We start from the raw sequence: 67,820 nt of genomic DNA on the forward strand, positions 1-67,820 counted from the left end.
AAGCAAATAAACATTTATCTGCATGCAATACCACTCAAATGTGTATGCTTAACTATATATACAAATACGACATAAAAACAGTAACTGCTCTGACTGATTCATTAAGTGTTCACTAAAAAGAACCTTATTAGAGTTATTATTTGTTATTAACCTTATTATTTGTTTGGGAATCTGACAACACTGGTCATGCTGCATGCTTTTGATTCACCAAAAAGGATTGATTTATGAGATTCATTCATTCGGGAAACAGACCACACTGGTCACACTGAATGCTTCTGATTCTGAATATTTCTGATTTACGGAAAAAAAAAAGAGTTAATTAAACATGTTCACTTGGGAACCGGACAAATCTGGTCATACTGTATGCTTTTGATTCAACAAATGAATCAGTTTATGAAACTCATTCACGCAGGAATCAGACAACACTGGCCATGCTGTATGCTTTTGATTCACCAAAAAGAATTGGTTTATAATAGTCATTCATTTAGGAATCAGACTACACTGGTCACGCTGCATGCTTTTGATTCACCAAAAAGAATCGGTTTATAGGAGTCATGCACTCAGGAATCGGACAACACAGGTTGTGCTGTATACTTCTGATTCACCAAAAAGAATCGGTTTATAATAGTTATTCATTTAGGAATCGGACTACACTGGTCACGCTGCATGCTTTTAATTCACCAGAAAGAATCGGTTTATGAAACTCATTCACGCAGGAATCAGACAACACTGGTCATTTTGTATGCTTCTGATTTACCAAAAAGAATCGGTTTATAAGAGTCATGCACTCAGGAATCGGACAACACAGGTTGTGCTGTATACTTCTGATTCACCAAAAAGAATCGGTTTATAATAGTTATTCATTTAGGAATCGGACTACACTGGTCACGCTGCATGCTTTTAATTCACCAGAAAGAATCGGTTTATGAAACTCATTCACGCAGGAATCAGACAACACTGGTCATTTTGTATGCTTCTGATTTACCAAAAAGAATCGGTTTATAAGAGTCATGCACTCAGGAATCGGACAACACAGGTCGTGCTGTATATTTCTGATTCACCAAAAAGAATCGGTTTATAGGAGTCATGCACTCAGGAATCGGACTACACTGGTCGTCCTGTATGCTTTTGATTCACCAAAAAGAATTGGTTTATAGGAGTCATGCACTCAGGAATCGGACTACACTGGTCGTCCTGTATGCTTTTGATTCACCAAAAAGAATTGGTTTATAATAGTCATTCATTTAGGAATCGGACTACACTGGTCACGCTGCATGCTTTTAATTCACCAGAAAGAATCGGTTTATGAAACTCATTCACGCAGGAATCAGACAACACTGGTCATTTTGTATGCTTCTGATTTACCAAAAAGAATCGGTTTATAAGAGTCATGCACTCAGGAATCGGACAACACAGGTCGTGCTGTATATTTCTGATTCACCAAAAAGAATCGGTTTATAGGAGTCATGCACTCAGGAATCGGACTACACTGGTCGTCCTGTATGCTTTTGATTCACCAAAAAGAATCGGTTTATACGAGTTATTCATTTAGGAATCGGACTACACTGGTCACGCTGCATGCTTTTGATTCACCAGAAAGAATCGGTTTATAGGAGTCATGCACTCAGGAATCGGACTACACTGATCGTCCTGTATGCTTTTGATTCACCAAAAAGAATCAGTTTATGAAACTCATTCACGCAGGAATCAGACAACACTGGTCATGTTGTATGCTTCTGATTTACCAAAAAGAATCAGTTTATAAGAGTCATGCACTCAGGAATCAGACAACACAGGTCGTGCTGTATATTTCTGATTCACCAAAAAGAATCGGTTTATAGGAGTCATGCACTCAGGAATCGGACTACACTGGTCGTCCTGTATGCTTTTGATTCACCAGAAATAATCGGTTTATAGGAGTCATGCACTCAGGAATCGGACAACACTGGTCACGCTGCATGCTTTTAATTCACCAAAAAGAATTGGTTTATAGGAGTCATTCACTCAGGAATCGAACAACACTGGTCACGCTGCATGCTTTTAATTCACCAAAAAGAATTGGTTTATAGGAGTCATGCACTCAGGAATCGGACTACACTGGTCACGCTAAATGCTTCTGATTCACTAAAAATAATCAGTTTATGAGAGTAATTCACTCAGGAATTAGACAATACAGGTCATGCTTTTGATTCATGAAAAAGATCAGTTTATAAGAGTAATTCACTCAGGAATCGGACTACAGTGGTCACAGCAAATGCTTCTGATTCATCAAAAAGAATCGGTTTATGAGAGTCATTCACTCTGGAATCGCACAACACTGGTCATGCTGAATGCATCTGATTCACCAAAAAGAATCGGTTTATAGGAGTCATGCACTCAGGAATCGGACTACACTGGACATGCTGAATGCATCTAATTCGCATCTAATTCACCAATAAGAACTGGTTTATGGGAATCATTCACTTAGGAATCAGACTACACTGGACACGCTAAATGCTTCTGATTCATGAAAAAGAATCGGTTTATGAAACTTATTCACGCAGGAATCAGAAAACACAGGTCATGCTTTTGATTCACCAAAAAAGACTTGGTTTAAAAGTGTCATTCACTCAGGAATCGAACAACACTGGTCACGCTGTATGCTTCTGATTCGTGAAAAACAATCGGTTTATGAAACTCATTCACACAGAAATTGGACTACACTGGTCATGCTGTATGCTTTTGCTTCACCAAAAAGAATCAGTTTGTGAGAGTCATTCACTTGGGAAACAGACTACACTGGATACACTGAATGCTTCTGATTCACCAAAAAGAACCGGTTTATGAAGCTCATTTACTCAGGATTGCGGACAACACTAGTCAGGCTGTATGCTTTTGATTCACAAAAAAGAATCGGTTTATGAAACTCATTCACTTGGGAATCAGACTACACTGGATACACTGCATGCTTCTGATTCACCAAAAAGAATCGGTTTATAAGAGTCATTCACTCAGGAATCGGACAACACTGGTCATGCTGTATGCTTCTGATTCACGAAAAATAATCGGTTTATGAAGCTCACTTACTCAGGATTGCGGACAACACTAGTCAGGCTGTATGCTTTTGATTCACGAAAAAAAATTGTTTTATGAAACTCATTTACATGGAAATCGGACTACACTGGTCATGCTGTATGCTTTTGATTCACAAAAAAGAATCAGTTTATGGGAGTCATTCACTTAGGAATCGGACAACACTAGTCATGCTGAATGCTTCTTATTCACGAAAAAGTATCGGTTTATTAAATTCATTCACTAAGGGACGCGACAACACTGGTCACGTTGTATGCTTCTGATTCACGAAAAAGAATCGGTTCATGAAAATCATGATTCGGACAACACTGGCCATGCTGTATGCTTTTGATTCACCAAAAAGAATTGGTTTATGAGGGTCATTCACTCAGGAATCGGATTACACTGGTCACACTGTATGCTTTTAATTCCCTATAAAAAAACTGCTTCATAAGAGTCATTCGCTCAGGAATTGGACTGTATGCTTTTAATTCACTAAAAAGAACCGGCTCATAAGAATCATTTGCATGGGAATCAGACTACTTTCGTCATGCTGTATGCTTTATTATTTACTAAAAAATAATTGTTTCATAAAAGTCACTTGTTGGAGAATCTGACTACAATTGCTATGCTGTATGGATTTGATTCACTAAAACTCACTCAGGAATCAAACTACATTGATCATGCTGTATGCGTTTAAATAACTACAAATAATAATTCGCTCAAGAGTCAGACTACACTGATCACGCTGTATCCTTTTCAAGTAACTAAAAAGAACCGATTTGTAAGAGTCATTCGCTCGGGAATTCAGTATTGGTGCTGTGGTTAATAGCAATGTATGTAACTATGTCTAAATATTTAATACGCTGGCCTTTTCGTATCGGCAGTAAAATGCACGTTCAAAAACGGTTACCCCAACAACAGCGTCATGACAATTAGTTGGTTCCGGTGTTTTATTAAATAAGACTTCCTAAAAAAAACAAATTTCTCTTCACAACCCTACAGAGAGACCTGTGAACCCTCAGGTGACCTGCTGGATCTGGGCTGTTTTAAACTGGTACAGTGGTTAATGCAAAGAACGTTAATTAGTCGACTTGTTGTGGTGGTTTTCCACTCTATCCACAGCCACTGCCCCACCTGCTCACTGCAGTAGCATGAACATATTGTTTGATATCGTACGCTTGTTGTTCCAGCCTATTTGCCCACCTCTTGATTGGTCCATCGATTTATCACGTCTTACAAAAATAGCCGATCACTATCAGACGCCTACTGTTGCGTCCCGTCTGTGTTGTCGTGCTGCTCTTTAATCGTTCCGGTCTTGGTAAACGCCAAAAGCAAAGCACGTCTCTAACACGATCAGTTTCTTATTCACTCACTTTATCTCTTTCAGCGAGTGCGTGAGGAGCTGAACAGCTACAGTGACTGATTTAGGAAATACCTAGTCACGAGCGCCAGACGCTGAGTTCCCGCGGTCTGATAGCGCCACCTAGCGTTCAATGGAAAGCACGGTAGGACATACCTGTTGAAGTGATAAAAAAAAAAAAACTCGACGGATTTAACCCTAAAATCCGTCTGTCTTGTTGTGTTTGGTATACATCTCACACAAGGCGGTTATTTCATCTAACATAGCAAAAACGCCTTAAACAGTCATGTGTTAATCATGTATATGCGTATTTTTATTGTCTAAGGACCGAAATTATCAATTTATATGTATGTAAGTTAGGCTAATAGTATTTAACCTTTATTCTACCCTTAAAACTTACTCCAACACAAACGTTTACGTTTCTTAATATCCTAAATTGTCAGCTTTTGAATGTAAATCTGTTTTCTTGGTTGCAGTCTTTGGACGTGGATGGCCATCTAGTGGTGTAATTATTCCATACAAGCTACAGGTACAGATATTTTTTGATGAAATCCTACCTAGAGCTTTCTGAGCCTGCATAAACGGCAATGCAACTGACACACTCAAGGCCCAGAAAGGTAGTAAGGACGTTGTTAAAATAGTCCACATCAGTGGTTCAATCGTAATTTTATGAAGCAACGAGTTATTATTTTTGTCTTTGTGCACAAAAAGTATTCTTGTAGCTTCATAAAATTAAGATTGAACCACTGATGTCACATGGACTACTTCCTTACTACTTTTCTGGGCCTTGACCGCGGCACCATTGCTGACTGCAGAGGGTCAGAAAGCTCTCGGATTTCATCAAAAATATCTTAATTTGTGTTCAGAAAATGAATGAAGGTCTTATGGGTTTGGAATGAGTGGGTGAGTAATTACTGACAGAATTTTCATTTTTGTGTGAACTATTCCTTTAACTCTTAATAAGCACATGAATGTTGATAGTGAATATGTTAAACAGAAGATTCATGGCATCTTTGGTTTTGACTAAATATTTACCCCAATATTTATATTTAAATGAACCAATGAGAATCTGTTGAAAAAGGCAAAAAGTTTTAATGTGGGTGAAAAATCTTGTTTGAAATGAAAACCAACAGCTGTAATACATAAACGTCTGATTTTCTTCAATCAAAAACATTTAAATATCTTCTACAAACTAAGCATGCACAAAGTTTGAAATCGAAAGTGAACTCAAATCTATGCAAGCAATATTTGAAAAACGATTGGTTCCTTAAATTATTTTCGTAATAGTTTGAAAAGACAAGGCAATCCTACTCTAAAAGGACAATTTCTCTGGAATATTTCACTTATCTTGGAAAAAAAAAACTATATTTTAACTTAATACAAAGTTAACAAACAAACATCAGGGCATTAGGGGCATCCTACAAACTTAAATATTTATGTAATGAAATAAGAAACACAGCATAAGATTTGACCCACACAAGTTTGATAAAATTCAGAAGGATATTTTTTTTTACTTCTTACAAATCAGTGATTCTTGATCCAACAAAAGCTCTGAAAAATTAAAAAGTTAAAAAAGAAAAGATACAAAGGATGCATGTGACCATACAAAAACTCTTAAAAAAAGAAAATACACCTTGGCAGTTTTTTTGTTCCACAAAGATGATCCAGAAAGAAAAGCACAACCCACACACATTTGTAACCAATGGGATAACCGGCTGTGAACGGATTCTCAAAAACACACCCAAGAATAAAAAGAAAAACGTGGAGAGAAAAAGGATGGATGGAGGGCTGTGAGATGCAGGAAGGACCAGACGGGAAAAACTTTGTCAGATATTGTTGTGTTGTGGTAACGCAGTTGCATGGGTATAGAAGCATATGCAGTCCTCTTAATAAATTCGGCCTCGGCTTCTGTTTCCTCTTCCTCCGAAACCCCGTCCTCGGCCACCCCTGAAGCCTCCTCGTTGTTCTGAGGGCACAGATGACAGTGGTGATATGGGCCATTCTAGTAGTTTTTTAGTAATGACAGTAAAGTTTTGGTAGTGACCACATCACATTACAGAATTTTAACCCACACATTAAAACACTAAAATACAAAACTACTGACAATGACTACATATTTTGGTCGTGACTGTTTTGGTAGTGACAATTTCATTGGATAACATCCATAAAAACAAAGATGTCACTACTGAAACTCCAATAATTTGTTTCGGTAGTGACAATTTCACATGGTTAGCTAACAGTGGTACACATATAAAAACAAAATGTTATGTAATAACTTCCCAAAAAAATGTGCTTAATTACAGAAAAAAGGTGGTCTGTAGTGATGTTTTTATAAGCCACTAACCATATGAGAAGTTCCCAATGCTGGCGCTGTATTTCCCGCTGGGTGGATTGTATATTTGTCGAGCGTCCCTCCTGGGCAGATTTGTGGGAAGCTTCTTTGTTGTCGCCGTTGCCCCGATGTCTTCTCCTGACTGCCTCTTCTGACTGTAGGATATACAGATAGAAAGATAATGGGAAAAACATTAATAAGCAGACTAAACGTAGTGATCTGAATGTCTAGGTTGATCTGCACACATACCCGATTGCTGCTGCTGCCGCCTCTGTCTTCTGCACCGGTTTCCAGGACAGAGTGACTGTGCTTTTATAGGATGGAGGGTTATGAAACAGATCCTGGAGAAGATAGAGGAAAACAAATGAGATCAAAATTTGACATAAAACTGCCAAAGAAACTGCAAAAAACTGTCAGAATTCATGAATGTTACCTTGATTAAAACATTTATGTTGTTGGTGATCTTCAAAGCCACGACTTTGATTTTATTCTGTGAAGAAACAAAAACGGAATACATGAGATCATCATACTTTTCCAGTGTTTTTAAAACACGTTAGGTAACTTATGACAAAAAAAAAAGTGGTTCTATAAATGCAACTTTCAACTTCACAACTAGCCAAATGCTATGAAGCAAAGATCACTGTAAAAGAATTGTCATACCTCATCTGTTTTCAATGCATCTCCAGTCTTGCCTTGCAAAGCAACACGCAGTTGTCGAATATATACTTGGAGTCCCCGTGCAAAATACTGTAACCTGTGAAATAAACAACAAAATTAATAAATCTGAATGCATATCACCTTCCCTTCTTAAAGTAACAAGATTAGATTCTTTAAAAGTCTCTTGTGGTCACCAAGGCTGCATTTATTTGACCAAAATACAGTAAAAACAGAATATTGAAGCTTTTTCTATTTTAATATCTTTTAAATGTAATTTATTCCTGTGATGGCAAAGCTGAATTTTCATTAGGCATTACTGCAGTCTTCAGTGTCACATGATCCTTCAGAAATTATTCCTATATGCTGATTTGCTGCTCAAAAATATTTATCAATTATCTTATTATTAGAATTTTTATTATTATAACAGTTAAACTGCTTAATATGCTTCTTTAATGAATAGAAAGCTCAAAAGAATACAATTTATTTGAAATAGAAATCTTTTGTAACATTATGTCTTTACTGTCACTTCTGATCAATTTAAAGCATCCTTGCTAAATAAAAGATATCATTTTTTTCAATCAATCGAGTAGTCGAGTAATCAGATTATATGTTTATCAATCGACAGATTATTCTGATGATTCAACTGTTTTTAATAGCACAACATTCAATACCACTATTGTTCTTTTGATGATTAATATGACATCTGACCTGATCTTAAAATCCTTCAGCTTCTCTGCACTGATTTTGTCGATGAGAAAGTCAGGTAGTTTTTTGCCCAGCTGATGGAAGCTGAAGAGCAGACACTCCACGTAGCTGAACTGCAGCTTGGGCTCTTCATTAGCTGCGTTCTCTCCGTTCTCCTCCTCTGGAGGCAGAGGCATGAACTCCTAGTGACGTTTGGGGACAGAGAGATACAGAACCACAACATGAGAGGATGTTTGATGACAAACAGGCTGAAGTGGAAAGCTTTCTAAATTCCTGCGTTAGGTCAGAAGTTTAACATATGCCTTTACCAGGAGCTTCTCAAACAGCATGTTGAGATTGACCTCCAGTTTGTCCATGTCGCCACAATACGGACTCATTTCCGCTAATAACTTTAGTACCTGTAAAGCAGAAAACACTTGAGTTTATTTTCGAGCATTCTACGAATATCTGGGCAAAAAAAACAAGTATTACACGAAAACGTGCTTTTTAAATCTCATATACAAGCTTAGTATGCAGAAGCTTTCTGCAGGTTTCTGGCAATTTGTGACCACTTGAATTCCAGCAAGTGATACACACCTCAAGCTGGATGTCCAATTCTGCTACAGGACTGGTGAGCAGACTGAGGTTGGGCAGAACAAATTCACAGAAGTATGTCACAAAGCGAGTAGAATGTACATTTTTCTGGGGAGAGAAAAAAAAAAAAAAGTTTAGATTTGCATTAGAACTAGTGTAATATTTATGAAAGACAGGATGAAAAAAAATAAAAATCACTAAAAACAAAAACAAAGTATTAAGTAAAAACACTAAAAACAAAAACGAAGTATTAAGTGAATAATGTTCTGTGAAATGATGTTTATATAAATAAAATTAAGACTGCATCAGTTTTTCTCTTAGCACTTATTAATTTTGTGAACAGTTCATTAAGATTATCAAAGCTTTTGTTAGAAAGTGATCAGCTTTTATCTGGAAAGTGGAAAAAATTTAATGGCTGAATATCAATGGAGAAATATTATAATATTACTGCTGACCGTTGCTGTGGTTTCACTCACAGAAAAGAGTGGTAAGGCCTGGCGTGTGCACTGCAGGAGCCGGTCGACGCTGTCTGCATCTGCGGGGTTTAACGCCTGCTCCAGGAAAGCCTGCTCCACCACCAGCTCAACCAGCTGCTGCCGCCCGCTTACAGTCAGCATGGTCTTCAGGCCAGACAGGATACGCATCAGAAGCACAAACTCCTCTCCCGTCACATCCTCTAGGACCTGAGACAACCAGAGAGAGTGACAGGTCAAGTGTGAGAACAATTCAAGGCCAAAAAGAAGTTTAAAATCTATAATATATATATATAAAACGACAAGGTCTCTTCAGGTTGTAAAATGTCATGTGGTGTAATCCTCAAAAACTGATTTATAACAATTAACAATTCATGACAGAACACTTAAATACATTTTTTTTCTTTTTTAAATAAAGTGTATGGTGTTATTACTTTCTATTTAATAGTTATGCCGCATGGCATTTTTAAAGTAATTAAATTTAAACCTTTTAAATTTTCCAAAACTACATTTGAATGTTTTTTAAAAGAAGTTTGCTCACCAAGCCTGCGTTTATTTGATCCAAAATGCAGCAAAACCAGTAAAATGTTGAAACATTTTTACTATTTAAAATAATTGTTTTCTATTTTAATATATTATTTATTCCTGTGATTTCAAAGCTGAATTTTTAGCATCATTACTTCAGTCACATGATCTTTCAGAAATCATTCCAATATTAGGATTTGTTGCTCAAAAAAAAAAAAAAAATTATGTTGAAAACAGCTGACTAGAATTGTTTTAGGTTTCTTTGATGAACAGAAAGTTTGGAAGAACAGCATTTATCTTAAATATAAATCTTTCATAACATTATAAATGTCTTGAACATCATTAAGGCATCCTTGCTTAATAAAACCTGACTTCAAGCTTTTGAACGGTATAGCATATAATGTTACAACAGCTTTTTATATTAGATAAAAGCTGATCTTTGAACTGATCTTTAAAAAAAAAATACTCAACTGTTTTAAATATTGATAATAATAATAATAATAAAAAAAAATGTTTCTTGAGCAGCATATCAGCATATTAGAATGATTTCTGAAGGATCATGTGACACTGAAGACTGGAGTAATGATGCTCACAGGAATTTGAGTAGATTTGATCACAGAAATAAATTACATTTTAAATTATATTCAAATAGAAAGCAGTCATTTTAAATAGTAAAATTATATTTAATATTATTTCTAATTTTGCTGTATTTTGGATCAAATAAATGCAGGCTTTGTGACCAGAAGAGACTTCTTAAAAAAAAAAAAAACATTACTGTTCAAAAACTTTTGACTGGTAGTGTATATGAAACTAATATGTAAATATAACAAGCACATGAAGAACTTATATAACATGTTTCTTGAGCAGCAAATCAGCATACTATTTCTGATTTCTGAAGGATCATGTGACAATGAAAACTGGAGTAATGATGCTGAAAATTCAGCTTTACATCACACAAATAAGTAACAGTTGTTTTGAATAGTAATAATATTTCACAATATTACTATTTTTACTGATCATACAAGTGCAGGCTTGCATATAACCAACCCTAAACTTCTGAACAGTAGTGTATGTGTGGAAAATAAAAATATGAATAATACCTTTTTTGTCTCTATGAAGATGTAATCCTCCACCTCTTTTGTCATTGTGTCATCTGGCATTGTTTTCAACTTAGTAGAGAGAAACTTAATCGCTCTCTCTCGAACAATATCTTCTCCCTGCAGGATCTGACTGAACAAGCCACCCAAAGTACCTGTAAAGAAAGACGGCAGAGCCAAAGAGGATAATAACTTCAGCTGACAGTCAGTATTTCATAAGTAGAATTAACAGAAAACACATTCTATCCATAAAGCATTGAATGTACAATGAACAGATACCTTTTGCATCGATTTTGAATATGGAAATCAAAGCAGTGTTGACTTGATTGAATTCAGCAGAATCATCTAGAAAAATATGAGAAGAAACAACTATGCTCAAATGGCTGGAAAAACATGTTATGCTGTTTAGATGCACTCATTTTTTGCAGAAATGCAAGAACTGCCTAAAAACCAGGATCTTAGTAGATGTGAGACCTGTCTGCAGCAGCTGTGTGAGGATGTCTGCGACTCTGGGTAAATTCTCTCCTGATGCAAAACGGGGCAGTTCTTTGATAGCCTGCCTTCTGATCTATAGTCAGGAAACCAGTAAAAAAAAAAAGAAAAAGAAGAAAAAAAGAACAACAATGTACAGATTTGTTTTCTGGTATCAACACCCACAACATGCAAATCTCTGAAATTATGATAATATACTCACAGATACATCCTCATCCTCACAAAGATCAAGCTGTGCGTTGATAGCTGCATCTGCCAGCTCTGGAAAACTGCTGAAAAATTTTGGAATGAACTGTGCGGCCAGTCGCTTCTCCTTTTGACCTCCTTTAACACCATCCAGGATTACCTGATAAGCATCTTTGTGCTGAAAAACAATTTAAAAAATAGATAAAAATAAGTGTAATAATACATTTATCTCTTTATGATAATTTTAACATTACTTCTATTGATGCTACCATTGATTCTAATAAATATGTTGTTTATACGTGACCCTGTTCCACAAAAACAGTCTTAAGTGGCACAGGTATATTTGTAGCAATAGCCAAAAATACATTGCATGAGTCAAAATCATAGATTTTTCTTTTATGACAAAAAATCATTAGGATATTAAGTAAAGCTCATGTCATCCAACCGTAAATATCAAAACTTAATTTTTGATTAGTAATAACCATAGCTAAAAACTTGATTTGGACAACTTTAAAGGCAATTTTCTTAATATTTTGATTTTTTTTTACACCCTTGGATTCCAGGTTTTCAAATAGTTGTATCTCAAATTTTTATTCTATCCTAACAAATCATACATCAATGGATAAATCTCAATTTCTAAAAAATTACCCCATGACTGGTTTTGTGGTCCAGGGTCATATATTTTAATAAGTTTAATATATTTAATAGAAGAAACATTGAGTTACAACAGTAATAACACCTGTCATTTTTTTTTTTTTTATTAAAATTAAATATTTTTGAAAAGTCTCTTATGTTCACCAAGGCTACATTTACTTTAACAAAATATAGTTAAAATTACTTATTAGAAGTAGTTTTTAAAACAGTTGAGTATTTTTTTAGGATTATTTGATGAATAGAAAGATCCCAAGATCAGCATTTATCTGAAATAAAAGCTTTAGAAACATTATACCTTAAACCATTCAAAAGCTTGGAGTCAGAATTATTATTATTTATTTTTTTATTCATAGAAATGAATACTTTTATTTAGCAAGGAGGACATTTTAAATTGATCAAAAGTGATAAGACATTTATAATATTACAAACGTTTTCCTTTTCAGACAAATGCTGTTCTTCTGAGCTTTCTATTCATCAAAAAAAAAATTTTTTACTCAGCTGCTTCTAACATAATATTAAAAATGTTTTTTAAACAGCAAATCAGCATATCAGAATGATTTCTGAAAGATCGTGTGACTGGAGTGACGATGCTAAAAATTCAGCTTTGAAATCACAGGAATAAATTACATTTTAAAATATACTTAAAAAGAAAACAGCTATTTTAAGTAGTAAAATATTTCAAAATTGTACAGTTTGTGCTGCACTTTGGATCAAACAAATGCAGGCTTGATTCACAGAAGAGACCCCTTTAAAAACTTGTAGTGGATATAGTAAAATCAAATTAAACGATAAATAATATAACATAAATACGATGTGTTAAATATGATGCGTTACATTTGATATTACACAACATCTAAATATTTACTTAGATCAATGCTTCCAAAATAAGGAAAAAGCTATCAGATTTGCATTATGTAAATTCACTCATCCTTTCTGATGCAGGTTTATCTCAGGCTGTTAATCATTCATCAGTATTTCTGTGCACAGGTTTGCGGAAACCCACATTCACAAACGCGTTACGTACAAAGCGTAACATTAGCCTTCGCTAAACGTGATAACTTTTTCTTCACCAAACCTTGAATTTAACCAACGTACTTCTTTAGATACAAACGGAATAAACCCTTTCTGCATACACGGTTGCCCTTATAGCTCGCACATGGCCCTGTTAGCGTATTTACCCCAAAACACCAAAATCTCTTGTCGGCTATTAGCGCTAATGTGCTAGTACGTTAAAGGAGGCCGCGTAGAAACCCGAGACTTTCAATTAATAAACTCCCACCCAAACTGAATATCTGATATAATAACGAGTACTTTTTTTTTCTAGACGGACAACACTGAGATGTGAGGCTTTGTTTACTTTGCTGAGGTCTTCTTTCGCGTCGGCAAGGATGCCGTAGTTACGGTAGAGCTCCTCCACTGTCGCCGCCATCAGCGTGTCCGACTTCACCGGGGGGTTTCAATGAATAACGGCAGTTTTACTGCTCCTCCTGTGACACTTCCGCTGTATCCGCTCGAAATGTCTTCAAACGCGTCACAGTATTAAAGCACAGATGTGATGTTGGCTGAAGTAGGATGTTATTTCGGAAGTGAACGTTGCTCTCGCGTGCAGAACGCCAGTTTGGGTTTGTTGCTCTGTGCGGCGGCGGGACGAACGCTTCTTCGACGCTTTGGGGAGACGATTGACTGCGTCTTTGGTTAAGAGCGCCATCTGCTGGACTGGGTGTCTAACGGCACTAATCACTATTAAAGTGATAATTCACTCAAAAATGAAAATTCTGTCATGAATCACGTCGTTCCAAACCCATAAGACGTTCGTTCATGTAAAAGAAATCCACACGCGTCATGGTTTTCTCGTGAATACGCGTCAAAGACTGACATTAAAGAGAAAAAAAAGTTTGAATGAAGTCCTTATTTTTTGTTTCTTTTGCACACAAAAAGTATTCTTGTAGCTTATAACATTACGGTTGAACCACTGAGGTCACATGGACTATTTTAACAATGTATTTACTACCTTTCTGGGCCTTGAAGAGAGCATTGCTGTCTATGCAGGGTCAGAAAGCTCTCGGATTTCATCAGAAATATCTTAATTTGTGTTCTTAAAGGAGTAGTTCACTTTCAGAACAAAAAAAATACAGATAATGTACTCACCCCTTTCAAGATGTTCATGTCTTTCTTTCATTAGTCGAAAAGAAATGATGTTTTTTGAGGAAAACATTTTAGGATTTCTCTCCATATAGTGGACTTCTATGGTGCCCCCGAGTTTGAACTTCCAAAATGCAGCTTCAAATGGCTCTAAACATTCACAGCTTAGGAAAGAAGGGTCTTATCTAGCAAAATGATTGGTTATTTTCTGAAAGAAAAAAAAAACAATTCATATACTTATACTCTAGACAAGTGCTCATCTTGTCTAGATCTGTGTGTACTCTATGTAGAGATTAAAAAGTATATAAATTGTAAATGTTTTTAGAAAATAACCGATCGTTTCGTTGGATAAGACCCTTCTTCCTCAGCTGGGATCATTTAGAGCCCTTTGAAACTGCATTTTGGAAGTTCAAACTCGGGGGCACCATAGAAGTCCATTATATGGAGAGAAATCCTGAAATGTTTTCCTCAAAAAACATCATTTCTTTACGACTGATGACAAGGGGGTGAGAACATTATCTGTAAATTTTTGTTCTGAAAGTGAACTACTCCTTTAAGATGAACAAAGGTCTTAGAGGTTTGGAGCGACATGGCACGAGGATGAGTATATGACAGAAATTGTGATGGATTCGCCTCCTTCCTCCAAAAAGAGAGATATTATTATCATATTTCGGCTTTTAGCCCCATTGTACTTATTGATGAACATCACACTGTTACTGATCTGAACTGAACCAACACTGACTTGAACTAAATAATGGCACTACTGTCTAAAATGAAATGCTAAAAAAAGGTGACTTGACTTATTGAGAGAACCATGGAACTAAATCTTTAAAAAAAATCTAAAAGCTTTCTAAAGTCTTTTCTGCTTGTCAAGGCTGTTTATTTGCTTAAAAATACAGAAAAAAAAACAGTAATGTTGTGAAATATTATTTTAAAATATAATTTATTCCTGCGATGCAAAGCTGAATTTTCAGCATCATTACTGCAGTCTTCAGTGTGACATCCTTCAGAAATCATAATATGCTGATTTATTATCAATGTTGGAAACAGCTGTGCTGCTTTACTATTTTTTGGAACATGTAATACTTTTTTTCAGGATTCTTCAAATCAATAAAATGTTAGTAGCATTTATTTAAAATAGAAAAGTTTTCTAACAATATAAGTCTTCACTTTCTTTGGTGAATAAAAGTATTAATTTTAAAACGAAAGAATAAAAATTTACTGAGCACAGACTTAAATGGTCATCTTTGTAACAAAAAAGGTTATATTGTTACAAATACTTCTATTTTAAATAAATGTTGTTCTTTTTAACATTTTATGTATTAAAGTATCCTAAAAAAGTTGTGCTGCTTAATATCGAACAAAGTATTAAGCAGCACAACTATTTTAAACATTAATAATAAATCAGCATATTAGAATGATTTCTGAAGGATAATGTGACACTGGAGACATATTACAGTTTTTTTCTGTATTTTTGATCAAATAAATACGCCTTGAAGGGCATAAGAAACTTCTTTAGAAAGAACATTACAAATCTTATTGATCCCAGACTTTTGAACGGCTGTATACAGTCAAGCCCGAAATTATTCATACCCCTGGCAAATTCTGACTTAAAGTTACTTTTATTCAACCAGCAAGTTTTTTTTTTTTTGACCAGAAATGACACAGACGTCTCCCAAAAGATAATAAGATGATGTACAAAAGGCATCATTGTGGAAAAAATATTTCTCAGCTTTTATTTACATTTGAACAAAAAGTGGCATGTCCAAAATTATTCATACCCTTTGCAAACTGTCACAGTCTATGGGTAAATCCAAAGTTCTATACCATTCCAAATAGTCCAAGCTGTTCTAAAGCATCCTAATTACCCTGATTCATTGGGAACAGCTGTTTTAATCAACTCAACAGGTGAAAAACAGAAGCTCTCTGCTGTTGGTTTGTGGACAGTCATGGCTAAGACAAAGGAGCTCACTGAGGACCTGCGGCTGCGCATTGTGGCTGCTCACAAGTCAGGAAAGGGCTATAAGACCATCTCTAAATGTTTTGAAGTTCCAGTGGCTACAGTGCAATTATTAAAAAATACAAGTTCCGCACTGTGAAAAATCTCAGAGGATGTGGTTGGAAGCCAAAAGTGACACCTGTGCTGGCCAGGAGGATAGTGAGAGAGGTAAGAAAGAACCCAAGGATCACCACCAAGGCCATCCTGATGAATCTGGGCTCTGCTGGTGGCAACATCTCAAGGCAGACAGTCCAACGGACACTGCACACCGCTGGGTTCCACTGACACAGACCAAGGAGGACACCACTTCTCCAGATAAGACACACAAAAGCCCGCTTGGCCTTTGCAAATGCTCATCTGGACAAAGAAGAAGACTTCTGGTCTTCTGTTTTATGGTCAGATGAAAAAAAATTAATTGTTTGGCCACAATGATGTAGCCTTCATTTGCTGTAAAAAAGGAGAAGCCTTCAACCCTAAGAACACCATCCCCACTGTCAAACATGGTGGTGGGAACCTAATCACAGTAAACGGCACCATGAAAAAGGAGCAATACATCAAAATTCTCAACAACAACATCAGGCAGTCTGCAGAGAAACTTGGCCTTGGGCATCAGTGGACATTTCAGCACGACAATGATCAAAAGCACACAGCAAAAGTGGTGAAGAAATGCTAGCAGACAAAAACATTAACGTTTTGCAGTGGCCCAGCAAGAGTCCTGGCTTAAATCCAATTGAGAATCTGTGGAGGGAGCTAAAGATCAGGGTGATGGCAAGGAGACCCTCCAACCTGAAAGAGTTGGAGCTCATCGCTAAAGATGAATGGGCAAAAATATCAGTGGAGACATGCAAAAAGCTGGTCAGCAGTTATAGGAAGTGTCTGATTGCTGTAATAGCCAAGGCTTTTCTATTAATTATTGAGAAGGGTATAAATAATTTTGGACATGCCACTTTTTGTTCAAATGTAAATAAAAGATGAGTAATATTTTTTCACAATGATGCCTCTTGTACATCGTCTTATCTTTTTGGAGAAGCCTGTGCCATCTCCGATCAAAAAAAAAAAACTTGATAACTTGATTAAAACTGGTTGATTAAAAGTTAGAATTTGCCAGGGGTATGAATAATTTAGGGCTTGAATATATACACACACACACACACACACACACACACACACACACACATATATATATATATATATATATATAAACCTAAAAAAACAGAAACTCATTTTTATTTATTGGATGTGAGCTGCAATCAAGCAAACCTTCCAGAAGATGGCATCAAAGACCAATACATTTTTTTCTTGTTACTTCCCATGTATTTGTGCCCTTTGGCTGCAGAATTTCCCTGTCTTCTTAATAGGAAAGCCTTACTGAACTAATCATCTCAAATAAGATTACAGTGAACTTCCTTCCAGTGCCAGTCAGAGGAGGAACTTCCTCAATGAGCGTAGCTCCTTCTGCCAGACCTACTAAAAAAACAACAACAGCTTATATTTGCATAAATATAACTTTGTTTTACATCCTATTCTGTATTTTTTTTTATTATTGTGACATTTTCACAAAAATTAAGCACATTTTCACTCCAAATTCTTATAACTTAATTTCATATGTATGTATGTTTAAAAAAAACCTCACATTTTAATACAACCAAAATAAAATGTGACCCTGGACCACAAAACCAGTCATAAGGGTAAATTTTTTTGAAATTGAGATTTATATTTAATCTGAAAGCTGAATAAATAAGCTTTCCATTGATGTATGGGTTTGTTAGAATAGGACAATATCTAAAAACGGAGAAAATCGCTGTTAAAGTTGTCTAAATGAAATTTATCATCTTTACTTAATATACTAATCATTTTTGGCATAAAAGAAAAATAGATAATTTAGACCCATGCCATGTATTTTTGGCTGGTTTTGTGGCCCAGGGTCACAAAACAAAAAAAACAAAAAAATCCAAAAAAGCAAACAAAACGCTATCTTTGATAAATACATAACCATCTGCTCTTATGTTTTCACCAAGGTCAAACGTCCTGGATTAGTACATTCGCAATAAAACTCTTTGGCAGCTCACATGCTGAAACACCGCAAAGGTTTATTCAGGGTGATGTTGATGTTGAAAACAGCATCTAAAGCTCCTTAACAGCTAATCTGCTGAAGGAACTCTAAACTGTATGCCAGAGCTGCAAAGAAATTCTCACATGAAGCTCTAAAGACATCTACGGCAAAACGGTGTTATACGGCAAAAATGAACAATCAAATGCCGAAATGATTTCAAAACCATTCAATTTATTACTACAAAAATATACATTATTTTACACCCGTTGAATTAAGTTTTAATTTATTTAAAATTCCATAAAAGCCTACAAATCTTATGTTTCTTCATGTCAGCATGTTTAGTTTCCACTAAAAAGAAATGAAACAGTAAGACTGCTTAAAAAAGACATTAATTGTAAAGAAATACAGTTAGTTTGTGATCACGTGTCTCAGTATCTGCTGTACCTTTGTAAACCGCTAGCTCACCAGCATATTTTCACATCGGTTTACCACCTCTGCGATAGAAAAAAGTGTGACTTTTGGCGTGCTTTACAAGAAAAGGGCTAAAGCGAAAGCTTTTTCAACTATCCTCCACCCTCCAAACTTTTAAAAGCAGGCTGAACTGACAGGCCAAACAGTATTTAGCACACAAAACAGCTCACATTTCCACAGCAGTAGAGTCCATATTGTTGTATTAAGCGAACACGTTCTGGCTTGTCTCAGTGATCGTAACTTTACAAGATTTTAGTGGGCGTTTTGAGAGCGTGAGAGAAAAGCTTCTTAACTAGTTCCACCACACTTCATCTCTGCAGTGCTTTGGCCTCGAAGGATTTCCACGCCACCTGGCCGAGAATCAAAAAAGGCCGGTTCACTGCAGGAATTCTTAGGTGTCCGTTTGCTCTCTGACTTGGTCATCCTGGCCGCCCCGCTGACCTGCACGTTTTCTGAACACATCCTGTTTTTCATAGACAGGAGCTGGATGTCCGAATGCACATTGGCGACTGTGTGGCGTCGGACACCGCCGGTCCTTTCCAAATAGGCTTCGCCCTCGTGTTCGATTAGAGGTGCCAGGAAAGACTCGTGGGCGAAATGTGTCACCATAATCTCAGGTTGACTGAGGTGTGGAGTGCTAACCAATCTCAGACCTTCAAGACGGTCCTCTGAGGGGGAAGTGATTATGACACTGGTTAGATTCAATGCCGACCACATCTATAAGTTCGAATTATTTTCCATGACCTAACATTTTTAACTGAACAGCAAATCAGCATATTAGAATGATTACTTAAAGGTTCATGTGACACTGAAGACTGGAGTTATGATGCTGAAAATTTAGCTTTGAAATCACAGGAAAAATTATATTTTAAAATATGCTTAAATAGAAAACAGCTATTTTAAGTAGTAAAAATATTTTAAAATTTTACTGTTTTTGCTGTAATTTGGATCAAATAAATGCAGGCTTGGTAAGCACAAGAAAATACTTTAAAAACATTAAAAATATTTTAAATGACTTTATACAATTTTCTTTATACATGTTGGTTGACTAATTAGTTTTTTTAAATTATTAATAATTAAAAATATCAAAATATTTTTAACGTTGCAAATACACAAATATTATTAATTTACAAGTTATCTGATATTTTAATAAACTTACTGATCTTAATGCTTTTTCTGTATTTTGGTTACACCATACGACTTTCATTATTTTTTTTTACTATATGACTTTTCTTTATGAAACATTTTTCCCATTTTATTACATTTTGGTTATTCCATATGACTAGTTTGGTGTACAAAAGATTTTTCTAATTATTATTAAGTAATAATATTAATATATATTTTACTATGAATCATTAATAAATAAATATTACATTGATAAAGATCAAATGATCTGATATTTTAAGAGAATTATTACTCTTAACACTTTTTTCTGCATGTTGGTTACACTATATGACTATAATTTGGTGGACAAATGTCTTTATTTTTAATAATGTTTAATAATTAATAATTAAAGGTTTTAATCATTTAAAATATTAAAATATTTTTCAAGTTGCGAATATATAATTTTAAATATTATGAATTATTCATGAATAAATATTATTTCATTTTTGCACCACATGACATCTAGCAACATGAACTTACTTTGTCCTGTTGTAAAAAGGTCAAATGATCTGATATTTTAAGAGAATTATTGCTTTGAACACTTTATTCCTCATGCTGGTTACACCGTAAGACTTTAATTTGGTAGACAAAAGTGTGTAAATATATATATTTTAAATATTATGAATTATGTATTAATAAACATCATTTAAGTTTTTGGGGGAGTTGCACCACATGACATTTTGCTAACTTTGAACTTTGTCTTGTTATAAATAAGGTAAACTTTTGATTAACTTATTGATCTAAACGCTTTTTTTTTCGAAGTACAAAGACATTTGTACAAATATTATGAATTATGAAGTTTATAGGGAGTTGCATAACATAACTAACTTTACCATAAAATGATCAAATTATCTGTGACTTCTTGATCTTAAGACTTCTAACATTTTTTGTGCATGTTGGTTACACCCTATGACTAATTTGTTGAACAAATTAGTTTGTTTTAATTATTAATAATAAATAATATTAAAATATTTTTTCAAACACAAAATTATTATGAATTTAACAATTTAACATTTAGCAACATGAACTAACGTTGTCTTCTTAAAAAAGGTCAAATTATCTGATATTTTATTAGAATTATTGCTCTTAACACTTTTTTCTTCATGTTTCATGTTGGTTACACAATAAGACTTTAATTTGTTGGACAAAAGTTTTTTAACATTAATAATTAATAATATTAATATATTTTTCAAGTTGCAAAGTTTTTCAAATATCATGAATTATTAATATAATAGTTTTGGGGGAGTTGCACTACATGATATTTAGCAACATGAACTAACTTTGTCTTGTCAAAAAAAGGTCAAATTCTCAGATATGTTAATGACTTACTGATCTTATTTATTTTTCCACATTTTGGTTACACCATATGACTTTAATTATATTTAATAAATATATATTTTTTTCAAGGTAAAAAGACATTTTTACAAATATTACGAATTAAAAAAAATGTATGGGGAATTGCACCACATGACATTTTATTGGTTGCCATAAAATGGTCAAATTATCTGATATTTTAAGTGACTTGTTGCATGTTGGTTACACCATTGGACTAATTTGGTGGACAGAAGTTTTTTTTAATTATTAATAGTTTACAGGAGGCAAATCCACACATAGTATGAATTATTAATGAATAAATATCAATGAATTGTTCATGGGGAGTAACATGAACTAAATTTTAAAAGGTCAAATTATCTGAAATTTTAAGAGAATTATTGCAGAGAATTATAATAAAAAAAAAACATTTTTTTTCCCTTCATGTCAGTTACACCATAAGACTAATTTGGTGGTCAAAGGATTCTTTATTATTAAAAATGAATAATATTAATATTTATAATAAGTTGCATATACATTTTTTTTTTTAAATATTATGAATTTTTAATTAATAAGTATCATTGATTTTTTTTGAGTTGCACCACATGACATTTTGCAACATGAACTAACTTTGTGTTTTTGATCTTAATGCTTTTCCTGCATTTAGGTTACACCATATTTTTTTACCATATGACTTATGTTTTTTAATTATTAATAATATTATATTTTTCAAGGTACAACAACATTTTTACAAATATTATGAATGATAAAGTTTATAGGGAGTTGCACCACATGACAAAATTAACTGCATTTTTCTGCATGTTGGTTACACCATATTAATTTGGTGTTTTAATTTTTAATTTAATTTAATTTCTTAGTTTTCTTAAGAGTTTTTTAACAACATGAAATAACTTTGTAGTAATAACTACTGAATAAAAAAAGGTCAAATTATCTGATAATTTCATAATCGTTTAATTAATGCATTTAACACTTTTTTCTTTATGTAGGTATAACTTCTTTTAAATCGATCTTTTAATGTTTTTTTTTTCTTCATGATATTTGGACAGTTATACCATCCTGACAGTTTTGACTTTATTCCCCTCTTTAAAAATATCTACATTTTAATTCAAGAATTTAAAACTTGTTCATCACAGTCTTTGTATGCACCAACTTAATTGTTAATGCATTTTTAAATATACTGACTGACAAAGACAAAGAAAGAGCTTCATATCATTGACCCACAAACCAACCAAAACGGAAGAGCATAAAATGACTGAGTACCTGAAGATGAATCGCTAGGGTTCATGTAGAGGTAGTTACTCAGGTAGGGAGATATAACCATGTCCACTAGCCTCTCGAGCTGGAAATACTCTTGCGTAGGTCCATTAGGCTCATGAATGCCCTGCCCCAAAAAAATAAAGAACATCATAAAATTAAGGATCCAAAACAAAGAGCCGGCATTCACTGCTGGTGGATGAATAGTTAAATATCTGGGTTCAATCCCAAGACAGCTGACAAGTGGGAGTAAATGAGGAAGGGATGACGCATCAACATGCTTCATCACCATTATGCCCTTAAGCATGACACTGTATCCCTGTGGTACTCTGTTCTGGAACAAAGCTGACAAATTTCTTTTGTATGGAGGAGCCATATTTGAAAAAGCAATGCTGGGTCAAGGTGCTCGGTTTCATGGAGGCTCTTGAAATCTCATCTGGGATTACAGCAGCACAAAGCAGATTTGTATATGTTCCCACACCAGCACTGAGGCAATGCTTTTCTAATGTTCATTTATCATCATATCTCTGCTTCATATTCTCGCCTGTGTGTTATCTAGCATATGTATGCACAACATTTATGTCTTTGTTCCATAAAGCAGTGTATTTTAGTATTATTTATATACTATTATAGTATTTTATCTTTATATACTCATTTAATTAAATATTTATTATAGGATTTTAGTCATTTTGTTATGTGCTTCTCATTTTAATTTTTTTTTTAAATATTTCTATTTAGCTTTTTTAAAATTTCAGTTATAGTTTCAGTACCTCAACTTAATTTTTATATTTTTTTATATAATTTTTCCTTTTTAGTTTTTATGTATATTTTTTAATTTATGTTTGTGGGGTATGTATATCTGCACAATAAAAACATACATTTATTTATTTTAATTTTTTTAAAAGTTATTAAAAAAGTTTAATTTTTTATTTTTTATCTATTTATATTTTATTTCAGCTTTATTTCAGTTAAGTTACTTACTTTTATTTTTAGTTAACAATAATTACATTTAATTTTTTTTCTAAATGATTTTCGAGTATTTTTATTTTTAATTTTCATCTATTTCTATTTTATTTCAGCTTTATTTATAGCAAAAACTAAATAAAAATACAAATTTTAAATTAATCTTTTCTTTTTTTTAGTTTTTATACTATTTTAATGAGTTTTATGAGTTTTTTATTCTTATAAGTTGTTTATTCTTCAAAATGAGTTTTGAGTTATTTATTTTGAATTTCATCTATTTTATTTCAGCTTTTTTTCTGTTATTGCAGCTTTATTTACCGCAAAACTAATTTAAAATAAAAATATACATTTTAAATTAATTTTTCCTTTTTAGTTCGTTTTTTATTTTTTAAATGCGTTTTATTAGTTATTTTTTTATTAATATCTATTTCTATTATATTACAGCTTTATTTCTTCTTTATTCCACTGTATTTACAGCAAAATCTAAATATTAAAATTTACAGCAAAATCTAAATATTAAATAAAAAAGTTTTAATATTAATTTATTTCTTTTTTTTAAGTTTTTATAAGTTTTTAATTTTTTAAAATGAGTTTTATGAGATTTTTAATTTTAATCTATTTCTATTTTATTTCAGTTTTATTTCTATTTTAGCTTTATATATAGCAAAAACTAGATTTAAAATAAAAAAATATAAATTTTAAATTAATCTTTTAAAGTTTTTATTTTTTTATTGAGTTTTGAGCTTTTTATTTTTAATTTTCACCTTCTATTTTCACATTTCTATTATATTTCAGCTTTATTTACATCAAAAAAATTGATTTTATATATAAAATTTGATTGTAAATAATTTTTTTAAATGAGTTTTTAATTTTATTTTCATCTATTTCTATTTTACTTCAGCTTTATTTATAATTGTATTTTATTTCAGCTGTATTTACAGCAAAATGAAATATTAAATATAAAAAATGTTTAAACATTTTTTTACTTTTTTAAAGTTTTTCTAAGTGTTTTATTTTTTAAATGAGTTTTTTTATTTTCATCTGTTTATATATTTTTTTCCGCTTTACTTCAGTTATTTAGTTTTACTTTTAGTTACGTGTTTAGTTTTAGTAAACTTTTAGGGTAACACTTTACAATAAGGTTCATTAGTTAACATTAGTTAACCACATTAGTTAACATGAACTAATAATGAACTGCACTTATACAGCATTTATTAATCTTTGTTAATGTTAATTTCAACATTTACTAATACATTATTAAAATCTTGTTAACATTAGTTAATGCAGCGTGAACTAACATGAACAAACAATGAACAACTGTATTTCCGTTAACTAACGTTAATGAAGATTAGTAAATACAGTAACTAATGTATTGCTCATGGTTAGTTCATGTTAGTTAATACATTAACTAATGTTTAACTAATGAACCTTATTGTAAAATGTTACCACTTTTGGTTTAGTTTTTTTTAAACTGGATTCAAAAAATAATAATAATTTGATTTTTTATGTATTTTTTAAAATGAGTTTTATGAGTTTTTAATTTTCATCGGTTTATATTTATTTCAGTTTTATTTCAGTTAAGTTATTTAGTAACACTTTTAGTTAAAAATAACATAATAACAAAAAAATATGATGGATACATTAGAGGCCTATATATCTATTTATACATAACATTTCTTATTTATAAATCTACTCATTAATTCTGACACAGATTTAAAAGTATTAAAAATAAGCAATAAATGTATTATTACAGCTTTAGAATTATGATCTCAACAGAGCTATAATAAACATAAACAATTTAAATTTTCATTGTGCAAACATTAGTTGTACTACATTTTATATATATACACAACAACCAATATTTTTTCCCTAAACCTTTTTGTCAAATGTTACTATACTTAGTTACCAAGGAGACAATGTACCAATGTGAGTGAAGGGTGTGGGATGAAATATGAGAGACTTATTGTGCTTACTGACTTATTGTGCATCCTTTCTGTTCAAACTGAAAATTTTAAGACACATAAATGAACCAAAGTATTTTCCAAAAATGTTTCAAATGTCATTTCCATCACAAAATAACAGATGATTCATAATGTGTCATAAAATCGGATGTTATTAGTACACAAATGACCAACTAAGAGCTCACCTGCAGGATCAGCAGCATCTGTGTGATTGGAGGAGGATACGAAGAGTCCTGAAACATGCTCTCCACGGGAAGCTTCAACAGAACCATGTTCCTAAAGCCTATTAGAGACATTTGCCTCACAGTCAACTCCTGACCCTAAACCCAGCCAAAAAACATCAGTCACCAAAATGTCAGTAACTCGACGCCAACCCACTACTTTGAATGCTAGGTGAGATCATTTTAATACCTGCACGGGGTAGAAAATAGCTTGAAGAGTTGGCAGGATGTCTGTGAAAAACCTCACCCACATCTCAGACAGCGCCTGGAGACGATTTTCATCTGGGCATGAGAATTGAGACAAGAATGCAAGGAGCGATTGAATTGCACACATCTGTATAAAACCTTATTAGAGCTCACGCAGGCCATCAAATGCACCAATAAGACTTATAAAACGGGTTAGGCACTTACCGTTATGAAGCTGAATCTTCTCCAAAATGTACGTCAGACCCTTATTCAGAAGCTGATCCTGGATAAAATGAGTCATGCAAGTACTTTAAGGAATATTGCAGATTCATTACAAGGTTAGCTCATTTGACAGCATTTGTGGTGTAATGTTGATTAGCACAAGAGTGAATTTCCTCTCGTCCCTCTTTTCTCACACAGTGAGGTACTTACAATGGAAGTGAACTGGGTCATTAGAGTAAACATGATTTTACGTTTTTGCCACAACAACATAATGCCTTAACCAAAAAACCCTAAAACTGTAAAAATCATTTATAGGGATAGTTCACCCAAAAATGAAAATTCTGTCATTAATTAATCACCCTCATGTCATTCCAAACCTGTAAGACCCTTACTCATCTTGGAACAAAAATTAAGACATTTTTGATGAAATCCGAAAGCTTTCTGACCCTGCGTAGACTGCAACACAACTGACACTTTCAAGACCCAGAAAGGTAGTAAGGACATTGTTCAAATAGTCCATGTGACATCAGTGGTTCAACCATAATTTCATAAAGCTACGAAAATACATTTTGTGCGAAAGAAAACAAAAATAATGACTTTATTATTTATTTCAATTTCTTCTGAACTGTGCTAGTATTCTCGTAGCTTTATAACATTATGGTTGAACCACTGACGTCACATGCTATTTTAACGATGTCCTTACTACCTTTCTGGGCCTTAAACGTTAAACGTTGTGTTGCTGTCTATGCAGGCTCAGAAATAGGGCTGTCCAATTAATCGAAATTCAGTTTTTAAAGTGAACGTTTAGCTTAAGATGCATACCTAAACGACCAAATACATGCAAATATATGTCAAAATGCGATGTTTGGTGATTATTCGTGTAAACTTTCGTCAGTTATGTCTGAAATTAACGTAAACAGTTGAGAATGAAAATACGTGTGTAACAGTGTATCGGATCCGTGCAGCTCTTAAAGCGGCCACAAGTTATATTCCTTCTGCCGTCTCTGTGCTTAATGTTAATCAAACTATAGTCTCAGCCTCAGACGTTACGCCCACGGAACGTTGGCTAAACGTCTGATGCATATGGTACACTTAACTGGAAACACTTCAGGAATGTTGAAGTCGTCATCTGATTTCCGGGATATGCGAGTGCCGCGTTTGCTTTCGGTCCTCTGGGAAACAAAGCCCAGACTGATTTACTCAGCGTTTTGCTAAAAGATGCTTATGCAGATGCGATTGTTGTTATACACTTTTGCGACGTTCGCGAACAAATTACTGACGTACTGCTTGTTCTCCCTCTTCTTATTTAACTGGTTATTTCAATGACTGACTTGTTGCACGCCAGTCTGTTGTTGAGGCATTTCCACGCACCGAAACGTGATGCTGAACGAAACGAACTGTGATTGGCTGTTTGGCATGTCGGTCAAACGGCCTTATGGGCGGGCCTTGGCCAATTAAAGCTGCCATGAATTCCAGACCTTCAGCCGTCAGTCTGAAGGTCTGGCTACGCGAGACTAATCAAACTACAAAAGACAAAGACAAAATCACTTACTGCTCTTGACAGAGGGACTTTTGTAGTTTTTGTAAGAAACAAAGCATGTTTAATACTTACAGTGAATACTACACTGTTTTATTTTACATTCAATTAATTACATTAAATTTCCCCCCAAAAACAATAAAATAAAATAAAAACTGTTTTATTTGTATCTTTTTTTTCTTCTAATGTATAGCTATCTTTAAATTAATCAATCATATAAAGTTCCAGACCCACTCATAATCGTGTTAAATAATTGTGATTACAATATTGACCAAAATAATCGGGATTATAATTTTTTTGCCATAATCGAGCAGCCCTACTCAGAAAGCGCTTGGATTTTATCAAAAATATCTTAATTTGTGTTCTGAAGATGAATGAAGGTCTTACGGGTTTGGAACGACATGACAAAGTTTTCATTTTTGGGTGAACTGTCCCTTTAAACACCTTTACAGCTCAAATAATACATATTACAATAGAAGTATTAATATTAGTGCTTTTATGCAATTTTAAGCTTCACGTTTTTGCTTTTTAACACTCCAAAAAAGGGCCCCATTCACTTTCAGTGTAAGTGCCTCACCATAACCTTGATTTTATTTGGGATTTTTCTGGAAAGAAATAAAAGAGTGCAATCAAACATTAACATAATTCAATAAATGTTGTCAATTAAGCTTCCTAACTTAACAGTTAATGTTCTGGTAAGGTTTGCTCAAAGTTATGAACAAACAGTCTTTCAGTAACATTAATAGAATGTCATTTAAATTTTTCTAGCTTTTAATAACATTCTCAAAACATTAGCACAAAAACATAATTTACCTCATTAATGTAATGTTTTTTTTTTCCTAAAATGTTGTAGTTAGATGTTCATTTAACATTTTTAAATGTTTCAGAACTTTCAGAGAACATTCAACACTAGGAACGAAATGCTATCAAAATCTCACAATACGGTAATATCATATCACCATATGAAATCCACAATACGATATTATTGCAATATTTAAAACAAAAAATGTAAAGTTAAATTATTCTAATGCACTTTGAGGGTTCCTCTTTTTTTATTTGTGGTATACTGTCTCAGTCTAAATTACATTTACACTGGTGTTTAGGGAAGCCAAACAAATTAGAATATAATAATTATAACAACAATTTTATTTTATTGTTATTCCTATGACAGTAATAGCCATATATTGTAAAACAACTGCACTGTAAAAATAGGTATATTACTTTTGCTTTACACTACAGTAGAGAAATTACAATACTTCTTTCCTAATTTCTACACTTGAAAGAGATATTTTGAATTTGGACTGCAGTAATGGTACTCATTTAAACCACTAGTTGTCAGCAATTCATACTGCACTTTTAAGCTTTTATCTTGATGGAAATGGCAGTACATCTTTTTTTTGATGGAAAACTTCAGCTTCAGTTAAAACAAGCTTACAAATGTGTCTCACTACGAATCAAGTGAAATGCATGTACAGTGCCTTGCAAAAGTATTCATACCCCTTCATTTTTTTCCACATTTTGTTACGTTGCAGCATTATGTTAAACTGCTTTAAATTTCATTTTTTCCCACATCAATCTACATCTCATACACCATAATGACAAAGCGCAAAACAGATTTGTAACAACTTTGCAAATTTATTAGAAATAAAGAACTGAAAAGATCCTGTTGCATAAGTATTCATACCCTTTTCTGGGACACTCGAAATTTAGCTCAGGAGCATTCATATTGCTTCTAGATGTTACTACACTTCGAGTGGAGTTAAACTGTGGCAAATTCATTTGAACGAGTATGATTTTGAAAGACACACACCTCTCAGAAAAGGTCTAACAGCTGAAAATGCATATCAGAGCAAAAACCAAGTCCTGAGGTCAAGATAACTGCCTGTAGATCTCAGTGACAGACTTGCGTTAAGGCAATGATCTAGGGAAGAGTTCAGAAAAAGATCTGCTGCATTGAAGGTTCACAGAAGCATGTAGCCTCCATTATCCATAATGGAAGACGATTAGAACAACTAGGACTCTAGAAAATGTCTGCCAGCCCCCATCCAAGCTGACAGAGCTTGAGAGGTGAAAAGGTGAGGCAAACAATGGCAGATAATTGCCAAATGCAGATGTACCCAAAAAGACTTGAGGCTGTAAAGGGGCTTCAACTATGTACTGAGTTAAGGGTATGAATACTTATGCAATGTACTTATTTCAGTGTTTTTTGATTTTTAATACATTTGTAAAATTTGCAAATCTGGTTTTTGCTTTGTCATTATTATGGTGTATGGCGTGTCAATTGATGTGGGGAAAAACTAATTTAAAGCAGTTTAACATAATGCTGCAACAAAACAAAATGTGAATAAAATGAAGGGGTATTAATACTTTTGCAAGGCACTGTAATCATCGCAAAAATAAAGCATAACTGTTGGCTGTTGCATTCCCAAACGTCCACTCACAGCACATGCAATAAACACATGCATTCACTGTGAACTGAGCCGTTCTGAGGGGCAGAAAACAATCGCCTAAATGAAGTGCGCGCCTCTTTTTGAAACATGTAGCGAAAACAGACTTGATGAAGGCATTAAGCCGTATCTTGTATTAGTCTGTGTATTGTTCATTTGACAGATACTGTGCCAAAGCATAATGGCCAAAAACACAACTTTAAAGATCTTTTATGTTAGAATAAGAAATGTAAATATATTTTAAAAACTACACATTTTGCCTGCAAGACCTATCGTTTCATATCATAATATATATAATAATATCGAGACTATCACGATACCACGATATTGATAATACCATTATTCAACACTTGTGTTTCCATAATGTTTGCAAAATGACAAAATGGAATGTTTCCTGAATGTTCAAATAACCAAGACATTTTTTATTAGAATGTATTTTTGTTAGCTGGTTTAAACCTGGAATATTTAAGATTTTTAATCTCTCATTAGGATAATTTCACTTTAAATTCAACTATTTTTGAAATTCACTTCGTTATGTCTTTAAGACTAAAAAATACATTACCTGAAAGTATTCAGTGATAAATGATCCCAGCTCGGTCCTCAAAAGCCACCTGATAAAACAGGTAAAATGCTCAGTTAGTCACACCCACCCTCACAAACAAAAACTTTTTACTTTTGATTAAAGGGGTCATGAACTGATGAACCAAAATCAATCCTCTTGACTTTTGACATATAAGATGTACTTAAAAACATCCTCAAGTAAAATCTTGATAACATTATAAGTGGACCTCAAAGAACAGTACAAAATAATAAAAAAGGCAGTTCATGACCCCTTTAATTAAAATAAATAAAAAAACACCACCACAAAGCTAGGGTATTGTGGGTGGTTGTCATTAGCTTGCTAATGTGGTTGTTAGTGTATTCTGGGTCATTGCCTAATAGTCAAAAACCTTTAATCTTGACTAAAGATCAGTGTATAGGAAGTGAATCGAGTTTTTGGCTGCAAATTTTCTGTATTACTTTCTTACCTTATGCTTTCATTCAGAGTGTAGAGCTCATTGGCCTGTAGCCCCCCACCTTGGAAGACTTTAATTACAGCCGTTTGAACACTGCAAAACAGAACAGACTCAGTTTAGGAAGAAATCAGGAAACTAGACCTTTTTCAAGAGGCCTGACTGCTGATTTGCAAGCTAAAAACATTCTATGCAAAACATCCCTTTATATGCATAAAGGCTTTGCAAAAACATGAATTCTGCAGTGTCACCTGTGTCAGGGAAATTCTGTTCTAATGTCTATAGTCAGCGTTTTTGTCCACTTGCCAGCAAACTTTCGCTGCCCACCGACCGATTCTGACTAACATCCTGCTCGACACTTCCTGAGAGAGGGGCAGCAGATGTCCCATTTCCATAAGGAAGTGGTAAAGGCAAAAGCTGCTGTCTGCTTCCTTCTCCAACGCTTTAAAGACGTGCGTCTCTAAGGGGTTTTCCCCTAAAGACTAAAAATGTCATGCAAAGTGTGAAATCATATATATAAAGGGAGGATTCACTTTTGAGTCAGAGGTACAGTGACCGTAATCGTCGCCCTTTTTGACTCAAATGTCAAGTTTAGGACTTTCTGAAATCAAAATATTCATTTTATCAATGTAAAAGGATATCAAAATTTTATTCGATTATTAATTCATTCAAAAACAAACAAGCAAATACATTTCATGCTTTCTACAACGACTTCTACGGTCGCCTCTTTATGTGAATTTCTGAATTAAAACTTTTTTTGATTTTTTATTTTTTATTTGCAAAGCATACAGTAAAAACTATCCGCTACAGTTCTGATATCAGAATAGAAAAAGAAAAGACAAACAATTCTCAACAAAAGTTCTCATTAAAAAATGAATTGAAAAAGAATAAGCTTTTATAAGAATAAGATTTCATTTAATTTAATAAGAATTGGCATAAAAATCTTAGAAGTAAATATTTAAACAAATGGCTACACTATTTATTACTATTTTAGAAACTTTTGCCCATCAAATCAGAGTAAAAAAAAACTAAAACATTTGACCTTTTTATAAATTAAGGTTGCTGTAAAATGTCATATGGTGTGGCTCCCCAAAAGTGTAATAATATTATGAATTACTAATACATAATATTTGTTTTAAAATACATTTAACTTGAAACAATTAGATGTGTATATTAATTACATGTATTTAATTTATAAAACCCATATGAAACCAACATTAGTACAGTGCATATTTCTAATAAATTGCCTTATACTACAGGGCCGTTGAATGCTTGAATCTGATTGGCTGACGAACGTTCTAGAGGTGTGCATTATTTTTAGGGAAACGCACGGCAAACGTAGTTCCAGGCAGCTTTTGACTGCAGTAGATGTCTATATCACTTCGCCACACGATTTCAGTTATTTCAAAGGTCCTTACAGCCCACTAACAGCGTTGTGACTGCATCACCACCTCGGGTGTGCATTATTTTCTAAGAATTCTACGGCCCCTCGTCAATTATTCCTTACATATGTGTAATTATGACAAAATAAGTTTAATTCAAGTTGTAAAATGCCCAAAAATAGTAATATATTAATAAAATAATTATTCATGCTATTTGTTAAAAAGAATTTACCTTGACAAATTATATTTGAAAACTTTTTGGAAAACAATAATGTGTATTCACATGTATTTAAGGTGTAAGGAAAATGCGTTTTTACATTTACTGATTGATTACACCACATGACATTTTTTTAAGTTAAATAATTTTTTCCCCCCTTGAAAATAGTTTACAGTGGTGTGAAAAACTGTTGGCCCCCTTCCTGATTTTTTTTTTTTTTTTTTTTGCATGTTTGTCACACTTTAATGTTTCAGATCATCAAACAAAAGGGAAAACAAAATCCAAACCCACATGTCGCTGTGTGAAAAAGTGTTTGCCCAGACCTGCCTGACAAATTGAAATAGACCAAAAGATTCTCAAAAGCTACACATCATGCTGAGATCCAAAGAATTTCAGGAAGAAATTGGAAAGAAAGTAATTGAGATCTATCGAGCTTTGGGACTCCAGCGAACCACAGTGAGATCCATTATTCACAAATGGCGAAAACATGGAACAGTGATGAACCTTCCCAGGAGTGACCGACTGACCAAAATTACCCCAAGAGCGCAGCGACGACTCATCCAAGAGGTCACAAAAGACCCCACAACAACAGCTAAAGAACTGCAGGCCTCTCTTGCCTCAGTTAAGGTCAGTGTTCATAACTCCACCATAAGAAAGAGACTGGGCAAAAACGGCCTGCATGACAGAGTTCCAAGACGAAAACCGCTGCTGAGCAAAAAGAACATAAAGGCTCGTCTCAGTTTTGCCAGAACACATCTTGATGATCCCCAAGACTTTTGGGAAAATACTCTGTGGACTGGCGAGACAAAAGTTGAACTTTTTGAAAGGTGTGTGTCCCATTACATCTGGCGTAAAAGTAACACAGCATTTCAGAAAAAGAACGTCATACCAACAGTAAAATATGGTGGTGGTAGTGTGATGGTCTGAGGCTGTTTTGCTGCTTCTGGACCTGGAAGACTTGCTGTGATCAATGGAACCATGAATTCTGCTGTCTACCAAAAAAACCTGAAGGACAATGTCATGACCTTAAAAAGGCAGTTCATGCTCGAAACCCTCCAATGTGGCTGAATTACAACAATTCTGCCAAGATGAGTGGGCCAAAATTCCTGCACAGCGCTGTAACAGACTCATTGCAAGTTATGGCAAATGCTTGATTGCAGTTGTTGCTGCTAAGGGTGGCCCAACCAGTTATTAAGTTTAGGGGGCAAACACTTTTTCACACAGGGCCATGTGGGTTTGGATTTTGTTTTCTCTTCATAATAAAAAACTTCATACAAAAACTGCATGTTGTGTTTACTTTTTGTTATCTTTGATTAATATTTAAATTTGTTTGATGATCTGAAACATTAAAGTGTGACAAACATGCAAAAAATAAAAAATCAGGAAGTGGGCCAACACTTTTTAACACCACTGTAAATGTTTTTCAAACTCACACAGACTTGCCATGCGTTTTCTTACCTTATCAAGATAAGGTTAGTTCCGATTGTAAAATGTCATGTGGTGCTACTGCCCAAAAATATCAGTACTTATAAAATAATTATTATTTCTGTTTATTAAAAATATTTTCCTTTTACTTCATGGTTACACCACATGACACTTTTAAACATAAATTTACATTTTTCATGAAAATAGTATCAAAGTGTTTCAAACTCACATGAACTTTTTATGACAAGAGGAGATTAGTTGTAAGTTGTAAAATGTCATGTGGTGTGATTGCTTAAAAATAGTAATATTTATAAAATAATTATTCATACTGTTTGTCAAAAATAATTTACATTTGCAATATTTAAAAACTTTTTGGAAAATAATGATGTGTACACTTACATGTATTCAAGGTAAGCAAAATATGTTATTACTTTTTACATGATTTTTACACCACACAATATTATTAAAGCTGCAGTTTGTAACTTTTTTGTGTTCATAATTTACAATTTATATAACAAAGTCAGTACATCATGAATCCATTATCCAAACCATGTTTTTGCCTTATCCTAAATCACTAAGGTACACCTATGGTAAGTTTTTATGTTTTAGTATAGTTTTATGTAAGTTTGCAAAGCAAAACTTTGGCACTATTTTATAAATGTATATTAAAAAGTATTGCGAAAATGAAGGCGTTTCCATTAACCGATGTCATGCGACTAAAACTTAATTGTTTTGGCAACTGATTTTTGTGGGATTTTGGCCATATTTAATCGAATGTGACCTGTAAATGCAAAAAACTCCTCAAAAAGTCAATAAAATTTATGAATGAATAATTCATGATACTCATAAAAATAAAACTGACTATGGAAAATATATTTTAAAAAGTTTTATGATTAAACAATAACAGATTTGTAATCTTTGAATGAACTTTCCCTTAAAAAAAATCTGTTTTGTGTCTATAAAAACCCCTCAACTCTCATGGCATTTAGCAAAACAATGCCTTTTCTCTCTCATCCTTGGGAAAGGGAACCACCCACCTGTTCCAAACACTAGCGTTGGACAGCTGCAGTGCCGGCGAGCTGGCATGAAAGCGGGCGAGGTCGGACAGCACAGGCGAGCTCATGAAACGGGGTCTGGGCTTTCGGAATGACCCCATGGTCTAGTTGAGGTGAGGACAGGCACGTGCTAGAACAAATGTGAGAGAGGAAAAGTCACGTTACAGGCAAAACCTCCCACAAGGTACATCGAAAGGGTGACACAAAGAATGCACGAAACGACCGCAAAAGGCAGTTGTTTACATAGTTTCAGCTGCAGTGACTCATTTATATCGATGCCTCCGTCATAATGAAAGCCACACAGAACATCTACGATACAAACAAGTATACTTCCTTTGATGTGCAGCCTGACATGAGACTTCCTGGTGAACCTACAGCTACGCTCGCGCACAGAGGTATCTGATAATCGCAAAAAGGCAGTTAGGACGCAGTTAACCAGATGCCTGTATCAGATGCTGACACGTTCAAACAGCGCTCGTCTTGGTTTCCTATGCACCAATGCTTCCCAGAATTCTGATTCAAGCTGTCTTGCTCGCAAGCTGCACCCTTGACGGCATCACAACTTGATCCCACACACATCTGATACCAACTGTAAACTTACATATTTATCCCATCTGCCTAATAATAGGTTCAGTCCGTTCCCACACTGACAAAAACACTGCAGCAACGACAACTATGTTGCCATGAGAGGGCAAACAATGTCTCCAATTATAGGCTGCTTTTGTAAAGCCTATGATGGGTTAAATTGGTACTTTATCCACCCAGAATGAAGTCGGCAATATCAGATGGCGCTCAGAATCTGTTCTGTCTGCGGCAAGAAAATGAGCTCATTCACAGGCTAACATTCATGAATGAAAATTTTCTGCATCCATACTCACCATCTGCTAATTATGAGGCCAAAAACAAGTCAGACTCCCACTGCAGTTGATTCACTCGATGCATAATTCGCATGAATTGAGCTTATGGGGTGCCTCTGCTCATAAATCACTCTAAGTAAGACGTCACATTTCTGCCTGGCTCCTTAAACATGATTTCATTCTTTCGGTTCTGGTATATTAATTTATTTACCAAGTGCTTTGGCGAATTAGGACTTGGGTTGTCTGGTAAGATGGTTGACTGGTGAACTTCTAATAACAGACATGAGCAAGTACTCAGGCCAGTTAGGTAATGCAATTAAGGCTGCAGCATCTCAAAGCATGACCGGAGGAGAGTAAACAGTCTCATTTATCATCAGCGTTCAACTGCTGACCTGGCTTAAGTACATTAAGTGGACTCTCAAAGTTGACGTCAACTTTTTGAAGGCCTGTTTACAGCGATAACAAGTACTGTAACTATAAAGTTCACACCAAAGCTATAACGGCAAGAACAGAGAAACAACATCACTGGAATCACTTTCACAATGTTTTTTTCTTCAGCTGACGAACATTAAAAACATTACCAGCCAATCCGTCTGGCTTTGAATAGCTCCAGCTTTAAAAGCATGTGCATGCCAATATAGTTATCGTTCTTGAGGTTAACAGGACTTTAAAGTCAACCTCCACTTATTTTAAAGACTCGTTTACACCAATTATGACATCCATTAAGTCCAGACTCGACTTGTTACTTGATGTTACACCACTTGACATTTTGTTTGTGTTTGTCAAACTCACAAGAACTTGCGATGTGTTTTTTACCACAAGATATGGTTAGTTCAGATCATGAAATGTCATGAGGTCTGACTGCTCAAAAATAGTAATATTTATAAAAGAGTTATTAATGCTATTTGTTAAAAAACAAAAACTTTTTGGAAAATAATGATGTGTACATTCACATGTATTCAAGGTGTAAATATGTTATTAACTTTTACTTGATGGTTAAACCAAATGACATTTTAAAAGTCAAATACAATTTTTTTCTTGAAAATAGTATAAATGTTTTTCAATCTCACATGAACTTGCCACGTTTTTTTTGCGACAAGATAAGGTTAGTTCAGGTTGTAAAATGTCATGTGGTGTGACTGTCAAAAATAGTAGTATTTTTAAAATAATTGCTCATGCTATTTGTTAAAAAGAATTTACCTTGACAAATGATTTTTTTTTTACTTTTTGGAAAATAATGATGTGTACATTCACATGTATTCAAGGTGTAAATATGTTATTAACTTTTACTGTATGGTTACACCACATGACATTATTAAAGTCAAATACACATTTTTTTTCTCTTGAAAATAGTATAAAAGTTTTTCAAACTCACATAAACTTGCCATGTTTTTGTGACAAGATAAGGTTAGTTGAGGAAGTAAAATGTCATGTGGTGTGACTGTACAAAATGAGTAGTATTTTTAAAATAATTACTCATGCTATTTGTTAAAAAGAATTTGCTATAACAAATTAGATTTAAAAAACTTTTCGGGAAAATAATGATTTGTACATTCACATGTATTTAAGGTGTAAATATATAATTATCTTTTACTTGATGGTTACATCACATGATGTTTTTAAAGTTACATTAAAAAATTTCTTGAAAACAGCGTATAGTAAGTTTTTCAAACGTGTTTTCACAAGCAGCTTGGCTAAGATCTTGTTTTAAAGACCCGTTTACACTAGTTATGACACCAATTAAGTCCAGGCTCGACTGGCAGAACTCGACGCTCGCACAGGTTGCCAAATTGAGAACATGAGTAAGTTGATGAGTTAACTAATAGTTTTCAATACGCTGTGTTTTCCAAGAACTGGCAACTTGGGGTGTCAAAATACTACTGAGTAAACTGGAAGTGGGCCGAATCATACAGACCATAACAAAAACATTTTGACACGGAATGCACATTTCAAAGTAAAACAGCTAGCTGTGATAGTTTTTCTTAGAAACAAGTATGTGAACTCAGCATGTTTACTAAATATCTGCAATGATATTATGGTATTTCACGCTTCAGTACTGTCAGTTCTTGCCAATTCATTTAAAGCAATAATTCACTTAAAAAATTAAAATTCTCTCATGTTTACTGACTCCAGACCTGTATGACTTTTTTTTCTTCTGTGTAACAAAAACAGATATTTCAAAGAAGATATTTTTGTACATACACTGAAAATATTTGGCATCCACAACAAAACTGGACCCCACTGACTTTTACTGTATGGACAATGAGACATTTCTCTTCCACAGAATAGCATGACGGTGAGTAAATGATTTTCATTTTGTGTAAACTACCCAGTATTTTAGCATTAAGTATAATGCAGAAATGCTTTCCCCGAAGGTACAAATAAATCAATGCCTAAAAATGTTGTCTAGCTAGGTAGCTTACTATTTTTGAGGTAGAGCCAATGAAACATCCCAGTTAATCTACTATCTTGAAAATCACCAATTCAAGAATCCTATAAAAAGTTAGCTTTTCTTTGTGATACTATCTAATAACATGGATTAATGACAGTAACTAGCATTACTACATTCTATTAATTACGTAAAAAGTTAGTATTAGAATTGATAATTTAAAAGTCATTAAGTTCTATACGTTTAATTGATCTTCTCTACAGATTCTCTGGAGTCTCTTCAGGATCTACAAGTCGAGCAGCTACTGAGTAACTGTTTCACTTACCAGCTTCTTCTTCTCAGTCCAAACTGAGAGTTAGTTGAGCCACATTGTAATTTCCGCCACCGTTCTCACACATGTAAACGCTTAATGCAACTTCGACGAACGCTACCGTAACAATACATAGGCTACTCTTAAAAATAAAACTTCAGCCCTCAAGCCCTTTTGGTGCACTAAGTATTCATCGGGTGAGACAAGAAAGCAAGATGCTCCGCTGTGAAGCGCCCGCTGTGGGCGGTCCATGGGAGGAGTTTGCTGGAACTGTTTCACACATGCAACAAGTGTGCTGTATTGACTCCGAGTCATTTCCGCGAACCGGTTCCTTCGAACAGCTCGGTTCAAAACACAGTGATTCGTCATTACGTTATCCTCCTGACTACCAGCAAAGGAGTTTTGTCCTCTGTAGAGGACAAAAGTTTTTAGCGATTTCTCTGAGACCTTACATGTCAGATTTTTAAGTCTGGATGTCCTGTACAGACATCCAGACGGGGCTTTTCAGAGATACCAAATGATCGGAAGTTTCACCATGAATACTCCCTCTTCTTGGTCTTTAAATATGGCTGACATTAATTTAGTGATCAAATTTAATACTTTCATTATTGTACTTATTTTCATTATACGTTGCCCCCAAAACACATTAATATGCAAATTAGTTTATAGATACATAGTTTATAATGGGAAAACCTGTTCATGGCCATTTTACACACATTCTGCATAAAGAAAAATGGTTTATCAAATCATTCTGTATATATCTTTTAAAAAATAGTTGAGAATCATCTATATATAAAGTTTGGTAGGAAAAATAAAAATGGATTTGTGATTAAACAGAAATTGGACTGTTTTGGCCTTTTTATGTCTATTCGTGTCTTTTTATTAAAAAAAGAAGAGATGTCCTCTACAGAGGACGTACCATAACATATGAATAAAATATAATTTTTCAAAATTTTTATTTTTCAATTTTGCTTTTTCAGTCTAAACAATGTAATGACATGAAAAAATACTAAAATCTCAAAACATTTTTTTCCTGGTAGTCAGGAGGTTATTGACGTTCATTACGTTTCCTGTCAAAGTTGAGTGATTTTTGCAATGTGTCGTTGTTCATCTTATAAACAAGTCGTTTAGAAACGATACAAAAATGTATTTATATTTCTAAAAAAATTTATTTATCATTTCTGTTTTATCGCGTTGATAAAAGAGTTACACAATCATGTTTATAGTAGTTATAGCCTACGTTTTATTTTAAAACATTATTTCTGTTAGGCTATTAAATTAATTTCCTTTTTGTCCTAACAGTCAAATCTCTAGCTAGCTAACCCGAATCTGACAAATATAGGCTACGTGCTGACTCGAGAACCGTTTGGAGTCGGTTTTGTGAATTGATTCACTCTAAACATCCGATTCAAAAGAAAGATTCGTTCACTATTCTTACATGTGTGTTCAACAACAGAGGTTTGATGTGCGGTTGGCACTTCTGCGGTTTATGTGCGATGCCCTGTCTGAATTCGGACCGGAATTGGCCATGTTCTCTGTGGTTTCCCGTAATCCCCAAGCATCTTCACTATGCATTTAAATTCAAATGACAAGTCCAAGAAGACACATTGACCATATAACTTAAGGCTATGTTAGCTTTGTTCCCTCTCAGATCAACTGCTGACCCGCATACTGAATTTAGAAACGTAATTAAAGATTTGACAATGACAACATGATCATCTTGGCCAGTACTGCAAAATTATTTTCTGTGCAAGATCCTCTAGAGGGCAGTATTGTACTGCTTGTGAGTTTTAGTTGCATTCATTGTGAATAAATTGGATTTTTACCCCCTTTTCTTTCTCTATTTTGCTCATTTACCATGGAAGCATCGATCTGCCTTCAAAGGCAAACGTACTGTTAGCATTTGCAGGCATTGTAGGAATTTTTCAGTTAGGCCTATTAATTTTTTTTAACAACGAATTGTCATTTAGGTGCTTAACCTTTAGAAAATGTTGATTGTCATACTCAGAAGGTCAAACTAAATAATATATGAGCTGCTTATTTTACAATCATTTAACGCGGAAGTAGTTTTCTGTGAAGAATTCGGTTTCAATAGACGCTACAGGTAAGAATAGCAAAGTGCTGTAAACGGTGTGTACTACAGACATGTTTGTTTATAATTACGACAATACATTAAAATAATATGACAGGAAACACTAGTTTGACGTGTTAAACAGTGATACCAAGCTTAAAATAACTAGAAGCGAATGAATCCTCGAACATTCATGTTACAAATGTGACCCTGGATCACAAAACCAGTCGTAAGGGTCAGTTTTTGTTAGGATATTTGTCCGAGACACAACTATTTAAAAATCTAGAATCTGAGGGTGCAAAAAAATCGGAATATTGAGAAAATCGCCAATTTTCAAAAGTTGTCCAAATGAAGTTCTTAGCAGTATATTACTAATCAAAAATTAAGTTTTGATATATTTACGGTAGAAAATGTACAAAATATTTTTATGGAACATGATCTTTACTTAATATACTAATGATTTTTGGCATAAAAGAAAAGTCAATCATTTCGACTACAAATATACCCGTGCTACGTAAGACTGGTTTTGTGGTCCAGGGTCACAAATGTCCACGCCTGCCCTTACTTACTTTCTGTGATTTTTTTTTTTTTTGAAAAAAATAAAATAAAAAATTGCCTAGCAATACACATCAAAATAGATCAAATGAATCCAATTAATAATATGTCATATCTAACTGCATTAACTTACTACAGGCTACAACTAACTGAAAGCAAATAAATGCAAAAAAATCACCTTTTTGGTCAAGCAAGAGACAACAATTGAACCAGAGCAGGACAATAAAGTAGCGAGAAGTAGTAGTTGTTCTCTGCGACCGGTGGTCCTCTCATTAGTTTTGGCAAGGCCTTCCCAACAGTGGCCGAGGCACAGGGGTACCGTTGACCTTGACGGCAGGAGTCCCTTGTTAAACACTAATGAGAGAGACGTTCCCAAGCTTGTCTACAGCTCTGGGCTGATCAAACAAAGGGGAAGTGGTCTAAAAATAAACTGAACGCATTAATGAGTGATCTGCAGGTAGCGAAGGCGTTGCTCTTTGTTTGTTCTTCACTGAAGGTGTGGATTTGTACATGTCCTGCTGGGGCTTCAGGCTGAAATAATGAAGATTTGTCCATTTTGACCAGCTGTTTGGAACACTTACATCTGGAAATTGCTCTCTGTGGCTGATCCTCAACCTTTTCCCTTTCAAATTGAAATTCTTGACATGATCCCTTAGAGAAGGTAAGAATAGGAGATGTGCCAGCACATAAAAAAAAAAAAAAACAGCTATGAGAATAAGACAATACACTGCTCATGTTCCAAGCCCTCGGCGGGCAAGAAGAAAAAGTGGCAAATTCAAGCAACAATTAATTTGCACAATATAATCCACTTCTATTCCCTGCCAGCAGGATTTATGCCAACTCTGCACATGAGAGCCATGAGGCTCTCTCTGGGCAGGAACAATTTCATCAGCCCTCCATGATTGATGAGGAGAGCAATGAATCTCTGGAGCAACAAGGCAGAAACAGCCTTTCCCTCTCTCTCAGTCCCTGTCACCTCTGTTTCCCTGGCGATTTCCTGCCTTCCGCGAATCTTCTGCTCTCGTCACTCTCCGTCATTTCGTTCTGGCCTGCTCTTTGTCTTGTCTGGGCCAATGTGTTTAGCATATTGTCTCATGTATGTGGATAACAGATCTAGTTAGCGAAATAATTGTTGTCAATCATACTAAATCTAGTTAGTCACAATGTAATAGGGGGCAATATTCATTTAGAAAAGGATTTAAAGGCACACAAAAGTCATTTGTTCTTCATTTAAAAAGTTTTATAGTTAAAAGAATTAATCAGACTTTTGAAAAAAGATGAGATAAAGACTCTAGTCTTGTCAGTTTCTTTTCTATACAGGTGCATCTCAAAAAAACAGAATATCATGAAAGACTACTTCATGTTTTTGAAACTTTCATGTACAGTGGTGTGAAAAAGTGTTGGCCCCCTTCCTGATTTTTTTTTTTTTTTGCATGTTTGTCACACTTTAATGTTTCAGATCATCAAATAAATTTAAATATTAATCAAAGATAACACAAGTAAACACAACATGCAGTTTTTGAATTAAGTTTTTTTTATTATGAAGGGAAAACAAAATTCAAACCCACATGGCCCTGTGTGAAAAAGTGTTTGCCCCCTAAACTTAATAACCAGGGGGTTGGGCCACTTTTAGCAGCAACAACTGCAATCAAGAGTTTGCGATAACTTGCAATGAGTCTGTTACAGCACTGTGCAGGAATTTTGGCCCACTCATCTTGGCAGAATTGTTGTAATTCAGCCACATTGGAGGGTTTTCGAGCATTTCGAGAATCTCAATAGGATTTGTGACCTCTTGGATAAGTCGTCGCTGCACTCTTGGGGTAATTTTGGTCAGCCGGTCACTCCTGGGAAGGTTCACCATTGTTCCATGTTTTTGCCATTTGTGGATAATGGCTCTCACTGTGGTTCGCTGGAGTCCCAAAGCTTTAGAAATGGCTTTATAACCTTTTCCAGACTGATAGATCTCAATTACTTTCTTTCTCATTTGTTCCTGAATTTCTCTGGATCTCAACATGATGTGTAGCTTTTGAGGATCTTTTGGTCTACTTCACTTTGTCAGGCAGGTCCTATTTAAGTGATTTCTTGATTGCAAACAGGTGTGGCAGTAATCAGGCCTGGGTGTAGCTAGAGAAACTGAACTCAGGTGTGATAAACCACAGTTATGTTTTAACGGGGGTTGGGGGCAAACACTTTTTCAGACAGGGCCATGTGGGTTTGGATTTTGTTTCCCTTCATAAAAAAACCCTTCATTTAAAAACTGCATGTTGTGTTTACTTGTGTTATCTTTGATTAATATTTACATTTGTTTGATGATCTGAAACATTAAAGTGTGACAAACATGCAAAAAAATAAAAAACCAGGAAGAGGGCCAACACTTTTTCACACAACTGTAAATGTTAAGTTAAACATTTCAAATGTTTTTTTTTTTTTTTTCATTTTGTTTATTAGAGCTTACAGCTCATGAAAGTCAAAAATCCAAAAATCTTAAAATATTAGAATATTTCCTAAGATCAATCAAAAAAAGAATTTGCAAAACAGGAAAGTTCAAGTTCTTCAAGGTATGTTCATTTATGCACTCAATACTTGGTCAGGGCTCCTTTATCAAAAATGTATAGCATCAGTGAGGAGTGGCATGGAAGCGATCAGCCTGCGGCACTACTGAGGCACTATTGAGACTTCAGCTCATCTGTATTGTTGGATCGACTGTTTCTCATCTTTCTCTTGAAAATATCCCATAGACTCCATATGGGGCTCAGGTCAGGCATGTTGGCTGGCTAGTCAAGCACAGTAATATCATGGTCATCAAACCACTCGGAAGTGGTTTTGGCACTGTGGTCAGATGTCAGCATCTCCATAAAACTTGTCAGCAGATGGAAGCATAAAGTGCTTCAAAATATCCTGGTAGACAGCTGCATTGACTTTGGACTTGATAAAACACAATGGACCAACACCAGCAGACGGCACCCCAAATCATCACTGACTTCAGAAACTTCACACTGGACCTCAAACAGCTTGGATTCTGAGCCTCTCCAGTCTTCCTCCAGACTCTGGCACCATGATTTCAACATGAAATGCAAAATTTACTTTTATCTGAAAAGAGGACCACTGAGCAACAGTCCAGTCCTTTTTCTCCTTAACCCAGGGAAGATGCTTTCTGTTTCAGAAGTGGCTTGGTAGCCCTTTTCCTGAAGACATCTGAGTGTTGTGACTCTTGATGCGCAAACTCCAGCTTCAGTCCACTCCTAGTGAAGCTCTCTAAAGTGTTTGAATCGGCTTTACTTGACAGTATTCTCAAGCTTGCGGTCATCCCTGTTGCTTGTGCACTTTTTCCTACCCAATTTCTTCCTTCCAGTCAACTTTGCATTTAATATGCTTAGATACAGCACTCTGTAAACAGCGACCCCTTTTAGTAATGACCTTCTGTCACTTACCCTCTTTGTAGAGGGTGTCAATGATTGTCTTCTGGACCATTGCCAAGTCAGCAGTCTTCCCTATTATTGTGGTTTCAAAGAACAAGAGATACCCGGTATTTATACTGTAGGGATGGTCATTTAATGAAACTCAAATGTAAATATTCTAATATTTTGAGATACTGGATTTTTGACTTTCATGAGCTGTAAGCTCTAATCATCAAAATTAAAAAAACAAAACAAAAAAAAAAAACGTTTGAAATGTTTTACTTTACATATAATGAATCTCACAAACATTTCACTTCTTGAAATAAGTTACAAAAATAAATGAACTTTTTTCACTAAATTTGAATTTTTTGAGATGCACCTGTATATGGAGCAGGTTGCCATACGGGGGTAGCTATTTTAAGAGTGCAAAATCAGCCTATCCACCTTTTTTTCAACATGGAAGTAAGCCGTTTTGTACAACTAAAAATAGCTGGAAGTGAATGACACCAGGGGCCTCATTTATAAAGACTTGCGTAGAAACCATCCTTGATTTTATCTAAGAACTTTTCTGATTTGAACGTAAGAGCGATTCAGAGAAAACGAACGTACCACGACATCCATGCATACGCCAGTCATTCGGTTATAAATCACAAATGATCGTGGAATTGTGTGCAGCTGAATGTTCCGCCGTCGAAATGCCCCTGCTTAATTAATTAACATATAAAATGAGCTCATTCCTAAAGCAAAAACTCTGTGACAATGGCAAGTAAAAAGGAGCGCAAGAAATCAAATTATAGTGAGGCTGAACTATCTGCAATACCAGGCATTACCACAAGGAAACGGTCGTACGCCAAGCTGGAATCTGACGTGGAGATAAGTACTTTTCCACGTCAAAGACGGTTTTTATAAATCTGTACTTTGACGTGGATTTGATCGTACGAACACTCTAAGATCAAATCAGTGCGTAAGAAAGTTTTATAAATGAGGCCCCAGAAGCTAGACCCGTAAAATTTACAAATGACCGCACCCATGCTTACAGGAAAAATAAGGTGGATACAAGACTTTTTCTTGGTATCCCTCTTTTATTGGAAAATTTCACTGGTGTAATATATTAACTGTGTCTGCGAATAGTGTATCTCTTTGTGGAAGCTTTTTACAGCCACAGGAAAAATCAAACGTGAGTTGTGAGTTTGCATCTCACTAAACTGAAACTTTTTCAGTCAGAATTGCAAGATATAGACTTACAATTGTAAGATATAAACTCGCAAAAAAAAAAAAAAAAAAATTAAATAATTTAAATAATTGGAACTTGAAAGAGATGTAAACCTGGAATTGTGAGAAAAAAAAGTTTAAAAAGTAAAAAAAAGTTTATATCTTGCAATTCAGATTTTTTTCCTCAGAATTGTGAGATTATATTTTAAAATTCAGATTTTTTTCCTTAATTGACAAAAAGTTAAATAAATTGTAAGATATTAATTCACAATTGCAAGAAAAAAAGTCAGAATTATGAGATAAATCGCAATTACCTTTTTAAAAAAGATGAAAAAAATAAAAATAAAAATGGAACTTGGAAGAGATGTAATCTTGGAATTGTGAGAAAAAAAGGCAGAATTCTGAGTTTATATCTTGCAATTCTGACTTTTTTCCTTACAATTGCCAAGAAAGTCAAAATTGTATAATAATTTCACAATTGCAAGAAAAAAAATTGTGAGATAAGTTGCAATTCCCTTTTCCAAAAAAAAAAAAAAAATGCAACTTGGAAGTGTGAGGGGGAAAGTCCGAATTTTAAGTTTATATCTCGCAATTCTGATTTTTTTCCTCCCTCAGAATTGTAAGACTGTTTTTTAAAATTCTGATTTTTTTTCTTACAATTGCAAAAAAAGGTCTAAATTGTAAGATATAAATTCACAATTGCAAAATAAAGTCGCAAATACCTTTAAAAAAAGATTTCAAAACTGGAACTTGGAAGAAATGTAAACTTGGAATTGTGAGGAAAAAAAGTCAGTATTCTGAGTTAATATCTCGCAATTCAGATTTTTTTCCTCAGAATTGTGACATTATATTTTAAAATTCAGATTTTTTTCCTTAATTGCCAAAAAAGTCTAAATTGTATAATATAATTTCACCATAAATCACCTTTTAAAAAAAGATGAAATAAAAATAAAAATGGAACTTGGAAAAGAGGTAATTGTGAGAAAAAAAAGGTAGAATTATGAGTTTATATCTTGCAATTCTGACTTTTTTCATTACAATTGCAAAGAAAGTCTAAATTGTAAAACATTTCACATTTCACAAAAAAAATTGTGAGTTAAGTTGCAATTACAGAATTTTAAGTTTATATCTCACAATTCAGATTTTTTCCTCCCTCAGAATTGTGAGATTATATCTCAAAATATATTTTTTTTCTTTACCATTGCAAGGAAAAAGTCAGAACAAGATTTATTTTTAAAAAATATTTAGCTTATAATTTAACTTATAATAACTTTCTGTTATTCTCAGAATTGTGAGATAATATCTCAAAATTCAGATTTTTTTTCTTACAATTGCAAAAAAAAAGTCTAAAATGTAAGATATAAATTCACAATTGCAAGAAAAAAAGTCAGAATTCTATAAATTGCAACATGAAGCTGATTAGTTTAAAAGTGAAAAGGGCTTCATATTGTAGTGAATTTTACAGGAGACTCATTTCTTTTTAACTTGGCCCACATAGGGACGCCAATTATGTAGTGAGTTCTGCTTTCGCCCACTAGGAAGGCGAAATAGTGTAGTGATGGGTACTCGTATCACAGATGACGTTATGATTCTTGGATCACGTGTCACTTCATGTGCGGTTATGAGTACATCACATAAGAAAGATTGGTGGGATATCTAACTTGTAGAACCTCTCACTGTATTATCAACACAAGGAAGACACAAGTGTAATAAAATAAATTTATTAACAAACGATAGACAAGAGTAATCAACTATTAAATGAATACAATAAATGCAAAAGGAATAAAGTGCACAAGATTCATAAAATGTGAGTGATTCAGTTGGGTGTTGCTATGTCAGAGCTATGTTATCTTATGGAAAGATAAACTGTTGCTACTCTGAAACAAATAAGGTAAAGAACCTTATTATGCATCAAACAAATAAATGAGCTATTATTTGTTATCAACTGCAATCAGCTATACAATATCTAATGTAAATTAGAAAGATCATATACTGATAGTACACAACAATGCCAAGGTCTCTGGAAGAGGTTTGGAAATGATATTTACGTTCTCTGTGGTTGATTGAGCAGTCCGGTGGCGGTGAATTCTTCCACTGGTTGTGCTGGGAGCAGTCAGTGGGAAAAGGAGCAGGAATCCGTTTCGACAGCCTTGAGCATGAAGCGCTGTAGGATGCTGATCTCCTGGAGCACCAAAGGGTCCTAAGATCTGGAACACGCAGATGTGGCCCTGGTGTAGGTGCTGAAGGCCCTTAGCTTGGAACACGCAAACAAAGGTACCTGAAGTGAAGGTTTGCTCGCTGGAGCTTAACCTTGTTGCAAATGTCTGTTGGTCTTCTGCCTCTCTGGGCTAGAGACTCAGAACTTGGTCAATCCGCTTTGTCTGTCTCGGATGGACGTGCTGCATCTGTTGTTGTCTCACTGGACGAAGACTCTGAACGTGGAAAATATCTCTTTCCTCACAGGCAGAACGTGGTCGTATCTGCTGCTGCCTCACAGCTGGAGACTTGGAGTGTGGAGCATCTGTTTCTGTTTCTCTCTGGACAGTGGGCTCAGAAGGGTTGTGTCTGTTAGTGTCTCTCTCTTGTGGAGCTGGAGACTCAGAATGGAGGTATCTGTTGCTGCCTTCCCAGTAACGGGCCGCAGACTCAGAAAGAAGTTTGATCTGTTACCGTCCCCTGGACGTGCCGGAGACTCAGAACTTTGTATCTGTTCGCGCCTCACCCTTGCGGGGCTCAGACTCAGAACTTTGTTAGTGCTCTGTTAGTGTCTCACCCTGCCGGGCCTCAGACTCAGAACGATGGTGTATCTGTTACTGTCCCCTAGACGTGCCGGAGACTCAGAACGGTTATCTGTTGCTGCCTTCCCTGTAACGGGCCGCAGACTCAGAACAAGGAGTGTCTTTTGGAGAGGCACCTTTATACCTTTCCGATGAGGAGATTGCAATTTGGCGCTTCTCCACTTCCATGCTGTGATTGGCTGGTTCCATCAGAACGGGGGGACATGGGGTAGCCCACCCTTCTTTCCTCTTGTGGAAGTCATTTGCATAGTCCAAACACAAAGTTAGAAAAGTGTCAATAATGTTTTACTGGTGCATTTCTCACTTTCCAAAACACAATCAGAAAACATTTGGTCATGTAATGAACACATTAAGTCCAAACATGATGGGAAAAGATTGAACTGTCATGCATGCATTCATTTGTCCATTAACAGCTGAGTTTGTGTAAGATGTTGCACTACACATCGCTGTCAGTGAGAATACTTATTTCTCTGAATAAGTATAAGATGTGTGTGTTATGGTTCGCATCATTTCAAGGTTTGAAAACATAGTTATGAATGGATTTGGATGGATCTTTGTGATCTCTCTTTGTTTCACCCACTGCTGCTGCATCTGGAGATCCTAAGGAATTTTTATGGCCGTCACAGGACCAACCTTAGGAAACAGTCTCAAGGTGGGTGATGGGCAGAAACTGCATCTTGACCAATATGAAGTTCTGTCCTTCCCGGGTTTTTGTACCAAAGGTCTCTTGTTGTCCTCTAAGAGGTGTCTGGCAGTTGTCCTGGCATCCTTATCTGATGGCGTTAGACAGTTGTCTTATGTTAGTCCACCAAATTCCAATCAAAATGTAGCAAACCTTTGTCCACTATTGTGGTCAGGAAGGGGCCCTTGCCATAAACTGGGCCCTGGAATGCACGTTCCACTACAATATTGACAGTAGAATGATTTTGCCCATGAAATTTCATTTCATTCGTGACATTACCTGACAGTGAAACCTGTTCCAAGTGGCGCATAAAAAATACACTTCACCTTTAATGTCTGAATTTCATTAACATCACTGAGCCAAGTAACAGCTAGAATAAGGACATGAGGGACAGATAATCGTGTTATATATTTGTTGAGACCACAATAGACTGAACGGGTGGGACTCATGTTGACGTTATCCACCTCCAAATTTAGCTCCATTATTAAAATGACTATAATCCATCAAAGCGAATCAGCTCGGCGCTCGCTTTCACTGTAACAGAGGGATAGTTCACAACGAGGACTTTGACCTTACATGCCATTAAAACGCATTAAAACGATGACTCAAGGAACAAACTTTACGATTTCAAAAGCGGTAGAAAATAAAAGTGAATTTTTCAGCAGTTCACTCTGGCCTCAGATGCCATGACTGATTTATGAGGTACGTACTGCCTCGCTGACACCTCACACTTCCTCCATCCCAAACAAATCAACTTATCTTTATTCTAGAGTCAATATATATGACACTTACCAATTTTATTGTTACATATTAGCCTTATTTTTTATATCTTGTTTTATTCTTTTATTCACTATCATGTTTCTGATCGAAATCTCAGTTTAATTTTTATTCTGTAAGTATGGTGTTTATGTTCCGATAGAAATCTCGTTGCTCAGGTCACACTGTTTGATCAACTGTTGTCTTATATTTTTCTTTCAGAGCTCACCTGACTTAACAGCTTTTTCGGGTGCAAAGGTTACTTCAGAGCTTTCAGTAGAAAATAATGTTCCTGGCAATACAAAGACCAAGGTTGATCACTGCCGCAGTGCCCTCCAATTGTATGAACACACATCTAGTGCCCTGCTGACACTCCAGGAGAAAAAGGACTGATAAGAGTGAAGAGATAAAGAAGAATGGCAGCTAGGAGGGTCCTCTGGGCAGGCAACCAATTACAGATGACAGCATCAGATTGTGTGTGGTCTCTTTCACCATCAAAAGACAAAACTCCCTTGACGACCGGCCACAAAAGCTCCAAGGACACCCCGCTCAAGACATGCAGGAAGGAAGAAGAAGAGCCTTTTCTGGACTCTTAAAAGTTCTCCTGAGTCATTTGACCGTCGCAGAGAAGGTCTCTTCAGGTTTCCTGTCCCTATCTCACTTCATAAACACAGAGAGAGTCTCTGCATAACTTCTAAGAGCAGGCAGTCCTGATTAACATGCGTTTGAGCAGAAAAACAGAAAGACTGGACTCAGAGACCAAAATAATGATGCACAGCAGTTTAATGAAATGTTTCTTATTCCAATAACTGTTTTGCCTTTGGCTACTGGTCTAGATTCTAGGATGATTTTAGAAACATTTGCATTTTATGGAAAAAACATTCACATTACCTCAAACTACCTTGTTTTTTTTTTTTGTTTTTTTTTACAAGATTACGTTTTTGAAAGAACTCTCACCAAGATTGCATTTATTTAAATAAATACATTTTAAAACAGTGATATTGTGTAATATTATTACCATTTAAAGTAACTGTTTTCAATATTTTTTAAAGAATTTTCACCAGTGTCTTCAGTGTCACATGATCCTTCAGAAATCATACTAATATGATAATTTGCTTAGGATTTGCTTAAAGAGATAGTTTATCCGAAAATGAAAATTCTGTCATTAATTGCTCATCCTTATGTCGTTCCAAACCTGTAAGATCCTCATTCATCTTCGCAATACAAAGTAATATATTTCTGATGAAATTTGAGAGCTTTCTGACCCTGCATAGACAACAATGCAACTGACACGTTTAAGGCCCGGAAAGGTAGTAAGGACATAGATTAATTAGTCCACGTGACATCAGTGGTTCAACCATAATTTTCTGAAGCTACGAGAATATTTTTTGTGAGCAAAGAAAACAAAAATAACGACTTTACTTAAAGGGGTCATTGGATGCCCATTTTCATATAATTCTTTAGGTTCTTAATGAAACGTCTCTAATATACTTTGGTTAAATATTCTCAACAGTAGTGTAAAAAAACACCCTTTTACCTGGTCAAAATCAGCTCTGCAAAATATCAGCTTATTTTATTGCATGGGCCCTTTAAATGCAAATGAGCTCTGCTTGCCCCGCCCCTCTCTGCTGAGGGATTATGAGCTGTAATGTTTACTTTAGCTGCGTTTAGCTGTGTTTATCGGCGAAACTTGCCAACAAGAACATTATTAAGAAAGGCCATTTGCAAAGATGTATAAAAAAAAACCTTATACTCACTTCTGCTTTGGGTGAAGCTGCATCACGAATGATTCACATGAACATAGATGCATATGTAGATCGGGATCGGTGCTTTCCTTTTAAAAATGAAAGTAACGTTGTCCTCTGCCTCTTAAGCGGCTCAGATGTCGGGAGTAAATGACTACTGCTATGTTCATTATTACATCCAACAACAAACCACCGCAATCGCTCAATGTCTTCCTATTAGTCGACACAATGGCGATCGTATTCGGACTGTTTCAGCTCGGTGAGTGCGGATGAGGCGCTCATGTCAATCAACTGTGTTTTGTCACAACGACAAGAAGCTGAGAATGACCTGATTTTAAAAAGGGGATATTACTTTTAAAAATTAAAAAAATAGGGTGGTTGTGTACACAAACTGACAACACACATTAATGTTCAAACAACATGTAAAAGTTAGTTTTGCATCCGATGACCCCTTTAACAATTTCATTCTTTTTTATTCTCATGACTATACAATGTCCTTACTATGTCTGTAAAGGCAAATGTTTTTTTTGTGTTTTGAAGAGTGGAGAGTCTTCAAGCCAGGACACACCAAGCCAACGTCAAAGAACTAGTGGCGACTAAAGACGTCGGTGTTGTTGCCTCGCAGCGGCAGAGTCTGAACGAAAATGCTATACTTGAACACACCGCTCAGACTGCAAACTGACATGTGCGTTCTGCGTCTGCATGAGAGGAATTAACTATAATTAACAGCAGCTATCAATAGTATATATTCGTAGTTTAAAAAACAAACCGAAACAAGCATATATGAGATATACACAGATATACAAAACATAAACAAAGCACCACTTGCTTACCATTTTGAATATCAGTTATATTGATAACGATTCATTTTAAGCAGCTTATGTTGTTATAAAAATACTTGCATATTGGAATGCTTGGGAAAGATCACGTAAAATTAAAGGAGAAGTTCACTTCCAGAACAAAAATGTACAGATAATTTACTCACCCCTTCATCATCCAAAATGTTCATGTCTTTCCTTCTTCAGTCATAAAGAAATTATGTTTCCTGAGGAAAACATTTCAGGAATTATCTCCATATAGTGGACTTTAATGGTGCCCCCAAGTTTGAGCTTCCAAAATACAGTTTAAATGCAGCTTCAAATGGCTCTAAATGATCCCAGCCAAGGAAGAAGGGTCTTATCTAGCGAAAACAATCTTTCATTTTCTAAACAAATTGATAATTTAATACTTTTTAACAAATGCTCGTCTTGTCTTGTCTCATCTCTGCGATGTGCATGCGTAGTCTGTGTAATCCGGGTCAATACAATTAGGTATAGGTCGAAAAACTCCCATCTTGTTTTCTTCTTCAATGTCGAAATCGTCCTACATCGCTGTTTTACCTTTTTTTTGTGAAGGGCGTTTGATCTTCTTTGCACGTTCACTTTGTAAACACTGGGTTGGTACTTCTGCAGCGATGTAAGACGATTTTAAAGTTGGGAAAGAAAACGAGATGGTAGTTTTTCAATATACCAACTGTATTGACCCAGAAAAAAACAGAGTTCACATAGACCTAGACAAGACGAGCATTTTGGGTTAAAAAGTATGTAAATCATTTTGCTAAACTGCATTTTGGAAGTTCAAAATTGGGGGCGCCATTGAAGTCACATTGAAGAAAGAAAGACACAAACATATTGGATGACAAGATAGAGAGTAAATTATCTATACATTTTTGTTCTGGAAGTGAAATTCTCCTTTAACCGTCTTCTGTTTGTGCCGACTTCATTTACTTACTAATTTTCATCACTTTCGCTTTAATTCTTCAGCACTGACTCGTTCGCTAAACTGAGCATCCAATCAGAATTCTCACTTGCGCCGACGGTTCCCATGCCGATTCAACATGTCAACTCCCGCCAACATGAGCCTGACGAGAACTGACGCGTGGAACACACCAACCAAACTAGCCCGACAGACACTCACCGACGTTGGCTTGGTGTGTCCAGGGCTTTAGCATTTGCCGTCTAGTTGCACGTAGTTTGTATGTTTTAAATATCCTGCGCTTCACCGTTTACATCATGAAATTTAGGCCAAGTGTATTAAAAAGCCACTGCCATACATTATGGCTTTGTGAAACGCCACCACTGGTCAGAAAGCTCTCGGATTTCATCAAAAATATCTTTATTTGTGTTCTGAAGATGGACGAAGGTCTTACGGTTTTGGAACAACACGAGGGTAAGTATTCAATGACAGATTTTTTTTTGGGGGGGTAAACTATCCCTTTAAGAAACATTTTTTTTTTATTATCATCAATATTGAAAAAAAAAACTAATACTTTTGTCGAGATGTTCTTTTTAGGATTTTTTTGATGTTTTACTTTGAACTTTTAAATAACTTTAAAATATAGTCAAACCAAAAATTATTCAGACATCTGATTTTTACTAATTTTTTACTAGTGGGTGCAGGACACTATAGTTCGTTTATGTAAGTGAGGATAGCAAAATGAGGTAAACTGTGACATATTATATTCAAAAATTCTTTGGGTATAATTGATAAAAATGTGGGACCAAAATTATTCAGACACTGACCTGACCTGATGTTTTGCTTAATTGTTCTTTCACAGACTGAGCAAAATGAAGCATTGTTTGGTAATTGGCTGACCTAAATTGGTATTATCTAATCGTGTACTTACACTTAACAGCTGACAGCTATTCAACCTAATTTATTTGTGAGACAGTCTAACAGAAGGATGGCATTATCAAGATGAATTTGTTTTGGCAGTTAAACAGAGTTCTTGTCATATTTTATTACCATTTATTAAACTATGGCGAATAAACTGTGAAAATGTGAGAAATGTTGAAGGTGCCTGAACAAATTGTGGTTTGACTGTATATAAAATTTAAAATGGAAATATTTTGTAACATTATGAATGTCTTTACTGTTGTATTTGATTTAATTAATGCATCCTTGCTGAATAAAATAATAAACTTTTGAGCATTAATACTTAGACAATTTAAATAGACAAATTTAGTGTAAACAAGTTATCAAACACTTACCCCATCTTCCATCATTTGGTCAAACATTTATATTTCATATTTATATTATAGGATGCTTAAACAGCAGTGATTTGATAGGGCCTACACTTATTTACTATTGTGTATCCACATTAAGCTTGGATAGAACTAATTGGAACATTTGGAAATGTTTTAGCACCACTTCCAAGGACTCAATTTAATGTGGAAATAAACCAAGCCAGGTTTTTATCTGACTGCATTACAAATAAATGGCACTTAAACTGCAGAAGGCCCAGTCGGACTTTAAAACCTTGGAAGCCAGATCATGCAGGCTTATGCTTTCGTCCATTTGACACGCCAAATGTTTTTTAACAAAGCACTTTATGAAGTAATAATGAACAGGAGATACAGGAATGATATTATCACTCCCCGTTATTTCATTCCGAACAGTCTCAGGATAATAAACAATTCCGTTTAATTCAAAACAAGTAATGAGAAAAGGACGCGAGCGCAATTAAGTCCGAACTACACAACCGTAATAACAACATAACATTCAGTAATAACCGGTTGCATAATCAGGTTAGATGTTAGATTCATTTCGACAGCCTGTATGAAGACATACTTCCTGTCAGTCACTCACGGTTAATCCATCTCATGAGCATGTGACAAGGACCTTGACTGCTCCCTCAGGTCCTATCAGATCGGTGTTGCGCATCCTCAATCCTTCTTGCGGCACACGTTGCTCTGAAGGTTCCTACCTCTTAAGTGGCTGAGTAATGTTCTTCTCTCATGACATCCCCTTGCCCCTTCCACTAAATGCAGTATATTGTCTCCTCAGTGAGACGGCATGACGCTCGCACGCACTGTCAAACAATTTTGATACGTGTCCTGAATGAAAACAATCTGAGTAGTCGCTCGTGAAACTTTAATGAGCTGTAAAACAAGAAAATACATGTCTGTAAGTGAAGAGTCTACATTCCAGGAACCAACTGTGAAAGGAGAAATAGAAATTCATAGTATTGTAATACGGGCTGCTTGTTTTTGAACAACGAGAATAGGAAAGTTGCCGCTGAAGGTCAGTAATCTCCACTCTCTGGGGTCTCGGAAAGCTGGGATGTTTTGATGGAAAGGAATGAAAAATTATACAATACGAAATATTTCTTCTCCTTTCCTTCAGCAGGCCGCTTTGAAGTAGTTGTGATTTCCCTCGGGGGTCGCCGGGGGCCAGGGGTGGACACTGAGGGGTTTCGAAAGAGGTGGGTCGAGGGCTGTCTGCTATTGTACACAATCATCTGAGCAGCCCGGCTACCTAAGCTGGAAGACTATGAATTATAGACATGCGCCAGACAAAGGCGTCGACTCTCTGCCCCAGGAACCCACCCACACTTGATCTATTGATCCTTCAAAGGGACGAAACTTAGCATGTCATAAATAAAACCATCAAAGACCGTCATCTCTCACGCGGATGACGTAGGAAAACAAGGCTTTCCCGTGAGGAAACCTGTGCTGAAGGCTGACTTAATTAGATTGCACGCTTTCCACCCTGAGTTAGTGTGTATTCTGATGCATTAAATGCACGGGAACCGCATTAAAAATCTTAATTATCATTTCTTTCAAGGGGTCATTGGATGCAAAACTCACTTTTACATGTTGTTTGAACATTAATGTGTGTTGGCAGTTTGTGTACACAACCACCCTACAATGATAAAAATCCACCCAGTGGTATGTTTTTGATCTTTAAGAGTGATATCCCCTTTTTAAAATCAGCTCAATCTCAGCTTCTTGGCCACTCCCACAATAGTTGATTGACATGAGTGCCTTAACTTAGACCCGCCCTCACCGAGCTGAAACAATCCGACTCCGATCGCCATTGTGTCGACAGGTGCAGGGGAAGACAAGAATGTCTCAGATTGAGCGATTGAGGTGTTCTGTTGTTGGATGTAATAATGAACATAGCAGTAGTCATTTACTCCCGACATCTGAGCCACTGAAGATGCAGAGGATAACGTTACTTTCGTTTTTAAAAAGGAAAGCGCCGATCCCGATCTACATATGTGTCTAGTTCGTGCGAATCGTTCCTGATGCAGCTTCACCCACAGCAGAAGTGAGTAGAAGGTTTTTTTTATGCATCTTTGCAAATAGTCTTTCTTAATAGCGTGCTTGTTGGCAAGTTTCGCTGCTAAACGTGGCTAAACACGGCTAAACACAGCTAAAGTAAACATTACGGCTTCTAATCTCACATCAGAGAGGGGCGGGGCGAGCAGAGCTCATTTGCATTTAAAGGGACCATGCAATAAAACCTGCAGCTTTTCACTTCAAAAGAAGTTATTTCTTGTGGATCATTGTGATGTTTTTATCAGCTGTTTGAACTCTCATTCTGATAATTTTCTCACCCCTATGTTGTCCAAGATGTTCATGTCTTTCTTTCTTCAGTCGAAAAGGAATTAACGTTTTTGAGGAAACATTCAGGATTTTTCTTCATGTAGTGGACTTTAGTGGGGATCAACGGGTTGAAGGTCCAAATTGCTGTTTCAATGCAGCTTCAAAGGACTCTACACGATCCCAGCAGAGGAATAAGGGTCTTATCTAGCAAAACAATTGTTCATTTTCTAAAAACATGTATGCACGTTCGCTTTGTAAACACTGGGTCGGTACTTCTGTCTACATCACTTGTGACCTTTCCAACGTGACTTTGTAATATGCAAAGTCGAGCTAGTGCAAGATGAGCTTTTGTGGTTAAAAAGTATATACATTTTTATTTTTTTTAAGAAAATGGCTGATCGTTTTACTAGACAAGACCCTTATTACTCGGCTGGGATCACGTAGAGCTCTTTGAAGCTGCATTGAAACAGCACTTTGGACCTTGGTTGATCACCATTGAGGTCTACTGTATGGAGAAAAATCCTGTTTTTTCTTTAAAAACAATTTCTTTTCGACTGAAGGAAGAAAGACGTGAACATCTTAGTTGACATATAGGTGAGTTAATTATAAAACCAAAAACACACATGATTTGAATTCTTTATTCATCATTAAAAGTATAGTTTAGTCGTTTAGTAATATACCCAACGTTGTATGTACCCAACTCATCAACACGAACTTCACAGGAGGACTTGAATGCGCTGTTTGAATTCCATGTTTGGCACTAGTCGGGTTAATCTAAAGGGATTGAATATTATTTACGAACAGCACTTTTCCTGAGTGCCAAATCAAAGAGCTTTTCATTTCCTCTGGCCTCTGCTTGGATATTATGTTGGTGTCCACAGCTTGAGGTGATGTTGAATTCAAAGGCTTATCGCGGTGGAAAATGCTATGTAATGTTGTGAATACTAAAACGCACACAGTGAGATAAATGCATAGCGGGTCAATGACAAATGCGGATGTCTGAGGCGATAAACTGGAGAAATCTTATAAAAAATATAGTTCAAGATTCAAGTGCCAAGTTTTTGAAATGGAGTCTTTATATGCAAGTTGGTTTTATACATTTTTTGAAGAGTTTATGACATTTACAACAGAAAATGTTTGGGTGCCCTAACCATCAAATAAAAAATATGAAACTACTTAATCACTAAACACACCACTCATGTTGGGTTTCCATGTTTTATGGGGACTTTCTATAGATGTAATGGTTTTTATACTGTACAAACTGTACTTTCTATTCCCTAAACCCTACACAACACTTTTCTGCTATTTTGATTTTTCAAAAATGATAAAGCTGTATGATTTATAAGTTAGTTTCCTTTACCATTAAAATGTCCCCACAGATAAACAGAAATAGAGATATACTGTATTAATTTACCCACTTTACACCCCTTTTTCTAATGCTGATATACAGATAGATATAATTTAGACATTAATTTCTACATGCTAATGGGCTTTTGACACATGAGACCACAGTGGCTTGGATTCAAGTTTATGGAATGACATGCATTTTTATTTGTGTGTGTGTGTAATGTTTTATGTATTTAATATGTACAAACAAAGTCCCGTCATCGAACCATGTATAGTGATAGAAACGTTATATATAACGACGTTTCAGTCAGGAAGGATTATGGAAAAAACTAAGCACAACAATCGATTCTCTCTCTTCTCAGAGTCAAAAACACCTGGACTTCAGTTATCAAGCACTTTTCTGTATAGTCGCCAGATGAAACGGCAGCAGCGCTGCTTCTCTCCCACTCAGATTTTATATATTCCTTTTTCAAGTTCTGCAACTTGTAAACGTCGCAGTAACCTTTCTCTTTTTTATGCTAGTAGCTCTGTGAGGCATGTAGCCTATTTTACCGTGTCTCTAACACACCGCCGATAGCCAGTTACACAGCATCGCCAACAGGATCTTCTTCATTTGCTGTCTCATCTCAGTGCTTCTCACGGATACGTTCGCGCCGTTTCTCCCTCGATTCTGTATGGCAACTTTGAGACGAACGCCGAAGCGTGAATAGCTGCTGGCTATAAAAGCCTGATTGGAGGCTAATTTGACTGGAGAATTGAGACTGACTTTGATGGCTTCGCCCTCTAGGAAGAAGAGGAGTAGACAGTGGGATGCGTGGCTGACGATGTCCTCAACTTTCTGGCTTGTGCTGCTGTTGAGCGGTCTGCTGATCCTCTACTGCGGTAAGTCCACTGCTCTTTTTGCATTATGAATATTTCATTTATCCTCTTAACTCGTAGACAATAATGTAACTGTGAGTTTAGCAGCAATAATGAGTTTGTTATATGATGAGTTCGGTATGAAATAGGCTTGATCATTTTAGCCCAAAGATAGATGGATTTTAGACAATAAACCTCCTACTCTTATCCTAGTTTTCAAATGCTAATGGATGGATAAATTGTTTTTAGAAATTAATTAAATTTTTACCCATGATAGATAGATAGATAGATCGTATTTAGACATTGATTTCTCCACTTTTACCTCCAGTTTTCTAATGCTGAGATAGATAGATAGATAGAGAGAGAGAGAGAGAGAGAGAGAGAGAGAGAGAGAGAGAGATAAAAGGAGGCATGGATGGATGGATAAATAGTTTTTAGACATTAATTCCCTCACTTTTACCAACAATAAATAGATTGACAGATTGACAGATTGACAGACAGATAGATAGATAGATAGATAGATAGATAGATAGATAGATAGATAGAAGGATTTGTGGATGGATGGATAGTTTAATAAATGATAAATGAAAAATACCCACTTTTACCAACAATAAATAGATAAATAGATCGACAGATAGACAAACAAATGATAGATAGGTAGATAGATAGATAGATAGATAGATAGATAGATAGATAGATAGATAGATAGATAGATAGATAGGATTTCTGGATGAATGACAGATGAATGGATGGATTAATAAATACGTTTTAGACATTTATTCCCTCACTATTACCAACAATAACAATAAATAGATTGACAGATTGACAGATAGATAGATAGATAGATAGATAGATAGATAGATAGATAGATAGAAGGATTTGTGGATGGATGGATAGTTTAATAAATGATAAATGAAAAATACCCACTTTTACCAACAATAAATAGATAAATAGATCGACAGATAGACAGACAAACAGATAGATAGATAGATAGATAGACAAACAGATAGATAGATAGACAGACAAACAGATAGATAGATAGATAGATAGACAAACAGATAGATAGATGGATGGATGGATGGATGGATTAATAAATACATTTTAGACATTAATTCCCTCACTTTTACCAACAATAAACAGATCGACAGATAGACAAACAAACATAGATAGATAGATAGATAGATAGATAGATTCCCCCAATTTTTCTATGCTACAAGACAGACAGAGAGAATAAGAGGGAGAGATAGAGAGATGTCCATGTAGTAACTACATTTAACCTAATCAGGTTCGGCCCCTCTATATGACTAGATTACCGGTGTGGTGTTTGGGGACTCAGGAGTCAAGCCCCACTGTACTGTGGCTGTGGGAGTCTTCATTAGCGTTGTGTTGTCCTATCGATTGAATCTATAGCATTGCATTTAGTTAGAGGACACAGCAAAAAACAGACACGTCCTCCCCAGTGGCCTTTCAGCAAATGGGCAGGACCCCTTAATCAGTTTTATTAGGGGATGTAGCATTTCTGGACCAGACACCCAGAGCCCATTGTGGCTTTCAGAAGGGCTGTATTCTTGTCTGAGTCCCCATTGCATATTGACTTGAGTACATTAAAATCTTTAGTTCTTCCTCAGACAGGCCAGTAAATGGAAATCTTTATTGATTGCTCTGCGGAGACAGCATTCACACACCATTTTACCCCCTCAACAGATTTTAGGACTTCCAATGTGGGGGCCTAAGACTGCAAAATCATTTCATTAAAAGGAACAAGAATCTTTTTCCATGCATTTGGGCTATTATCTCTTAAAAGCTAGAACGCACTAGTGCCACACTTGAGTCCATAACTCAAAATATGCTTGGAGACAGGCCATCTGTTCTGTGCATACAAATAATAGTTTTAAAAACAACAACCACCCGAAATCTGTTTTCTAACCAGCAGCCATAATGCTCAAACGGGTTGAGTCAACCATTTTTCTGCATGACATTGACCACAAATTATTCATCCTGAAAATGTATAATATATTGTTTAGTGTGCTGAGTCAGAAGACAAAATAATGGGACTTTAAGGAGACGTTATTCCAGAGCTGACACACCGTACTCTTTTAATCCATCTGTACTGTTCTCTGGCTTTTGAAAATCAAGTTATTCAATGGCTCTGAAGACCAGCGGGGTGCGAGTGGCTCTTGACCTACAGGCTCATTATGCAGAGCACCTATGACAAAGTACTTGCATGAAAGCAGCCATTTATTGTTTGTATTTCTATACATTAATCATGCTGTGCTGGCATATGCTTTATTATGCATGTGATGAGGTGGCATGAAGAACCCCAGCATTCTTCTAAACTTCCTTTCAAAGCTTAAAAATATTGAATTTCTAAGGACCGTCCCTTCTGAAGTGCTTATGAGACATTGGATCTCTCTGACGTGCTGCTTCTTCAACGTTTTAAGAGCATGGATGGGATTCATTAAAATGGCTCTTCAGATGCAAAGGGTGGAAGAGACTCCCTGAGTAGCTGAACAGTTTGAAAGCCACAATGCTAACTTTGGATTTCTATTACATGAGCTTCAGCCCCCCATAAAAGCATTTCCCCCAAGTGAACGCTGAGGCAGACCATCCAGGAGCTCAATGGTTATTTAGAGACACTTGCAAAATAACAAGCACTCATAGCTCCCATTTGTGTTTTATAAACTATTTTAAAATAAGAACAAGAACACTGTTGGGGCAGCTACTTTAAATCTAGCTTTAGAAAGGGAACTAGCACATTACAAGCTACTAACAAACTTACATTTAAATGTTAATACAAAATACAGCTAGAATACAGTAGTTTGTTTTTGTTCATTGTTGAAATTGAATGGCTGAGCAATTGTTCCAATAGTGCTTATATACCAGACAGACTCTCAACTGGTGCACCAATTGTCGGGGGATTCAGTGATTCTTTTTGGATGTTATATCATTAAGCCTTTTAGTGAGTCATTGAATTAGGGTGTACTCACACTAGGCACGGTTGCCATGAACCGAGCCCGAGTACGATTGTCCCCCCTCCCCCCTCCCCACTCCCCCTCTGGCCTGCACTCACATAGGTTTCAGCATTCGTGCCGGAGCATGCTTACGTCATTATGGTGTGACGTTTTCAGGATAAACAGGAAGAGCGGCGCTCTCGCTGAAGGCAATTTAGTCCATCGCTCTTTTTACTTTGCGGATAGTAATTTTAAGTCGTTTGTTCCGTGGTGGTCCACAGCCTATTGTTAAACAGGTCTATCGTTTTTGTGGCACGAAAATTTTCGCGCAATCGTGCTGCTCGTATGAGGAGGTTTGCAAGGTACCAGCTAAAGTGCAGCAAGGACTTTGCAGCTTTGATTACGGACTATAAAAACGTTGATTACCTTGCAAAAACGCGACGTAACATGTCCTGTTCCGTGCTCGAGCACGATTAGCGCTCACACTGCATGCGAACCGCGCCCGAGTCCAACTGAACCGTGCTCTGGCCCACCTCTTCCAAGCGGGCCAGGGACGGCTAAACGAGCCGCGCCCGGGCACGGTTCGGAGCACTCACACTAGTCAAACGAACCGCGCTTTGGTGGTTAAACGCACTCAGGCACGGTTCAAACTGCCTAGTGTGAGTACACCCTTATTTACTCAACCGATTTGTTGTAACACATGGATTCATTCAGGAATGTTTTGAATGAGGCACTGAATAATTAAGTCTATCAACTTGTTCAGAAATACTGATGCGTTCAGGAACAAAACAAGTAGCTGTCTTTGAGTGAGTCACTGAATCATTTACTCAACCAATTTATTCAAAAATACGGATTTGTTCTGGAAGAAACAAGAGACTGTCTTTTAGTGAGTCATTTTATTATTCACTCAACCAACTTTAAAAAAAATACTGATTCATTCAGCAATGCTATGAATGAGTCACAGAATCATTAAGTCTATCCATTTGTTCAGAAACACTGATTCATTCAGGAACAAAACAAGTAGCTGTCTTTAAGTGAGTCACTGAATCATTTACTCGACCAATTTATTCAAAAATACGGATTTGTTGTGGAAGAAACAAGTGACTGTCTTTTAGTGAGTCATTGTATTGTTCACTCAACCAACTTTTAAAAAAAATACTGATTCATTCAGCAATGCTATAAATGAGTCACTGAATCATTAAGTCTATCCATTTGTTCAGAAACACTGATTCATTCAGGAACAAAACAAGTGGTTGTATTTGAGTGAGTCACTGAATTATTTACTCAACCAATTTATTCAAAAACACAGATTTGTTCTGGAACAAACAAGTGACTGTATTTTAGTGAGTCACTGAATTGTTCTCTCAACCAGCTTATTTAAAAATACTGATTCATTCAGCAATGCTATAAATGAGTCACTGAATCATTAAGTCTATCCATTTGTTCAGAAACACAGATTTATTCAGGAACAAAACAAGTGGTTGTCTTTGAGTGAGTCACTGAATCATTTACTTAACGATTTGCTGAAATACACAGATTCATTCAGAAAGGTTATGCATGAGTCACTGAAACAATAAGTCTTTACGAGTGAACAACTTACTAAATCATTTGTTGAACCATCCATTCAAAAACACAGATTTATTCAGGAACAAACAAGTGGCTGTCTTTTAGTGATTCACTGAATCATTTACTTAACCAATTTATTTAAAACACTGATTCATTCAGGATTCATTATGAATGCAATGTAAGCCATTTCAAAGTGTCTCATTTGAACAAACTAAATCACTAGAATAAAACTAAATGAACAGATTATTAAAACCACTTATTCAGTAGTACAACGGGTACACATAAAAAAACAGTGATGTTTGTTGCAAAAAATACTACTTATTACATGTTTTCAAAACAATGGGGCAGATGTCAAAACAAAGCAGTGTACATGAGGCTAAAACTGTACAGAAGGAAAAATGGAAATAGAAAGACAAAGTGTGTACATAAGTGAAGCATAAATGAACACACAAACATACACATATACGTTCATACACAGAGAAAAGCTAGTCACTTTGAAGATGAGAGAGCACAAAAGTATGCCTTGAGAAAAATTTCAAACGTACAGGACTTGACAAAGAAGTTTTTTAGTTTGCAACTCTAAAATACTAATTGCCCGAGGCGCTACAGCACTGTGGGGGCAGGGTAAGCCTTTTTTCCTGTACAGAAAGCACCCTCTGAGATAAAAAAAAAATTGGGGGAACAGAGAAAAGAATCAAAAACAGACAATCAAACAAAAATTGATGGAAGAATTTATTTGGTCCAACGGTTCAGAGCCGAGGAAATAAACTATTCTGGGAAAATAAACAAGTTTGATAGCAGCGCCAGGAAAGAAATATGAAAAGTCTGGCACGCGACAACTAAATGAGCTTCTATTTTAATAAAGCCGGTGGATAATGAAGCCGCTCAATTAATGTGGTTTATGGCGTAGTTCTTTTCCTCCGTTCGAACAATGCTCTGACATTGAGATACCTTCTACATTTTCACACAAGCCTGCAATAGATCAATCAGTGCGTTTGTTTGCAAAACCTATTGAGGGTGAGAAAAGAATGAGAGAAAGAGACGGAAAGAGAGAGAGAGAGAGAGAGTGAGTGAGTGTGTTTACAAGAGCTCATTCAGCGGACACAGGGGAAGAGAAACCCTGAAGATATTTATTCAACTGGAGCAGTGTAATTCCAGCTGATACATTCATACATTTTGAAACATGGCTTTGTTAAGCTTCATTGGCCGTCTCAGGGAAACAGAATCTTTCTACTGCTCTATCCCTGAAACCTTGGCTTCTTGCTTTTGCTCTTTTTCTCAGGAGCAATAAATGTTAGATTGTATTGGCACTATATAGTCCCGGCCAAATCCTATTAATATGTGTTATATTAGGTTTTTTCGTGGCAATATCGAAAAAAATCTCTCTCATTCCCTCCAAAAACTTGCAGCAAGACGCGGTTCATCATCCGCAAATATAATACTTTGAGAACAAAAGCATTGTTCCGTTTTTCGGACAGAAGGTCACCGGCGTTTCGCGCCGCATGTAGACTGCAGCGTGTCTGTTAGTGGCTCTCCTCCCTGCCGTCTGGCAGGCCACTCTATCCCCAGATTTGCACTCACCCAGCTTAACTAAATCAAGTTCAATTTGAAAGCAGGAGACGTGCCAGGAGTGCCATTGTGTAAGTCTTGAATAATGTAAAGCAGCTGATGCCTTTGCTTGTTGCGGAATCTCTTTGTGGCTCAAATAATTTAAGAAAAGCTTTCACGAATCGCTCTTGCGGCAACGTCGGAATGCTTTCTCCGGTCTCTAAAAACAAATTGTCGTATGCAAAGAGCCTGGCTGCCACCAAGGTCATTTTGTTCATTTACTCATCTTTTTTTTTATTCCTCCTCCTCCGTCTCTGTGAGTATTTGTCGGTATTGACTTGTTTGTTTATAATCGGTTTTAATCTAAGATTAGAAGCTGAAACTGTATTGTTACCCTACATTCATACCCCTGTTTGCAATATACATCTGCATTAATTTTTCATAAGCTCAGTGAATGCTACCAGGTGTAAACAAGAAAAATCACTTTGTTCTGGAAGTTCCCGAGATGTTCCCTATAATCCCTGACATGCATTTCATTAATTGACACAAAACTGAATGGAACAGAATGCACTGGTCTCGAGACATGTTTGAAACTCTTTAAACTCAACACAGTGTCATATACTCATGCATTGGGATGTTTAAACAACACTGAGACATCTGTTCATGAGTCAGTGACAAATAAAAAGGTGTTTTAAAAATAGAGTTTAAAATGCATGCCAAATTCTGAGAACTGAGAAATGTTTTCAAGAAAATAATTTAACAACTAATGTATTAACCATTATGCTCAAAAAAGGTCACTGAATCATTTACTCAACTGATTTGTTGGAATACACGGATTCAATTCAGGAACGTTATCAATGAGTCACTGAATCATAAAGTCTTTAAGAGTGATCAAACTCATTGAATCATTTGTTCAACCAGTTCATTCAAAAACATGGATTTGTTCAGGAAAGTGGCTGTCTTTTAGTGAGTCACTGAACTATTCACTTAGCCAATTTACAGTCATGGACAAAATTGTTGGCACCCTTGGTAAATATGGGCAAAGAAGGCTGTAAAAATAAATCTGCGTTGTTTCTCCTGTTGATCTTTAGTCAAAAAATCTGCAAAGTTCAAACATTTCATTAAAAATTAAAAAATGTAAGTGGGGGGAATATAATATTACGAAATAAATGGTTTTCTCTAACACAACCTGGCCATAATTATTGGCACCCTTGTATTCAAAACTTTCTGTAACTTCCATTTGCATGAAAAACAGCTCTGATTTTTTTCCCCCTTCATGCCTGATGAGGTTTGAGAATATATGGCAAGTACATACAGAAATAAATGGCAAGTAAATACAGAATTTCTCCAGATCCTTTAAATGTTGGTGCTCACTCTTCTTCAGTTTATCCCACTCATTTTCCATAGGATTCAGGTCAGGGAATTGGGATGGTTATGGCAGAATCTTGATTTTGTGTTCAGTGACCAGTTTTTGTGTTGATTTTGATGTTTGTTTTGAATCAATGTGGTGATGGAAGATCTAACCATGACTTATTATAATATTTCTAACTGAGCAAGTCAGTTTTACCTTTTTTTATCTGTTGGTATTTGATATAAAACATGATGGCATGTATCTGAACAAGATGTCTTGGACCTTTGGTGTAAAATTAGGTCCACAAAAAAGAACATCTGGTGATATATTTAAATGTGGACATGGGGCACTTTTTATCCCTGTGTGCACCAAACCTTTAATGTGTTCTAGCTCAAAAAAATAATTCTCATTTCATATGGCAATAAAAGCCAGTCCTGGCTGAAGTTCCAGTATGGTAAATTAATATGGTGGAGTTTGTTTTAGCATGAGAGCAGATGATTTGTTTCTTGAACAGTGTCTGAAATGACTTGTTGTGATGGAGGTGCAGTTTTCCTTTATTTTTTATATTTTTCTTCTGACACTAAAATTCAACTGATTTCTGCAATTTTCCATCTGTGATCTTTGAAGAGTATTTGGCCACTTAAATTGTTTTCTTTGCTGCACATTAAGACAATATTGACACACATCATGTTTCAAGCAGATTTTTAACATCTCCAGTCCATTAAAACTTCTTAATTATTTCCCTGATGTTGGAAATGAGAATATTTAATGTGTAAGTATTTTCTTAAAGCCACTTTGTATTGTGTAAAGATCAACAATCTTTTGCTGTACATCAGAAGTATATTCTTTGGTTTTACCCATTGTGATGAATGATTAGGTTGGTTTGGGCTTTGTGTTACTAATAT

At 35.5% G+C, this 67,820-nt stretch overlaps 2 protein-coding genes across 3 annotated transcripts; both read right to left on the reverse strand.

Moving 5' to 3' along the window:
- Nucleotides 1–6,162: 6,162 nt before the first annotated feature.
- Nucleotides 6,163–13,749, reverse strand: api5 (apoptosis inhibitor 5). Of its 2 annotated transcripts, none has more exons than XM_073831857.1 (14): nucleotides 13,466–13,749; nucleotides 11,471–11,632; nucleotides 11,251–11,344; nucleotides 11,056–11,121; nucleotides 10,780–10,931; nucleotides 9,158–9,364; nucleotides 8,685–8,789; nucleotides 8,417–8,506; nucleotides 8,112–8,290; nucleotides 7,407–7,500; nucleotides 7,180–7,236; nucleotides 6,996–7,087; nucleotides 6,759–6,901; nucleotides 6,163–6,380 (listed from the first exon to the last, which is right to left on the reverse strand). In XM_073831857.1, exons 1-14 carry the CDS (start codon nucleotides 13,535–13,537, stop codon nucleotides 6,301–6,303), a joined length of 1,593 nt encoding a protein of 530 aa, XP_073687958.1. In that variant the 5' UTR covers nucleotides 13,538–13,749; the 3' UTR covers nucleotides 6,163–6,300. The 2 variants fall into 2 exon arrangements, with proteins under 2 accessions (XP_073687958.1, XP_073687957.1); XM_073831856.1 differs by having other exon boundaries at nucleotides 9,137–9,364.
- Nucleotides 13,750–17,823: 4,074 nt separating this feature from the next.
- On the reverse strand, nucleotides 17,824–38,890 carry prr5l (proline rich 5 like). Its single transcript, XM_073832123.1, has 9 exons — nucleotides 38,724–38,890; nucleotides 35,135–35,282; nucleotides 31,089–31,169; nucleotides 30,623–30,671; nucleotides 26,080–26,137; nucleotides 25,859–25,950; nucleotides 25,633–25,767; nucleotides 22,530–22,650; nucleotides 17,824–19,441 (listed from the first exon to the last, which is right to left on the reverse strand). The coding sequence occupies exons 2-9, from the start codon at nucleotides 35,251–35,253 to the stop codon at nucleotides 19,062–19,064; spliced, it is 1,035 nt and encodes a 344-aa protein (XP_073688224.1). The 5' UTR covers nucleotides 35,254–35,282; nucleotides 38,724–38,890; the 3' UTR covers nucleotides 17,824–19,061.
- Between the last annotated feature and the right edge of the window lie 28,930 nt (nucleotides 38,891–67,820).

The sequence above is a fragment of the Garra rufa genome, chromosome 25 (assembly GCF_049309525.1).
Source record: "Garra rufa chromosome 25, GarRuf1.0, whole genome shotgun sequence".
Lineage (NCBI taxonomy): Eukaryota > Metazoa > Chordata > Actinopteri > Cypriniformes > Cyprinidae > Garra > Garra rufa.

Bases quoted from the DNA above. Each gene is read 5' to 3' on its own strand.
- api5 (XM_073831856.1), bottom strand. From the start codon at position 13,537: ATGGCGGCGACAGTGGAGGAGCTCTACCGTAACTACGGCATCCTTGCC. The intron at 11,345-11,470 runs GTGAGTATATTA...TCCTGACTATAG, and splicing joins GTGAGGATGAGGATGTATCT to ATCAGAAGGCAGGCTATCAA. The intron at 8,291-8,416 runs GTAAAGGCATAT...AAACGTCACTAG, and splicing joins TGCTGTTTGAGAAGCTCCTG to GAGTTCATGCCTCTGCCTCC.
- prr5l (XM_073832123.1), bottom strand. From the start codon at position 35,253: ATGGGGTCATTCCGAAAGCCCAGACCCCGTTTCATGAGCTCGCCTGTG. The intron at 25,951-26,079 runs GTAAGTGCCTAA...TCTCATGCCCAG, and splicing joins GAAGATTCAGCTTCATAACG to ATGAAAATCGTCTCCAGGCG. The intron at 19,442-22,529 runs GTACTCAGTCAT...CTTCCCCCTCAG, and splicing joins CCCTAGCGATTCATCTTCAG to AGGACCGTCTTGAAGGTCTG.